This window comes from Rhineura floridana, chromosome 11 (genome assembly GCF_030035675.1).
Source record: "Rhineura floridana isolate rRhiFlo1 chromosome 11, rRhiFlo1.hap2, whole genome shotgun sequence".
Classification (NCBI taxonomy): Eukaryota; Metazoa; Chordata; class Lepidosauria; order Squamata; family Rhineuridae; genus Rhineura; species Rhineura floridana.
The window spans coordinates 64,162,622-64,234,710 of record NC_084490.1 but is presented as its reverse complement, the minus strand read 5'-3'; the positions used below and the strand labels follow the sequence as shown (position 1 = coordinate 64,234,710).

Genomic DNA, 72,089 nt, shown 5'->3' with positions numbered 1-72,089 from the left:
TCTCTCAGGTCTTTCAGGGTCAGGAATCCCGAGTCCCTTCTCCCTCGCAGACAGCATCTGTTGTTGGGTCAGACAGACAGGTTGGGGATGCTGCTTGAATACCACCACTCTGCTGCTCATCAGCCTCTGCGACTGAGATGGCTGAGGCAGTCTTTGATGTGGTGTTGGGGGAATAAGGGCTACTGTTCCTGGAGACTTCAATATTCATGCTGAGGCTGCTTGTGCACTAGCGCAGGACTTCATAGCCTCCTTGAAAACCATAGGGCTATCTCAATTTGTCATCAGCCAAACACACAGAACAGGACTCCTGATAGCACAAGGGGTGGTTTGATGACTGGAAGTTTAAAATTACCTCATTGTCAGTGGCTGGACTGCTTCCTGGTGTAATTTGCCACAAAAAGACCAATTCTTCCCTGTGGGGGATCAGTTAGAAAGGTCTAACCTCTGAGACATTCTTGGGTGCTCTGGGGGATTTTCCAGTGGACAGAGCTAGTGATCCGGTTGAGGCCCTGGCCTTACTCTGAAATGGAGAGATGAAACATGGGAAACTGAATTTAAGATTGGAAAAATGAGAAACTGAGAGAACTGAAATGGACAGATCATTCCATCCCTACCACCTACTCCCCAGTGGATAGTGGATGAGGGAGCTGATCTGGCATTTATCTCTGAGAGCTGGGAGGAGCAGATCTTATCCATCTTTGTTGTGAATAATTGGTGCAGCTCCAGCACAGACTGGAGGGTCTAGGGTTGTGTGTTGCCATCGTCCATAAGTCTAGTTTACTTACCAGGATACTTTTTCATTTGGGGTCTGGCCTTGAGGGCCTTGCACCTGGTGTTGGTCCAGAGACAGACTGGGCATGTTGCTGGTCTACCAACCATCCTTTTTGTCCAGTGGCCTCCCTGACCAAACTGGTGGAAGTGGCCTCTGAAATAGTGCTAGAGAACCCTATGACTTTTGTCCTGGGGAACTACAGTGTCCAAGCTGAAGCTGCTTTTGTTGGTCTGGCTCAGGACTTCATGGTCTCCATGGCAATCACATGGGGCTGTCTCAAGTGGTCACCAGCATGACCCATAGGGATGGAGATACCCTTGATTTTTCCTCCCTGGTGGCAAGGTTGGTTGTCTCAAAATGGAGGGGGGGTCTGTGACCCTGCTGTCATGGTCACACCACTACCTGGTGAAGTTTGGGCTAACAGTACTGATGTCTGCTGGACCCATTAGGATGGCCCACCCTGGAGACATATGGGCTCCAATGGATTCCTGAATGCTCTGGGGGATCTTCCAGTGGATAGAGCTGGCAATCCTGATAAGGCTCTCATCTTATTGTGGAATGGGGAGATGTGGAGGGCTATAGATACGATTGCTCCTGAGCACTCTAACTCTGTAGAGCATGTTGTGCTCCCTGGTATACTGGGGAGTTATGTGTGATGAAACAGGTCAGATGAGTGCAGGTGGCAGAAGGCACACTGTGAAGATGGCTGAACGTGAGCTAGAGGTTACTTGACAGGCTGCTTTATATCCAGTTGGTAGCTGCAATATGTGGGAGAGCGTCTCCTGCAAGTCCGAATGCTATCAGAAGTCTGTTCAACAATAACTCAGAGCAGGGCTTTCAGTATGGCCACCCTTGTTCTGTGGAATAGCATTCTGGTCGAGATACAACAGGTACCCACTGTCCGCTCTTTCTGGAAATAACTGAAAACATTTTTGTTCCAAGAGGCTTCCCCACCGGGATGAATGGGTCTCTGCCATGGGTGTCTATTTTCTGTTTTTAAAAAAGAATCTGCTTTTTGTGTTTAACTGGTTTTTATTATACATCACTTTGAGACACTTGTGTGGGAAGTTATTAATCATAACAACAAAAACATATCCTTGTGTTTGAGCTCACACATGGAAGGCAGTGATTCAGGTATTTAATGGAAGAAATCTGACAAAGCACCTGTTGCCTTCTATGCTGGGGACAAGAAACCCTTTGTCTATGTCTTCGTTCATGCCTAAGACAATGTTGTTGGCTCTTCATCCCTTGCTCAATTCAAAATGTGGAGAAATCATCTTTGTTTGTGATATACAGTAATTTTTCAAAAAATATATATAATGAGATTTATAGTTGAATGTAAACCGTTAGCTCTAAGTAAACTGTCTTCACTTTCTGCTGAGAGCTGTGGAGATACAAGAAGGATATCAGCAAGTACTGGATGTCCACTTTACTGAGATTTAACACTTTGTCAAAACAAAGGTAGTTCTGAGACCGAGGTTTCTGTTTTATATACAGATAAGTTGTTGAGCCTCCGCTGCCCCATGAGGGCCAGGGAGGGGGGAAACATGAGTTCCAGGTTTCCCAGCTGTCAGAGGGCGTGGAAGACCAAGGAATTGTTGAGTCTGAGCAAGACCTTGGGAGGGGGAGTGAGTTTGACTCCGGGCCAATTCCCACGGATGGGGCGGTCTCGGAAGCGGAGAGCGCACTGCCCGCAGACAGGTTGGAGGAGCCGTTGGAAGATGTCACAGAGGGGGTGTTGACTCCCCCTTTACCAAGCAGTTCTCGAGATGCCCTGAGCATGTCACCGCCCCCTGACCTCGAGCTGGTTGCTAAGGAGATGGTTCTTTCGAACGAGCCGTTGGAAGCACAGACCCCGTCACCCCGCTCTCGATGCCGTGAGAAGCGGACAGGACAGAGGCAGAACTTGCGAAGGAGTCAGAGATTACGATCTAAAACTTTCCCTACTTAAGACAGCAGCTCTCTGGGTTACATTGCTGAGTCAACTTTCTACACGCGTTGCAGAGCATGTCTAGAGTGCAGTTAGGGACTTCTAGTGAGCTAGCTTAGAGATTTCTATGAAGCGCACTGCTTTTGATGTATCCATTACTTTAATAAAACAAGATTTGATTGCACCTGCGTCTCAGCCTCGTGAATCCCGCTCTGAACAGGACACAAGTAGATTGAAAACTGGTGAGATTTACTAGGTCAGTCAGTGGGTATTCTGCCTCATCCTATTGGACCAGAGATGTGGCCTGATGAGGAGAGAAAATGCCACCCAAATTTGAAAAGAGTAGCTGAAGACAGGTAATAAATAATATCTGGAAATAAAAGGTGGGTTGTAAGCCACACAGAGTGTGTGTGTGTCTTGAGGATGTGTGAAGAGTAGGAGAGAAGAACGAGGTCAGCTGAAGGAAGAACTGGAGCCAGGCAGAGGATATCTCAAAATATCTTAATTTTTTTTAAAGATGTTTTCTTTTAATATACTGTAGGGCCCCACTTTACGACGCTTCGCTAATGCGGCGGTCTCAATTAGACACAATTAGACTAAAGCCCCACTCATGCGGCGCTTGTTCTGCTTTTACAGCAGTTTTCGGGCATCATGCGCCATTCTATTCAGCGGTTTTTGCTTTTCGGCGGGGGGCCGGAACATAACCCACCGTATGAGTGGGGCCCTCCCGTATTTTAAAGTCTGTTTTATGATGTTTTAAAGTGTTTTTAGTGCTTTTGTTTGCTGCCCTGGGCTCCTACTGGGAGGAAGGGCGGGATATCAATCAGTCAGTCAATATTAATATGATTGTGTTAACGGCAAAGATCAAATAAAGACACTTGCTTATAGATTACTAGCTTACCTCATCTCTAGGGCTCATGGTAGGTAGAAATATTCCCTTACTGACGCAGTCAGCAATCCTGACACATTTTATTTTCTCAGCTTTTACTACTTTGTTACTCACCAGCCCTCTTTGTTTTTGTTGCTGCATCATCATTTCATGTGCCTTTGGCTGCCAAAGAAGCTTCCCTTCCAGCCAAATTGCCACATAAAATGGTACAACTGATTGCTCTTATGATTGTTTTCTGGGCAGAAAACTGACGACACTATGACTAATAGCTTTGCCTGGTAACTTATTCTGTTAATAATAATAATAATAATAATACCAGCTTGAATTTATTTCATATGTTAAGCATTAACTATGAGCTGTGGTTTAGGTCAGTCTTTCCATACTTGTGCAGTGCACAGACATCATATGTGCACACACACAATTGCACTTTAATAGATCTGTTTGCAGATTCTCTGTGAGCTAGTTAAACAGGTTTTACTTTAGCTTTTAATGAAACTTGGACACATTTTATTACAGAAGGAATGATTAATGATTTTACTTCTAAATGGCTTCCACAGTAACAAAATGCATTAAAAGGTCATTAAGGCTGCAATAGTGAACAAAAGTAAAAAAAAAAAACAAGAAAGCTTAAAAGGAAAAGCAATGTCTGTCTGAATTCAGGATGCGTAAAGACCTTTGCGTCTAAGAGGCAAATTCCACTGGCTTCTTTGAAAGAGTCAAGCACTCAATTTACTTTCCACCTATAAACATGTGAAGTTTTTTTTATTGGGTCAGACTACTGCCCATCTTGCCCAGTGTTAGCTACTGTTGTGACTCTCACAATTTGGGCTGGGATATTGTGTAACCTCTGTGCTGAAAAAGCAAAGCACTACAAGGTACACAGCTGTTACATTATGCCCACTGGAGTGGGGATGTTCCATGCAGCACTGATTCTTCCCCATCTTCTAATATATGGACTGGACAGTGGCATCAGGCTGAGCTTTGGCAACCGATGGGGGGAGCTATGGTAACCCCCGTAGGGGGAGCTTTGGTGATGGTAGGCAGGGGTGGTGAGTGAAACAAGCAGGAGCAGCAGCCCCGTGTGTGTGCGTGGGTGTGTATTTACAAAAATGGATACAATGCAAAATGATCTGCAAGGTAGCTCTGAGAGTCTTGAAATGTTGGTAGAACGTGTTTTATTGTAGTACCTACGATGGTGTTTCATGATGCAGCACTTAACAATCCATCAGTCATCAAGAGGAATATATAATTTTGTATTGCTTAAAAAGAGAGAGCAAACTCCTTTTTTCAAACTCAAGGGAATGTAAAACATTGAAACATAACTGCCAAGCGTGTGACATTTTAGAGATGCACTGTCTGTGTTGCAAAGTATGTGACTGCAAAGTATAAAAGATAATAATAAAAACAGAGCCAACTGGAAAAGCAGGAAGGCAGCCTCCTGACAACAGTTGAAATGTAGCATAATTCTGACTACATAATTAGAGGCTGGGTTTCTGAAAAGCTAATTCTGGGATTTTTTTAGGATCTCTGAGACTTTTAAGCAAATACTGAAGACCAGCTGGAAGTAGCTGAAGATTCATATCTGTTTGACTGGAAAGAAATCAAAAGTCCAGTCTAGCATACAAGTGGCTAACTTCTTGCTTCCCTGCAGGCCAAATCTGGAAAAAAAAAACACCGGGTTTGCAGTGGCCTTACCAAATTTTAATGGAGTAAATCTGAATCACTTTTATACCCACCCCCACAAAAATAACCCCATCACAATGTTGGGCTATGAAGAGAGGCTTAAAACTCTTTACCTAGCCCAGTACTGCTATGGGGATGACGTGTGTGTGTGTGTGTGTGTGTGTGTGTGTAGTGAGAGAGAGAGAGAGAGATGCATGTGTGTGAGAGTATGTGGTGTGCCTCTGTGTGCAGTGTGTGGTATACATGTGTAATGAATGTGTGTGTATTGTATATAAATAGTATATGCTTGTATATGTGTGCTTGTGTGTGCTGTTCATATGATGAGAGAGTATGTGGTGACAGGGTATGAGTGTGTATGTATGGTGTTGTGTATGCACAAATCAGCATAAGTACAGCTATGGCCACACTATCATGCAGCCCTTGTGGGTTTGGCTTACATACATGCAGCCTCCGGACTGAAAAAGGTTAGCTACACCTACTTTAATGTTACATTTTCCCCTTGGATTTTGTCTGTAATATTTATACAATATGTAAATATATGATTTGTATTAATGTTGAGTCTCTCAGAGCACGTGTGCCAATAACAGTGAAACACTTGCTGCTAGATGGCACCAACTCACATAAGGGAGCCAGTTTGTGCACTGAAATTCATTTCTAGCTCCTGCACCACTTTTTAGAGAATAGCAGTCTCCTGTGCATACAGAGGTTAGCTATTCTTGTCCTAGCAGAAAATGTCAACCATGGCATAACAGAAAACTCCAGCTGTGGACAGTTTGCCTTCCCATGTCACAAATTAGCTCACGTTTTCGCAGATCTTCTGCCTGGGCATGAAAATGACAACGTCCAATGCTGTGTAGGTTGAGGGGGAAAACGAATGGTTCACTTTTGTAACTGTTGCTTTCACAATTAACTTCAGGAGGACTTCAGATATTATCTCTCAGCCCAATCATGACCCACCATCCATCTGTACTATGGGAATAACAATGAAGAAAAGTTAGTTTGTTTATGGCATTTATACCCTCCTCCTTTAGCCAACGCTCTCAGAACAGGTGACCAAAAAAATCACTATTAAGATGGTCCCTGCCTTCAGACTTACAACTGCAAAAAGACATGACACGCAATGAGAGAGGAATGGGGTGGGAAGGAGGGAAAAGCAAGCTCACATTCTTAAGTTTCAGTTCCTTATATAACATAGTTCAGAAGCAGCTGCTCCTCAGTGATGTCAGTGGTGGTTCTTGGTATTTTGTCCTTGATAAAGAGCGTACCTCTTCCAAAAACTCTTCCCTCCAGATGCAGTCCTGGATTTGAATAGGCCAGGAGCACCATGACAGGGGCGCTCCTGCCACACAGTTCCTCCCTCAGATAGCTGACTGGAAGGCAGTTAAAACCCTATGAAAGGAAGGAGAAGGACCACAAGTGGGGGGGTGAGAGAAAGGGGAGGAAGAGACTACAATTTAAGGAGGTCACATGCATCACTGTTCAAAGACGTTCTAAAAATTAATTTGTTTCAGGGGGTGAGACCATGATCCTTCCTGTGTAGTTAATTGGCTGTTTTTTTATTTTAGGGTTAATTATGTTTTCCCTCCCAAAGATGGGCCTACTGAGACAAAGGCCACATCCATACTATACATGTAAAGCACCATGATACCCCTTTCACAGTGATGACTCCCTTGCCAAAGAATTCTGGGAACTGTAGTTTGTAAAGGGTATTGAGAATTGTTAGGAGACCTCTCTTCCTCACAGAGCTATAATTTGTAGAGTTTCCTGGGAAGAGGGATGGATTCAATGGTTATTGAGTGATTGATTGTATCTCTGTGAGGAAGATAGGTGTCTCTGAACCAGTGCTTGCAAAAGTTACTTTTTTAAACTACAACTCCCATAAGCCCCAGCCAGCATGGCCACTGGATTGGGCTGATGGGAGTTGTAGTTCAAGAAAGTAATTTTTCCAAGTTCTGCTCTGCTCTGAACAACTCTCTGCAACCTTAACCAACTACAGTTCCCAGGATTCTCTGGGGAAAGCCATGGCTGTTAAAGTGGTGTCATAGTGCTTAAATGTACAGTATGTATGTGGCCTAGAGATGGATGAGAATTTCCGTTTGGTTCACATTTTAATGTGAAACAATTCATGAAATGAAACACCACTCTTGTTCAAAAGTCACACTTCTTAAAGTTATGATGCAGTTCTCCAGCCAAAAAAAGTATACAAAATGTATATACGAAGGGAAAAGTGTGCAGAAAAATGCAATTAGTCAAAATAACATGCAAAATGCCTCATATTATGAACTGCTTGCAAAAATGTTGGCAAATTTTGTGCAGACCCTTTTTAAAAATGCAAACTGATGCAGAAATGTGACAAACTGAATTTAATATTGGAAAAATAAGAAACTGAGACAAACTGAAATTGAAAGATTTGTCCATCCCTAATTGAGATATATGTTTCTGAAGACATTATGGAGGCTATCAAAACCTTGGATAGAAATTCTTTCATCAATGCTGCCATCTAAATATTGTCAAGAAACATTTCCTGGAGCATTGTGGACCTCCGGGAATGAGAGAGACCCTTCCATTAAGGAAAACTAAAGACAAATGTGATACCCTCAGGTATTCTGAGAATTTGTATGCTGAATTTTATATGCTCCAACACTATTGGTTCTAGTTTAGATATGCTACTCAGTCTTCTCCATAATCCAAGACAGATGTTGCTACATAACTTTGATATTTATTTATGCCCACAACTCTTTTAAATTCCCAAACTATAAAGCTTGCTATGAAGGACAGCAGTTCTGTAAAGGCCAGTTTTATTGGGAGCTTGGAACAAATACAATCTCCTCCGTGTTCTTTTCATGGCAGCCTCTCCCTACATATATCCCCTTTTATGTTTTAATGGTGTTAAGATTTTGAAAGGCTGCAGAATTAATAAAGAACATGAGAATGAATGTCTTGAAAAGAGTGGATATGAAAAATGGATTCTACATCATGGAGGAAAGAAAACCTGCATTTTTTAAAAAAAAAATTCTTCCCCCTCTCCCCCCCAATTGAATTGAGAGAATCTAAGAACATGAATTTTCTGGCTGGCTTGGAAGGTTCCATCCTGTGTTTCTTGGAAATATGAGAAATGCCAAGTATCATCCAAACTCTTTTGGCTTCCCTCAAAATTCACCAAATATAAATTTGACAATATGGTTATGTTTATGCACATTTTATCACATAGTTATGATATTTAAAAATCATGTTTGTTGTCAGTTGACATAGTCATGAGGGACAATGACAAAGACGGCAAAGAAGAAAGAAGGTGTCAAGAAGATGGCGAGTCTAGGGGGACAAAAAGTGTGCCACACTGGAGTAAAATAGCATGCATGTGCTTGCAGCAATTGATGAGAAAGTATCAAACTGGGTTTTTTAGATACTCACAAAAATGATAATGATACTAGGAAGTAGTTCTGGCTCAGTCTTATCAACATACTGACAAAAGGGCAAGATATGACTTTGCATGTTCTATTAATACTTTTATTTCAGCAGGACTGTGAAGCTCTTTTAAATAGGGCACATGAAGACTTGCAAAGGATCTAGTGATGGAGAGAAGTCCCATGAGGAATTTCACTAATCTTGATCATGACATTTCATTTTATTATTGCATATGTATGAAGTTTTTTCTGCCCTCAGATTTGCTTGGATGTTTTCTCAAAGAAGAAACCTTCAAACTTCCTTCAATAAGCACCTTTATAGCAAGGGTGGAGAACCCCCTGGTCAATAGACTGGATATGGGCCACAGCTGGATTTCATCTGGCCCCCAGGGCCCCCTTCTGTCCATCATCTGTTCAGTGAGGAGTAGCAGAGAAGGAAAACAGCTTTGAAGTTGTGTAAAGTTTGTAATTGTGGCTCCTTCCCTTGCAAGAAGATTTGTTGCAAGATCAAATCAAAAGGTGAAATGTCTTGGCAAAAAGGTAGAAAAGTATGCAAAAATTGTCCATACATTTTGCAATTGCATGCATTCAATTTTCAGTATGAAATTGCATTTTGAAGTCTGAGGCAGCTATGTTAATCTATGCAATAACATTATTTGTGTTCTTCCGCTGGAGTTACTGAGTGCTTTTTGCCTTTTGCATAGTCAGGACAGACCAAAAAGGGTGTTGAAGAGCTCTTTACCCACTCCAACAGTGACTGGCCCAAGGTCGTACACTGAACTTCATGGATGATGATTTTAACCCTGATGAGGGGAATAATCTTTTCTCATAGGCCAGGAAATTTATGGTGGACTTTGTTAACAGTCCTGTGTAGCACCTTTAAGACTAACATATGTAGGCTAAAATCTTGTACATACTTATGAGGGAGCATTTCTTTGGCATGAACCCACAGTAGAAATTGTGACAGTAATTCTGAACCAAGGCACGGCACTTAGTTAGGTGCTAAGTATTAATAAAACCTCAGTGTTTAAGTGTCTACTGTTTCATTGCAAAGGAAGAGGATAGGGAGAGAACTATAACAGGTGGAGGCCACCCAACTTTTTTTCGCATCAGAGAAGCAACTATGACAGCAGGGACCTCTTCTGAACTAAAATAAGACACTTTTCAGCTTAGGTGCTCAGAACGACTGAAATGCTTAAGTGTCTACAGTATCTTTGCAAGGGAGAAAGACAGGGAGAAACCAGAACAATTGGCCATGCCCCTGTGACATTAGCCACACAACTCATGACTCCCTAGTAGTTCTGCCAGGTCCAGTGGACACTAGCCCCCACTGCCAAGCTCCCTACTTTGTGCAACTGAAATTAAGCTAATGTGTGTTGCATATGAAAAACTGGTTCCCACATGGCTTCAGGTTCTCCACATGGAAGAGTGCAGGACCAAGTACTGATTTGCATATCATATACCATGACAGGGAGAATTTTCCTATCACCTGATTGTTTATCAAGGTCATTAGGACTGCAGTGCTTAAAAATTAGATATTGTTGGATAACCTAACAGTTACTTAATTTATTATTAAAGGGAACAACTCATTTCAGGATAAAACTCACACAAAATGTAAAAGGCTTGCACTGCTATATAACAGGTACTAAGAAGTTGGCTAAGGCTTAAATATGGAATTTGTAATTACTTCCAAACTGAATGTCTATAATGGATCCTTGCCAGACACTTCATTATTGCTGATTTAAGCCCATTCATGTTTCCTGGGAAGCTGTCTCCTTGAATTCAAGACACTTTGGTGCATGCGTATTTCCTAAGTTTTGAACCTATGCAAAAACTGAAAAGAGAAGTAAAAATGTTTAATTTATTCTATGGAAGGAACAAAAAAGTGAAGTGCAAGCTGCTGTATAAAGTCTATTTATATAAAGAAAACTAGGATTGAATATACACTCACAAAGCTATTTTTCTTTGGAAAGCAGGACTTCAGAGGCTCTATTTCTCGGGGAATTAAATGACACGTCATTAGAGAGAAAACAGACAAAGATGTGAAAATGACATTTTAATGTATTTCTCTGCTAATAAATAATAGCTACAATAATAGCCAAAGCAGCTCTAAGGATTAGACACACAATAAGGGGTCAGAGATGGAAAAGAATGAAACTGTGTAATTCTCATCACTCTGAAGAATTATGGTCTTTACTGTGATCGTCTGCTTGAGAGACACTCTTTCTTTCCTAAGTATTCCTTCTAAAATATGTGTACAACAAATGATCTTATTTCATAGGCAAATATTACCAGCAAGATTGACAGCTCATTTTGCACTCCAGTAGATCTTTCAGTTCCTGTGTTTCTGAAAAGCAGTGGCAGAGGAAGATGTCAGCATTTTCAGCCAACAGAGAAGATATGGGTGGGTGGGGGGTTAAGTTGCATACAAACAATGAATTTTGTAGAGCTACAAGAGCTACTTCCTGATTCATAATTGCAATTACTTCCTATAGTGTCATACAAGTAAATGGAGTGTTAAAATTTACTAGATGAAACCACTGCTCCTTTGGGTTTCATCAATTTCATTCTTAAAGGAATAGCACTATTTTTACCTACTAAAAATCTAGATGAGTAGATTTGTGATTATTTATCCAATTACACATTTATTATTGTATTTATTATAATAGTAATATTTACCAGTCATGTAGATCAGGAGTGGGTTAACTTTTTTATATCAAGAGCCATTGATCCATGGGGTGGGACTGGGGAATCAGCAGGGTGGGGACACATATACGTATTAATTAATTGTATTATGGGTTCCTAAATGTATTTTAAAATAATAAATGAATCAAATATTATAATGACTAGGAACATAATATTGGGTGTTGCACTCGCCCAAAACAATACTCCAGCTATGCAGGTGTGAATAGGGTTGCCAGGTCTCTTATTTTCACCTGCAGACTCTGCGTTTTTGGGGTCTCTGGGTTAGTGAGCATAATCTCCGGACTCACAGATTTCATTTTTTTTAAATTAAGTTTCTAGGTGGTCTGGTTTAAGAGATATAAACCCAAACATCAGCCACCGCCCCCCATGCAACTTCTGTTAAATGAGCTTGTAGCTGGCTGCTCTAACTGCTCTTTCAGGTTTGTAGCCAATAAGTAAAGTCAGGGTTGCTATTGACAAGGCTTGACCCCATTGTAAGCCAGAAAATTGTTGTTTTCTCCTGCTTATCTGAAAATATCGTAAATTGAGTAAGTATATAGCTTTCAGTCTTTTTCTCTCTTGTCTGCATGAGCCAAAGTAGTTTAAATTTTCCTGGGCTGTTGAAGAGGGCAGTGTTTTGAAAACCTTCCCAATATGAAGCTTTACTCCCGTGCTTGCTTTTCTGGGAGTAAAACTGCAGTGCTAATCCCACATACCCAGAGTAAACCCAAGTGAACAAAATTAAACAAAAATGTGTTAGCAGGTGCGAAAAAGAGTACACTGAAGGCATCTTCCAAATGTCAATAGGCAAGGAGTTCCAAAGTGTAGGTGCTGCCACACTAAAGCACTGATTTCTTACAAGAGCAGAACAAGTACTATGTGACACCTGTAACATGGAAAGCACACCTTGAACTCGGCCTGGTAGCAAATCGACAACCAGTGCAGATTTCAGAGCAGAGGTATTAGAGGCTGATAAGGTTTCACTCATGCCGGCAAACATGTCACAACATTCTGCACTAACTGCAGCCCCTGGGTCAGGTTGTGCTACATGGGGATTTCTGTGACCTTGGCTGACTGGCTGCTAGGATTTTTTTAGTTTTTTAGTTTTGGTTTTTTGGTTTGGAACCTGAACTGGTTGTGGGATGCTGAATTTTCTGCCTTACTCATAGGAATCTTGTTGTGGTTGGTATGGTATTGCATTTAGGAAATCATCACTGTCTTTTGTTTTTCTTTTTCTGTTTGCATTTCATTTACCTTTAACCTCACTCCCTTACATCCATAGAAGCAACAACAGTGGTTCCATGAGCTCAGTTCAACCCCCTTAAATCCACTGATGATGCACCTTGTTGGTTGCATGACAGTTTGTTTCTTGCCCAATAATGGTAAAAGAAAATTCATGTACTGGGAAGTATGGCCGCAATTCTTGTTCCCAAGCTGCTGCCTGTGAAGGTAGACCAAACCATATGTGATTTCTCTCTGTCAATTATCATATACTGGAATTGGGTTGGCTATCACAGTGAGTTTATAGCAGCCCACAGAGTAGATAGAAAAGGGTAGAGAATCTTCTTACTCTTACAAATTTCTCAGACCTCTTTATGAAATGAAGAGTCAAATCTGCAAAGAAATATAGAGCAGCCATGTTGAAAAGTAGGGACAGGGCCTTCCAGGCATGGGGTTACCAACCCTATTTAAAAACTTGTGTCCGGGCTATTGCACTTCAGATTGTATGTGGGTGATCACATAAGTGAATATTACTCTTTATTAAACAAAACAAGACACAGCTGACACATAACTTTTAAAGAGGCAGCTGTATTAGAAAGCAATCATGCCAGGATTCAAGGAGAAGGCTAGTCTAGAGAACTTCTCCCTGACAGACTAGCTGTCTTTGTACAAGGGTGTTTTTAATATAATGGGGCATTCAGTTGTGTGAAACTTCAAGGACTATCAAGAAATATGTGGCACGGTTGCTGTTCAAAGGTACGGGGGAGGAGAGTCAAAACATCCTATTCGGCTTGCCCAAGCCCTGGGACACTCCCAGAGTGGCTCTTGGAATTCTGTTCATTTGTTTGTGCTTCACGACAAGCACCTCTGGCTTAGTTCCACTGGATGTGATTCATCACCTTTTAAAGATGCAAAATTAGGGAAGAAACAGTTTCCTTTGGGGACAGGCAAATTACCCGTGGAAAATCTGATGCATCTTCATTTTCTGTCCTCCATGGAATACAAGCTTAAGGGAAGAGCCAATAATCATCTTGGGAACCATGATGCTTTGAGCTAATCAGTTCATTTTGTTTTCCCATTTAAACATAATTGTGCTCCCTCAACAACAGCTAAGGGGAAAAAATTAGTCACTTGACACAGAAAACTGCATGAAGTGGCATTAGTTTGAATTGTATTTGTTTCCCTGTGGTTCCTAAAGGATAGATTGTGTACATTAGCTGTGAAGCACTTTGTTCAAGGGATGCAGTTTTATGTCTAGATGAGACCTGTTGAAGGGCCAAAGGGTTTATTCCTTTGGGAGCCACTGAAAATACCTGGCAGTTGATGCTTTCCCTAATTTGCTCTGTCAAAGTATATTTTTGAAACCATGGCATCAAGTGACACATGAATGTGCTCATTTTAAGATAACAAGGAATACTTCAACATGACCTTTAGCAAGGCATATTAGTATTAATACTATCACAAATAATAATCCTAATAAGAACAACATTTATAAGGTGCTGCTGGTTAACATCCCCCCTCAGTTGATGGTAACCAAAGCTCTATCGCCTCTGACTGCTTATATCTAGTGGTTACCATTTTTTATGTCAGATGCCATCTTTTCCCCGGAATGGCCCAAACAATGCTGTATCCGGGGCATTTGGGGGAAAACAAAGTAGCTTAAGTAGCTTCCTTACAGCCACACACTTGGAGGCAGTGAAAAGCAACAACAGCTTCTTTATATATAAATAGAAACCTGCCATGGCTACTGCCACACATCAAAGGTGAGTCTCTTCAAATCTCTAAAGAAAGCTTGATGGCTTCCATACCCAATTTTGCTCTCCAAGCCTACCAAAAATCTCCCCACCCAGTTTTCAAGCTAAAAAGGTCTCTTGACCTTGAAAGGCCTCAAATTCTTCTTTGGCTAGATTTTCATCTAACCTGAAGAAAAGTCCACTCAGTCCAACACCTCAGACAGGCTCCCAACCTTTTCTCTCTGGTCCGTTGAGACTACAAAACTCTACCATTCCTCCCAGCTACTGATGGGTGAATCTGTCAGGTCTAGTTTCTCTCAACTTCTGTTTTTCCAAACTGAATTTCAGTCCTCCAAATTTCCACACCAGTTTGATTAAAAAGAGCTCATGAAAATTCATCAGCGTTTTAGCACAAATTGTACAACAATGTGTACAGTTTTCCCTAATATACACATTTTTGCAAAGCAATTTCCCTAATATAATGCATTTTGTATGGTGTTTCAGAAACATATGCATTTCTGCATACCTTATCTGAGTAAAACTGGGCCAGAGAATTCCTGTGCAAAATTCAGAGAAATGTGAATTTCAGAGGATGGTTGGGTTTTGGTTTGCATATTATTTTGGAAAATGTGAATTAGGTAAGTTTGCCTTTAAATGCAAACAATCAAATTTCTCCTCCATCCCTATCCCCACCCACCCACTAATAATACCCTGCATGCCTCCTCCCTTGACATCCGTAGTAGGGAACAAAATCACAAGATTTTCCGGATCTAATTGCATTTGGTTCTCTATTATCTACCAGATGGCAAGGGGAGACATTCCTCCTTTCTTTCACTCACCACAGCTGCAGCCAGAAAAGTGGATGGGAGGGAACATGGAGTTGAATTGGATGATTTTTGGCAGGTAGATGGGGGAAGGGGCTTGTAGGGGGGAAAGGGAGGCATCAAGGTCAGATTCTGTCGCATCCCTGATCAATACAATGGATATGAATTGATTTGGATTGGTCCGGATTTAGCCAAGGTATTTTCTGATTGCTGGGTGGGAGGGATAGTTCAACTTAATTCAGCTTGAGTATGTGTATGTTTGTGTGCATGTGCACCAATAATTAATTACAATAACATATCTTAAACCATTACCTACTTGTTTTACATAATGCACAGAGATGCATAGGGATATTTGAAATGCATAGATTAAGTGAGGCTCCAAAACTTTGTCTTCTTTTGAAGCAGCCACCTTTGGCTAGTCAGGCAAGATCAGCTATTTCTGGAGCAAATGAAGAAAAGATAACAATCAGAGCCAAGGAGACTTGCTTGATATGTATTCTAATTACTAATCCTTAGAAAGTGTAGAGTTGTGAAAGAATGATGGTCAAGTGGCCCTACATAAGCTGCTGTTGCAGGAGGGTGGTAAAATGAAGAGGGTCAAAGCTGATTGGCTTGTCACCAAGATATTGGAGGTACCATACTGACAATCACGGAGGATATTGGAGAAATGTCAGTTGCCAGGCAATGGAGGCATATACCCTAGTCTCATGAGTCTCATGGCTATCTCAAAGCTGTTGGAGAGGTAACAGGAAGAAGCACCTAAGGAGAAAGCATGATGCCAGCATTGGCTAAGCGTAAAAGTCAAACAGATACCTGGCTTCTTAGTAATCCTTAGAAAATGTGTGAAAGAATGATGGTCAAATGGTCCACTAAGCCAGCACAACAGCTTTTTATCAGTAGATCTGGATATAATTATTCATCACCTATCTTTGCAGTACACAAGAAGCATCCCTGCACGAGGTTGCTGTCGCTGCAGGTTACAGGCTGATGGCTGGAGAAAAGCAGGGAGAGGAAATATGTATCACACACAATATGCTGAACAGAAACATAGACCTAAGGCAAATCTTGGAGGAACAACTGAGCAGGTCAGCACAGTATATGTTGTTATCTTGCATAGAAGACACAGTGGTGACAGATAGCTCTTTGTCTTTGGGTGACAAATACAGGTGATGGAATGGCAGGGGAGTAGGGGAGAAAACAAACTGAGAAATTCATTTTTGCTTTCCTGTAGCCTAAGAGTATACGTTAAATTAGCAGTCCTATACTCACTTGAGACTCAATGGGACTTCTGAGTAGACATGTGTAAGATTGCATTGTCACTCTGCTTCAGCTGCTATGGCCATGCCCACTGCGATCATTCTCAGTGCCAACCACCCTTTGTAGAGCTAGATGAGAGTTCCTGGTGAAGTCATCATCACTATGCCTGCTTCTGTTTCATTTGCAACTGATTTTCAATACCACCTACAGTGGCCATTTTAACTATTGACTGCCCTGTGGGAAGCTACCTTCAGATGAAACATTTCTGGTTGCTACTCTGGAAATGCATCAGAATCTAAGTCTGAACATTTGCAAGAAGTATTGGGGGTGGACTTTTGGCATGGCTTTTGCATGAGGCTAAGCAAGTGTGGTGATGGATAGCAAGTGAAGGATAATGTTAATATAGTGTTTTAATATTTTGTATTTAATGAGGATCCTGTCTTGCTGATTGGACTGCTATTGTTTTAGGAGTGTTACATTTCCTGATGTATTAAGCAATAAAAATTAAGCCATTAATGAATTGGCATGTGTTACTCCAGGGGACATCCCTTTAGAGGTTCTTTGGAGGGTATTATTGTTTCATTTTTTTTCCAGTTGAGAAAGTGAGATATCTATTCAATTGCCACTTAAAGTCTACAGGGTCAAAGTACATTTTAGAAGCTCTCCACATTTCATATAATGGTGGATGGGGGACTGGGGGCTCTCCACATGTCATTGCACTCCACCTCCCATCACCCACAGCCAGCATAACCAATGGTCAGGAGCAATCGGAGCTGCAACAACTGGAGGAACACAGATTCCCATCCCTCGTGTATCACAAAATGAGCACTGTATCAAGATGGCTTGCATGTGTCCATTTGCTCTGGTGAAGGATATTGCAAGTTGATCTCTCAAGTTGCTAGATCTAAATGGGTAGGATTTAACTCCTCGTCCCTAGCACCCTCGCCCTTCAACCAAAATGCTACTGTTCTCACTGCCACCAGCTTGTTGAACTGTAGCCAAGACATATCACTGGGTAAAGAAACATACACAATTGTCTTCCTCTTAGAGAGCCTGTAGATGAGCCTCCTACACCATCAGGTTCCTATGACTTGGACAGCACGGGCCTTTAAACAAAGGACTATCCTGTATAAAGTCAGACACATCACCATCTTAATAAGAACATTTTCCCCTATTTATTATACAGCCACGAGAGTGGCTGTATAATATAGCCAGCGTGGATTTTTCACATTCCACAATGTTAAATTGAAAATACCCCCATGCCATTCTGATGCTTCCCATAAGCTCATTTCAAAACAAAACCTTACAAAACTTATAGTCCTGAACTCAGAAACGCTTGCTTAACAACCCTGTAAATTTTCATGGCGATACACAAAACAGTCAGAGAGAATAGAGAATCCAAAGTCTAAAAAGAGAGAAAACAACCCCAAAGCCCTTTTGGACTTTTTTCTATCAGAGTTCTCATAATCTGTTGAAATTCATTAAAAATCAGCCATGTTCACAGAGTACCTGTAATCCTATTACTGATCTTGCACCATACTCTGACCTTCATGTTCTGCAGTTTAAAAGTTAAAAAATGCCTGGCTGATTTTTAATTAATTTAAGAAATTTTGGCTTGAACCCAATGATAGTGTCGGGCATGCTCAGTAAGAACCAACTGTCAGTGTTCTAAAAGCCAGACTCACAGCTGCTTGGCTTGCCTAATCAGGGAGCCACACCCACACCAGACTTTGATTTCACTTAAGACAGTCATGGCTTTCCCCAAAGAATCCTGGGAAGTGTAGTTTGCAAAGCGTGCTGAGAGGAGATTCGTATTCCACTGATAGAGCTCCAGTGGCCAGACTGGTTTAACAGTCACCCGTTCTGATTGAAGGTCTGTGAGGGGAACAGGGCGTCTCCTAGCAACTCTCAGAACCCTTCACTAACTACACTTGCCAGGATTCTTTGAGAGAATCCATGACTCTCCAAAGTGAAATAAAGGCCTGGTGTGGATGTGGCCAGAGAGACCTTTGGTTTTAATTTGGGTGGGAGGCTACATGTGCCTGCTGTAGAATAAAAAGGTGGGGGGAAAGCTGAAAAGCAATCATACTGTTCATGTTTTCCTTTTGGAAATGAAAGGGGCTTCCCCTCTGCCCTATGCCCACCTACCCAATCTCCTCCCCTCCCCTCCTCCTCACCTCCCTGCCCCTCCCCTGGGCCAGTGTTGGGCTATGACCTGGAAGACCAGGGTTCAAATCCCCACACAGCCATAAAGCTCACTGAGTGACCTTGGGCCAGTCACTGCCTCTCAACCTCAGATGAAGGCAATGGTAAAACCATCTCTGAATACAGTTTACCATAAAAACCCTATTCATAGAGTTGCCATAAGTCGGGATCGACTTGAAGGCAAGTCCATTTCCATTTCAAACATGATTGCACAGAAATAAATCTCATTGTACTCAAAGCAAATGATCAAACCCACCCTCCCTTTTTCCTCCTATCCCCTCCCTCTTGCCCCTCCCCCTTCCTTTGCTCCTCCATCCCCATCCCCTTCCAATACCCTCCTTCCCTTCCCCCCTCCCCCTTCCTCTTCCCCTTCCTCCTCCCCATGGTCAGTTTTACCTATCTTAAGGTAAATGCACAGGAGTAAATACCACTGAACTCTATAAGCATGCAAATGATCAAACTTGCCCTCTCCCCCTTCTTTTGCTGCCTCCCATCTGCTCCTTCCCCTTCCCCCTCCCCCCTCTCTCCTCCTCCCCCATGGTCAGTTTTACCTATCCTAACTATGATTGCATAGGAGTAAATCCCATTGAACTCAGTAAGCATGAAAATGATCAGATCTCCCTTCCCCCTCCTTCCCCTCTCCTCTCCCTTCCTTCTCCTCTCCCCTCTCCCTTCCCCCTCCCCTCCCCTCTTCTTTCTTCCTCCTCCCCTGCCCACTCCAGCCCTCCCTCCCCCCAGTCAGTTTTACTTATCCTAAGCATGATTGCACGGGACTAAATCCCACTGAACTCAATAAACATGCAAATGATCAAACCTGTCCTCTTCCCCTCCCTCTCCTGCCTGCTCCCATCCCCCTCCTCCCCTCTGCCCTCCCTCCCCTCCCTCCCTTACCTCCTCCTCCTACCCATCCCCTGTGGGCAGTTTCACCTATCCTAAGTATGATTGTAGGGGAGTAAATCCCACTGAACTCAATGAGCATGCAAATGATCAATCTATTCTCAGCAAACTTTGACAGGATCCCATTTCTTACCTCCTGGATTAAAAAGCAGAGAAATTCACTAGCAGGCAATGTTTTTAGTTGACCGTGCCCACCTTGCCTTAAATGAAGTGGGTTAAACATAGCAGGCTGAAAACATGCATCCTCTTTTTTCCAACAGCTAGAGTCATTGCTGAAGTGGCAACATATTGGAATCAGTCTGCTTTTACATCAAACTACAGTTTCAGGTTCCATTGTTAATGCACCCAAAATAGAAATAGAACATAGCCTCTTGTGTTTCAAATTGGAGGTTGTCTTCACCATCATATCACATGGAGCAATAAAAAGGCTTTGAGATTAATAAAATAAATTTGACACAGATTTTTAGGATGAAAAATGAGAGAAATATTTTTTTCTAGATTAGCTTCTCTTTAGAAACATTAGTAACACAGGAAAGAAGCAAAGTAAGAAGAACACCAACAAACATACAAAAATATAATTCTCCATCTTTGGAGATGGCAGGTGTTGCCACCACTCACCATATGCTCAGAGGCACGTTACTAAATTCTTCAAAGCTACACAGCAAATGGATTGGACTGTGAAAGATCAACCCAAATGGTGTTTGCATTTTGACAAATTTGTAGGGCAGTACAATATCTCAGAGAGGAGGTCAGGTTATTATTATAATGAAGATTTATTTGATAAAATAAATAGTGATACTAAAGGAAGAATTCAGATCACCAATGGTCAATATATGAATATTAATGGATCTCGAACTGTTGCTCTAAAGTACAAGCTATCTAATGAAACCATAGAAAATGTAGCAGATCATGTTTTATTTGTTCCTGAATTGAGTTGCAATATGCTAAGCATTTGTGCTTTAGATAAGAAAGGATATACAATACATTTCCAGGATGGAAAGTGTACAGTAACCAAAGATGATACTTTGTTTGCACCGGCTTATGAAAATGACGGTGTTTATGAACTAAGTCTTTCAGCTGAACAAGCAAATACAGCCATGGTGGACAAGGATGAGACCAGCCTACAACTTTGGCACAGGCAACTGGACATCATGATCCAAAGGCGATCCTACAACTACAAAAGCCAAGCCTTGCAACAGGTATCAAGGTAAACCAAGAGTACCATGAGAAAACAAGCAGGTGCGTAAATTGTATTGAAGAAAAGGGTGTTAGGCCCTCATTCCCATCAAGAACTGAAAAGAGAAGCACCAAGGTGCTAGATCTCTTCACCACGGATACACAGTGACCTCACTTGGGAATAGATATGTTCTAATTTTTGTGGATGATTTTTTGAAGGTACTGTGTGACTTACTTATTAGGGTTTTCAAGGTACTGTGTGACTAAAGGACAAGAGTCAAACACATAAGATGCTAAAGAAATACATCTCCATGGTGAGCACAAAGTTTGAAAGGTGTCAGGCCCAGGATGTGACTCAGGAACCAGACCAACGGCTGTAGTTAATTCGTGTTTTATTAGGGTAATGTCCAAACAAAGACTGCGTTTTCTCATGAAGCAATACAGGGATACAGGTCCTGCAGCATTGGGAGAAAGTTGACAGAGCAAGGGACTTCTTCCCGCCTGTTCTTTAAGAAGGGGCCAAACGGGCGCGCAATCTTTCGCTCCTCCTTAACTGCCCCTCAGGTACTGCCCGCCTTCCCCCCCTTCTCTCCTGTCTTTTCAGCTGCCTGCGTGTGCGCGGTGAGGGGGGAAGCATCACCCCCTCCTCTTCTGAAGTTTCCGATTCCAGGATGGGGGATAGGGGAGGAGCTGATGGTAAACTGCCTCCCCGCTTTTCGGCTGTGAGCAGCCCTCCCTCTTCCCCCTCTTGCTCTGAGCCTGAAAGAGGGGGAGGCGTGAGAATGTCCAGGGAGGGCTCAGGCTCCCCGTTGCTAAGCGACCTTATCACTGGCAGTTCCTCTGTTTCATCTTCGCTCCAAAGGGGGGAAGTTCCTCCCCCTTCCCTCTGCCATCCATCCGAATACTCTTCTCCCAACTCTCCGGGATCCAGCTCCCCAGGATTGGGACCCCAGCTCTGCCTTCCGACAAAAGGAGGCCAAAAGTGATACAGACGGACAACGGTGGTGAGTACTAGAGGATGGGGGGGGTTGCAGAGTTTGTACCACTATAAAAATTGGGGGGATTCTTCTTGCCTTCTCTTTCCTTTGAAATCTTTATATGTCCGTAACAGCCTTATGATCAATGTTGTGCTATTATTACTTTATCTAACTCTAATCCATAACATTTGTGGCTGTCATGCAGAAGCGCCAAACCAGGGGCTCAGTGCAGACCCAAGACCCAATTCCCCACCCAGGGCAATTGATCCTGGCAAAATATCTCCCCTTGCCAAGGTTGAGTAATCCAACACCAACCCTGCAGGGTAGGTAGACTGCCACCACCCCTTAATCTGTTTAACCGCTCTGAGTCGGGATACCCAGAGCACAGGAACAACCCTGCCAGGGATTCCACAAGACAAGAGCCAAACAGGCACTCCTTGTCCTGGAGCCCCGAGCAAATCCAAAACATGGTAATCAGTGGCCAGTGGCCAAGGTACCAGATTCAGAGCCAAATTCTCCTCCAGCAATGAACACACATAGGTAAATAAGAAGTGGCTTTACTGAATAAAAATATGTGCACAATTAATAGCAGCAAAACAGTTCCTTAAAACCCACACCCAGAACAGGGCCAGTTAAAGTACAAATGATCAGAGAGTTCTAACACAAACAGAAAATAGCAAAACTAACTAACTTATTCTATACTTACTGAACAGGTAGTAGTTGTAAAGTAACACCTCTCTCCAGAGAGGCATAGCATGGGTAATAAAGGCAGTGGAACCCACACAGGTAACCACCTATGCAAGATGGAACCCAGGGGACCAAAGGCTGAAGATTCTCTCCCCATACTTAAGGAAAAGACCCGAGTAACAGACCATATTAATTAGCCAGGCGGCTTTCTTATGAGGCAACTCTTCTTCATTCCTTTGCACCTAACAGGCATGTACACCCCTCTATTCTCAGGCCAAGTTGACCTTGGTACTTACTAGTCTCCCAGAAGATAAACTGGTGTCTTCAAAGATCTAATCAGCTGCAGCTGCTGAGGAATGAAACAGCAAGGTTTTCCACTCATACAAAGGCCTCGTCTCTGAACAAGATGACATCCCACAGTTCTTTGTCTGAGAGCCATGTTACATTCAAGCTTTCAGACAAGGTCTTGACAGTGGCATGTATTGAATGACCACATCCTACATTTCTGTGTTTTGTTTACATTCTGTAAAAGGAGGACACTTGTTCCCTCTGCTTTTCATTTAGTGGAGAAACTCACTGAAACTCACTATAATAATAATAATAATAATAATAATAATAATAATAATAATAATAATAATAATAATAATAATAATAATATTTGTCTCAGCAATGGTGGAAGACACCTTCTGTCCAACAGAACCGAAAAATTGAAAAAAGCTTGAATTTGCAAAGCAAATTATACAATTTGTTAATACAGTCTCCAAAATGTCTCATGTCTATTGCCTCTAACTTCTCTAGTGGATGAGTGAAACACACAATGCTTATGATTGGGTGGGCTTGTTTGCAACAGCTGCAAGAGCAGTTGCCGGATCAGATTTTATGTTAAGGAAATTCAAACACCAACGATCCTGATGTGCATTAGAATTCATTTTCATTCTCTAGTGCACATAAAGTGTTCCTACTGCTATAGAAAAATGTTATGAAATCTATAAAATGCAGTCTAGCTTTCTTGGTCATCTTACCGCCTGCTGTAGCAGGAGCTGAATAGGCAAATGCCATCTCCTTTGTGGCTCATTTGACCTTAACGACAGCTATATTCTGTGAATAATCTCCAAACCCCCTTCTAATATTTCTGCTAAAATCATGTAATGGCATTTACTTGCAAATATATTTAAAATTGTTTATTATCAAACTACCTTGGTTCTTTCAAAATTGTCTTTACATAGGACACACATCCAAGATTTAAAACATCTTATCAAAATAGCTGCCCATCCCACAATCTTCAGTTTCTTTCTCCTTTTTTCCTTCCCTCCCCACTTTCTGGTAACTGCTTTTCCTTAGACACCAACACACACCCTCTATGTCATTTGAAGAAAGTTGTCCTTCCAACAAACCGCAAGCTGTAAACAAAGAACAAATCTTGGTGTATTAATATGCTTATGTAATATCCTACAAGCATTCTTGCTGCTGGATTCTGCACCAAGTGAAGTTTCTGAACTGTCTTTAAGATGAGCACCACATAGAATGCATTACAGTAATCTAGCCTGGGGGCATGTGTTACAGCAGCAAGGTACAGTTTCTCTAGATTAGGGATGGAACGATCTGTCAGTTTTGGTTCTCTCAGTTTCTTATGCTTCCAATATTAAATTCAGTTCTCCACATTTCTGCGGTGATTTGAGAATTTTTTATTAAAAAAATCCTCATGAAAATTCACCAGCATTTAATTAGTCAAATTTCTCCTAATAAACACATTTTGGAAAGCATTTCTCTTCATACAATGCATTTTTGCATGTTATTTTCACTCATATGTTCATTTTTATGCACACCTTCTCCTAATAGATGCATTTTTGTAAACAATGTTTGGTTGTCACATCCAACATTTGTCACATTTGAACTGCTTTGCAAAATTCAAATAAGGGCTCATTTCAAAGGAGTAGAGTTCCCTAAATAGAGGGGAACTAGTACTTCACACGATTTGGAAACTATACTTCTGTTAATGCAGCCTAAAATAGCATTTGCTCTTTTTACAGCCACATCACACTATTGGCTCATATTCAGCTTGTGATCAGCAACAATTCCAAGATCCTCCTCACATGTAGTATTGCTGAGACAAATACCCACCATCTTATAACTATTCACTAATAGGCAAAAAACCTTGCGGTTTAAGAACATACCTATAGTCAACAGATATTTCTATCAAACTTTAAAAAGCAGGGAAATTGGCCAGCTATAGTGAATGCACCAGGGGAGCAGGAGACCTGAACTCCTCTCTGAGATATTGTACTGCCCTACACATTTACCAAAATGCAAACACCATTTGGGTTGGTCTTTCACAGTCCAATCCACTTGTTGTGTAGCTTGCAAGAATTTGGTAACATGTGCCTCTGAGCATATGGTGAGTGGTGGCAACACCTGCCATCACCAAAATTATATTTTTGCATTATTATTATTATTATTATTATTATTCATACCCCGCCATTTTTCCAAAACTGGAACTCATGGCGGCTTCCAGATAAAAAATACATATAATTAAAAACATACAAAGTCTACATTAAAATAAGATTAAACTATTTCCAATATTAAAAACATACACACATATAGCTAAAAAAGTTCAAACTAGTTTAAAAATGATATAATAGACATTAGCAGTGCAGCACCCTTCACGCCCTATCCTTAGCCTTCAATTCCAAAGGCTTGTTGGAATAGGAAGGTCTTTGCTTGTCGGCGGAAGGACTGCAAAGAGGGGGTCATTCTTACCTCCCTAGGAAGGGAATTCCAAAGCCTAGGGGCAGCCACCGAGAAGGCCCTCTCACGCGTCCCCACTAGTCGTACTTGAGAAGATGTGGGTATTGAGAGAAGGGCCTTTCCTGAGGATCTCAGGGCCCGGGCAGGCTCATACAGGGAGATACGGTCTGATAAATAGCCTGGACCTAAGCCATATAGGGCTTTACAGGTCATCACCAGCACTTTGAATTGTGTCCGGAAACAGACTGGCAACCAGTGGAGCTTTTTTAACGGGGGTAGTACGGTCCCTGTAACCAGCCCCAGTTAGCATTCTGGCTGCAGCACATTGTACCAACTGAAGTTTCCGAACAGTCTTCAGAGGCAGCCCCATGTAGAGCATGTTACAGTAATCTAAACGGGATGTAACTAAGGCATGTGTCACCATGGCCAGATCAGACAGCTCAAGGAACGGGCGCAGTTGGCGCACTAATCTTAATTGTGCAAAAGCACTCCTGGCCACTGCAGAAACCTGGGACTCCAAATTTAATGCTGAGTCCAGGAGCACACCCAAACTGTGAACCTGTGTCTTCAGGGGGAGTATAACCCCATCCAGTACAAGCTGTATCCCTATTCCCTGATTCGCCTTACGACTGACCAGGAGCAGCTCTGTCTTGTCTGGATTAAGCTTCAATTTGTTCACCCTCATCCAGTCCACCACTGACACCAGACACTGAACATAAGAACATAAGAACATAAGAAGAGTCTGCTGGATCAGGCCAGTGGCCCATCTAGTCCAGCATCCTGTTCTCACAGTGGCCAACCAGGTGCCTGGGGGAAGCCCGCAAGCAGGACCCGAGTGCAAGAACACTCTCCCCTCCTGAGGCTTCCGGCATCTGGTTTTCAGAAGCATGCTGCCTCTGACTAGGGTGGCAGAGCACAGCCATCATGGCTAGTAGCCATTGATAGCCCTGTCCTCCATGAATTTGTCTAATCTTCTTTTAAAGTCATCCAAGCTGGTGGCCATTACTGCATCTTGTGGGAGCAAATTCCATAGTTTAACTATGCGCTGAGTAAAGAAGTACTTCCTTTTGTCTGTCCTGAATCTTCCAACATTCAGCTTCTTTGAATGTCCACGAGTTCTAGTATTATGAGAGAGGGAGAAGAACTTTTCTCTATCCACTTTCTCAATGCCATGCATAATTTTATACACTTCTATCATGTCTCCTCTGACCCGCCTTTTCTCTAAACTAAAAAGCCCCAAATGCTGCAACCTTTCCTCGTAAGGGAGTCGCTCCATCCCCTTGATCATTCTGGTTGCCCTCTTCTGAACCTTTTCCAACTCTAGAATATCCTTTTTGAGATAAGGCGACCAGAACTGTACACAGTATTCCAAATGCGGCCGCACCATAGATTTATACAACGGCATTATGATATCGGCTGTTTTATTTTCAATACCTTTCCTAATTATCGCTAGCATGGAATTTGCCTTTTTCACAGCTGCCACACACTGGGTCGACATTTTCATCGTGCTGTCCACTACAACCCCGAGGTCTCTCTCCTGGTCGGTCACCGCCAGTTCAGACCCCATGAGCGTATATGTGAAATTCAGATTTTTTGCTCCAATATACATAATTTTACACTTGTTTATATTGAATTGCATTTGCCATTTTTCTGCCCATTCACTCAGTTTGGAGAGGTCTTTTTGGAGCTCTTCGCAATCCCTTTTTGTTTTAACAACCCTGAACAGTTTAGTGTCGTCAGCAAACTTGGCCACTTCACTGCTCACTCCTAATTCTAGGTCATTAATGAACAAGTTGAAAAGTACAGGTCCCAATACCGATCCTTGAGGGACTCCACTTTCTACAGCCCTCCATTGGGAGAACTGTCCATTTATTCCTACTCTCTGCTTTCTGCTTCTTAACCAATCCCTTATCCACAAGAGGACCTCTCCTCTTATTCCATGACTGCTAAGCTTCCTCAGAAGCCTTTGGTGAGGTACCTTGTCAAACGCTTTTTGAAAGTCTAAGTACACTATGTCCACTGGATCACCTCTATCTATATGCTTGTTGACACTCTCAAAGAATTCTAATAGGTTACTGAGACAGGACTTTCCCTTGCAGAAGCAATGCTGGCTCTGCTTCAGCAAGGCTTGTTCTTCTATGTGCTTAGTTAATCTAGCTTTAATAATACTTTCTACCAGTTTTCCAGGGACAGAAGTTAAGCTAACTGGCCTGTAATTTCCGGGATCCCCTCTGGATCCCTTTTTGAAGATTGGCGTTAAATTTGCCACTTTCCAGTCCTCAGGCACGGAGGAGGACCTGAGGGACAAGTTACATATTTTAGTTAGCAGATCAGCAATTTCACATTTGAGTTCTTTGAGAACTCTCGGGTGGATGCCATCCGGGCCCGGTGATTTGTCAGTTTTTATATTGTCCATTAAGCTTAGAACTTCCTCTCTCGTTACCACTATTTGTCTCAGTTCCTCAGAATCCCTTCCTGCAAATGTTAGTTCAAGTTCAGGGATCTGCCCTATATCTTCCACTGTGAAGACAGATGCAAAGAATTCATTTAGCTTCTCTTCAATCTCCTTATCATTCTTTAGTACACCTTTGACTCCCTTATCATCCAAGGGTCCAATCATCTCCCTAGATGGTCTCCTGCTTTGAATGTATTTATAGAATTTTTTGTTGTTGGTTTTTATGTTCTTAGCAATGTGCTCCTCAAATTCTTTTTTAGCATCCCTTATTGTCTTCTTGCATTTCTTTTGCCAGAGTTTGTGTTCTTTTTTATTTTCTTCATTCGGACAAGACTTCCATTTTTTGAAGGAAGACTTTTTGCCTCTAAGAACTTCCTTGACTTTGCTCGTTAACCATGCTGGCATCTTCTTGGCCTCGCGGTCCCTTTTCTGATCTGCGGTATGCACTCCAGTTGAGCTTCTAATATAGTGTTTTTAAACAACTTCCAAGCATTTTCGAGTGATGTGACCCTCTAGACTTTGTTTAGAACTGTTTAGAACTGGTTTAGAACCGAGACAGCTTCCTTGGAATTAGGTGGAAAGGAGACATAGAGTTGGGTGTCATCCGCATACTGATGGCACCGAACCCCAAACCCCCGGACAACCTCTCCCAGCGGTTCCATGTAGATGTTAAATAGCATAAAGGATAAAACTGAGCCCTGAGGGACCCCACAGGTCAATGGCCAAGGGGTCAAACAGGAATCCCCCAGCACCACTTCCTGGGTTCATCCCCCCAGGAAGGAATGGAGCCACTGCAAAACAGTGCCCCCAAGTCCCATCCCAGCAAGGCGGCCCACAAGAATACCATGGTCAATGGTATCAAAAGCCGCTGAGAGGTCCAGCAGAACCAACAGGGATACACTCCCCCTGTCCAGTTTTCTGCATAGGTTGTCCACCAAGGCGACCAAAGCCATCTCTGTCCCATAACCAGGCCTGAAACCAGATTGAAATGGATACAGATAATCTGTTTCATCCAAGAATCCCTGGAGCTGGGAGGCCATCACACGCTCTATTACCTTACCCAAAAATGGAATATTGGACACTGGCCGGTAATTATCCATCATGGAGGGGTCCAGGGAGGGCTTTTTTAACAAAGGCCTTACAACTGCCTCCTTTAGGCAACCTGGAACTCTGCCTTGGTGTAAGGAGGCATTAACCACTCCCCCCCCCACTCAGCCAGTCCCTCTCTGGCACTTTTTATAAGCCAGGAAGGGCGTCTTGCAGACATGTGGTGGCTCTCACCTCTCCAAGGATCTTGTCCACATCCTCGGGCTGTACAAATTGAAAAGAATCCATCATTATTGGACGGACAGGAGCCAAGGTTACATCCCCTGAGACTGTATCAATTATAGCATCTAAGTCGGAGTGAATCTGAGCGACTTTATCTGCAAAGTGCTGTCCAAACTCTTGACAGCGGGCTGTTGAGTGATCTATATTACCCTCTCGGGGGCCAGAATGTAAAAGACCCCTGACCACTCGAAACAGCTCCACTGGACAGCTCACTGCAGATGCAATGGTGGCAGAAAAGAATGATTTCTTTGCTGTCCGCACTGCCACGGAGTAAGCCTTCAAGGAGGCTCTAGCCCGTGTTCGGTCAGACTCGTTCCGAGTCTTCCGCCAACGTCGCTCTAGTCTCCGTCTCATTCATTTCATCACCGCCAGCTCCTTGGTAAACCAAGGGGCTGGTTTGGCTCCACTTCGTGAGAGGGGATGCTCAGGAGTGATCATGTCCACCGCTCTGGCCATTTCCCCATTCCAGAGGTCAACCAGAGCTTCGACAGAATCGCCTGCCGAGGTGGCAGGAAAATCCCCAAGAGCCATCAGGAAACCATCCGGATCCATCAGCCTTCTGGGGCGGACCATCCTAATCGGTCCCCCACCCCTGCAGAGGTTCCGAGTCCCAGTGAGTCTAAACCCCACCAGGTAGTGATCTGTCCATGACAAAGGAACTACAGAAAGTTCCTCCACACCAAGATCACCATCATCCCCCTCCACACAGAAAACAAGGTCCAGGGTGTCAAATTTATTTTTATTAATTTCAAAGCCTTTTCATTGGTCAATGCCATATGATGGTGAAGATAGCCGCTTGTGTTTCAAATTGGAGGTTATGTTCTATTTCTATTTTGGGTGCATTAACAGTGGAATCTGAAACTGCAGTTTGATGTAAAAACAGATTGATTACAATATGTTGCTACATCAGCAATGACTCTAGCTGTTGGAAAAAAGAGGATGCATGTTTTCAGCCTGCTATGTTTAACCCACTTCATTTAAGGAAAGGTGGGCATGGTCAATTAAAAACACAGACCACACCTAGAATTTTGCTAGAATATATTTCACCTCCCACTGTTTTATCTTGTGCAAACTGAGACACTCCTGATGTCCACTGGAGACTATTCTGCAGAATAGTCAGTGCCATTATTCCACAATTATGTTTGGATTTTTTTTTTTAGTGTAAGTACAGTGTTGCTGTACTTCACATATTCACAGAAATAGAAACAAAAGAAAATGATTTCCTATAGGAAACTTCACTAAAACTGCAAAGTAAATCAGATATATTTAAAGTGACCATCTGAACTATATCAACTGTCTTCATAATGTTGCTTCCTCCCTGCTAAAACAAGATCAGCACAGCACATGTCTTCTTTCTATTATTTGGCCAGATTGCAGGTGTTGCCATCACTCACTCAGAGGCACATGTTACCAAATTCTTCCAAGCTACACAGGAAGTAGATTGGACCGTGAAAGACCAAAGCAAATGGTGTTTGTATTTTGACAAATTTGTAGGGCAGTCCAATATCTCAGAGAGGAGGTCAGCTCTCCTGGTCCCCTGGTACATTCAGTATAGCTGCCCAATTCCCCTACTTTTTAAAGTTTGGTAGAAATATCTGAGGGCTATAGGTACGTTTTTAAACTGCAAGGTTTTTTGTCTGCTAGTGAATTTCTCTACTTTTCAATCCAGGAGATAAGTGTTTGCTGAGAATGGATTGATCATTTGCATGCTTAGTGCGTTCAATGCAATTTACTCCTATGCAATCATGGTTAGAATAGGAAAAACTGACCATGGGGGGAGGAGGAGAGGGAGGGAGAGGAGAGGGAGGGGGAAGGAGCGTATTGGAGGGGGGGAAAGGAAGGGGTAGGGGAGTGCAGGTTTGATCATTTGCATGCTTATAGAGTTCAATGGTATTTACTCCCTTGCAATCATGCTTAAGATAGGTAAAACTGACCATGGGGAGCAGTATGACAGGGAGAAGGAGAAGGAGGAGATTGGAAGGGGATGGGGATGGAGGGGCAGAGGAAGGGGAAGGGGAAGGGCAAGTGGGAGGGGATAGGAGGGAGGAAAAGGGAGGGTAGGTTTGATCATTTGATAGTTTTTGCATACAATGGGATTTATTTCTGTGCAATCATGTTTGAAAATGGAAATGGACTGCTTTCTGGACAATCCCAACTTATGGTGGCCCTATGAATAGGGTTTTCATGGTAAGCAGTATTCAGAGGGGGTTTTACCATTGCCTTCCTCTGAGGCTGAGAGGCAGTGACTGGCCCAAGGTCACCCAGTGAGCTCCATGGCTGTGTGGGGATTTGAACCCTGGTCTCCCAGGTCATATTTCAACACTGACCTGGGGGAGGGGCAGGGGGAGGGGGAGGAGATGGGGTGGGTGGATACTGGGCAGAAGGAAAGCCCTTTTCCTTTATTTATTTATTTATTATTTGATTTATATCACACCCTTCCTCCCAGCAGTAGCCCAGGGCAGCAAAAAGAAACGATAAAAACACTTTAAAACATCATAAAAATACATTAAAACAAAACAATGTTTAAAACATTTTTAAAAAAGCTTTAAAACATCTTTTTTTTAAAAAAAGGGTCAAAAACATTATTAAAGAAAACATATTAAAAGCAATTCCAACATAGACACAAACTGGGATAGGTCTCAAATTAAAAGGCTTGTTAAAAGAGGAAAAGTCTTCAAAAGGCACCAAAAAGATAGCAGAGAGCAAAAGGAAAACATTGTGAACAATATCATTGCTTTTCAGGGTTTCCCTCATCTTTTTATTCTACAGCAGGCACATGTAGCCTCCTACCAAATTTAAACCAAAGCTGTCCTTGGCCACATCCACACCAGGCCTTTATTTCACTTTGGAGAGCCATAGCTTCTCTCAAAGAATCCTGGGAAGTGTAGTTAGTGAAGGGTGCTGAGAGTTGCTAGGAGACACCCTGTTCCCCTCACAGACCTTCAATCAGAGTGGCTGATTGTTAAACCACTCTGGCCACTGGAGCTGTGTCAGTGGAAGAGGGAAATCCTTTCAGCACCCTTCACAAACTACACTTCCCAGGATTCTTTTGGGGAAACCATGACTCTCAAGTGAAATAAAGGTCTGTGGTGGGTGTGGCCCCCTGATTAGGCAAGCTCAGCAGCTGAGAGTCCGGCTTTTAGAACACTAACAGTTGGTTCTTACTGAGCATGCCCAACATTTTCATTCAGTTCAATGCAAAATTTCTTAAATTAATTAAAAATCAGCCAGGCATTTTTTTGTAATGTAATGTAATGTAATAAAGTTTATTGCGGTCATAGACCAAAAGCATAAAAATACTCCAACATACAAATATTAATTTCAGCATAGACAATTTAAAAACAATTTAAACCATCTTAAAAAGTTAAAACATTCACATAGACAAGATTTTCCTACATTGAATGGCTATAGCACAAAATTTAGCAGTTTTCTCCGTTACAGCAATACATTGGTCGGCCAAAAGGAGTTCCACATAAAATGTTTCGCTTCTACCGGGTAGTGAATCTAAGATGGGAGTGATTAGCTGGTGTCTGAGATCACAATAAAAGGGACAATGTAATAGAACATGCATAACTGTTTCCACTTCATCGTTACCGCATGGGCATTTTCTGTCATTATATGGCACTTTTTTAAATCTACCCTCTAACAGCGCCGATGGTAAGACATTAAGTTTTGCCAATGTGAATGCTCTGCGCCATTTGGGTAAAGTGAGATTAGATAGGTATGCCATAGGTATGTCATTTGATATTTGATAAACAAAGCTTCATCTGTTGGACCCATTCTGGCATTGAAGTCTCCGACTATTATTAATAATGCATCTGGATGTTGTAAGGTTAGATTAACTATATATCACTCCAGCTTGGCAATTTTATTAATGCCTGATTTTTTATATCTACTTGGGGGAAAATACACATTGAGTAATATCACAGAGTACCTCGGCAGTTTTAAAATTACAGCAATAGCCAGTTCAGCTAAGGGTTCACACCTAATAATAGGAACATTGATTACCGTTGATATAAACGTACATAATCCACCTTTTGGGCAGCCTCCCCTAAAACTGGGGGTGGCTTCTAATTGGTATGCCGAATATCCATCTAAGCCCATCTCACCCACTGCCCAAGTTTCTTGTAGGAGTAATATATCAAATTGCTCCAGAAATTTCGTGCACGATGTATCAGTAGCTTTGTTAGCCCATCCTGCAATATTCCACGATAAGATCTTCAAGGTGGTAAATTTTAAGTTTCCATTTTGTCATTTGCTACTTTGATGGGGAAGGGTTAACTCCGGGCTTACGTTCTCTATCAATCTCACAGTATTATTCTGTCTCAATATAGTTGGCTTACTCAATTGTAGTTCTAATTCTCTAGCTCCTGTTGGGATTTGAGGGATGTCTTTCTCACTTTCAATGTCCTGCTTAAACCCTGTAGGCTCAGGTGTCTCATGATTTATACTTTTCTTGTATCGGGAGGTATCTACATTCTGGGTTTCATCGTTATGTTCCATTTCCTTTAATGCTATCATTAATTTTTCAAGCTTAGTCCAAATTTCTGCCTTTGCCTCGGGAGACAAGGTGGCAAAGGTACCTAATAAAGTTAGCTCTTCCGGTAAGAATTGATTTGCCTCTCTGTTTGTCACCTCTTTTATATCCGGCGTGGTCGACTTCGCATCTCGCTCTACTTCTTTAGGTAAAGATGGAAGTTTGTTAGTATTAAAAGTAGGTACCATTAATCTTTGCGGGGGGGCTATATTTTCAAAAACTCTTACAATATGTATATTATGCACTAATAACAATTCTCTCTTACCATAGAATGCACTTGTTTTATCTTTCGACAAGAAAGTTACTATAGCTCTCGCAGTGATATAATTATAAAAAAGATATCTAATATTTACAATATCTTTCATCTGAATAAGTCCAGGAGATGATTCATTCACAATCTTTATCAGATGTTTCTTTCTTTCTTTCTGCATTAGGTATCCTTTTGGTTTTGGAAAGTTTATTATTGCCAACTTTTTGTCGCTTAACGTTAAATCCCACAACCTATCATTTTGAATTGAGTGAGAGGATTTAATATTGTCCATATCCATTGTTATCTGATCGTGTGTAGTCGCCTCTTGAATTTGCAGTGTAGGATTAAGATTATCTGGCTTATTTTCCATATTTGACGTTCCTTGTGCATTCTCTTTTGAAGTTAATTGGGCGTTTTCCGCTATAGTGAGAGCTTTAGTTTTTGTCGTGCATTTCTTTTCCTTTTTCTTTCTTTTCAAGCATGTTTTTTTAATTTTTAAACTGCAGAAGATGAAGGACAGAGTATGGTGGAAGGTCAGTAATTTATTTATTTTATTTATTTTATTTAATTTATATACCGCCCTAAGCCCGAAGGCTCTCTGGATTACAGGTACTCTGTGAACATGGCTGGTTTTTAATGAATTTCAACAGATTATGAGAACTCTGACAGAAAAAAGTCCAAAAGGGTTCTGGTTTTTTTCCTCTTTTTAGACTTTGAACTCTCTATTCTCTGTGACTGTTTTTTGTATCACCATGAAAATTTAAACGGTTGCTAAGCAAGTGTTTCTGAGTTCAGGACTATAGGTTTTGTTTTGGAATGAGCTTATAGGAAGCAGCAGTATAGGATGGGGGAATTTTCGATTTAACATTGCGGAATGTGAAAAATCCACGCTAGCTATACCGTGGCTGTATAATACATTTAGTTTCTTTTTCGTAGATGTAGAACTTTGCACTTGTCCCTGTTAAATTTCATTGTGTTGTTTTCAGCCCAGTGCCCCAGCTATCAAGCTCACTTTAAATTTTGTTTCTTTCTTACAGGGTATTGAAAATGGAAATGGACTGCCTTCAATCCCGACTTATGGCAACCCTATGAATAGGGTGTTCATGGTAAGCAGTCTTCATAGGGGGTTTACCATTTCCTTCCTCTGAGGCTAGTCCTTCCCAGCTGGCTAGGGCCAGCTCAGCTTGCCACAGCTGCAGAAGCCAGCCCCTTCCTTGTCTGCAACTCCCAGCTGGGGGAGCAACTGGGCTCCTTGGGACTATGCAGCTTGCCCACGGCTGGACAGGTGGCAGGGCACATAACCCCTGAGCTGCTCACTGTGGGGGTGATCTTTAGCTGGCCCTTTACACCCAGGAGACAAGAACAGTCATTTGAACTCAGAGACTCTGGACTCAGCTCTCATCTCCACTCTGCTATACATTTTTTTTAAAAAAAACACCATATAATAGATAGTGCAGTACATTCTCAAGACCCAGATTCATTGTCTGGCATCTCCATTTAAAGAATATCAGGTACCTGTGCTGAAAAGGAGCCCTTTTCTCAGTCAGTGGACACTACTGGGCTACATAATCCAGTGATCTGACAGTATAAGGATCCCCATGGCTTGCATTGTATTGATTCAGAAGCCAAACTACTTCTCCAAATCCAGGAAGAAGCTCAGCTTAATTCTGAATCAATCCAAATTCATCTGCTTAAATGTGCTCTGTTGTCATTTGGAGCTGAAGAACTCCCACTCCCACCCCACCCCCCAAGCATTTTTGGTAGTGTTACCTCTTTACTTCCCTGTATTGTGCAGGCCCTTGTTTCTAACCCAGAATGTGAGACAAGACTCATGATCTCAGGCTTCAAAAGTGGCCCTAGACAACCTAGGGAAATCCCTACCAGGATTCTCCTGCATTCTTCTCCTGTTTTCCTTTCCCTGAATCTTTGAAGTACCTTGCAGTGTCCTTGATCTTAAAGAACCAGCTGCACATTTATGTAGCAGGACTGCACAAAGTGTGTCACAAAGCTGAACACAGCATGTTTTCTGGCCTGGCAGGCAACACAAACAAGAGGTTCATCCATCGCACTATATATGGCTGATGGGTTGTATTTGACTTGGTGAGTCATAACTTGGGTAGTTGACCCACAAAGCCAAATATGCTTGATGCATAAGTCAGTAGCCAAACACAAAAGAAGTAGTTGAAGTTAGAAAAAGCACATTTAAGTACTGAACTAGCATAGGCTTCATAGGAATTTAAAATATTTTAATGGTTGCAGAGTCTTGCCATTAGTCTTTCTTTTTTCCCCTCCCTCACCCCAAATACTTTAGCTAATATGCACCATTGATTTTAGTACCTGAGAACAATCACATGAACAGAGTCTTATATTAGAACTTTGAAGTAAGAAAACCACAAAGGGATGGAAACTTTGTACCTGGTCCAGGATGATTCAACCATACACCTCCAGGATCAGTAAAAAGTTTCCCTAGCTCTTATGACTTGACTGTTTTATCAGTGACTTTCACAGAAGACCATTTCAGGTTAAGAGACAGAAATCCCATGAGACATCCTAACTGTAACATGGAATGATGGGACTGGAAAAGATCAACGGTTCTGAAGCCCAGCTTCAACACATCCTGTGGCCCCTCCTCAAGTCAACAACATTCGCAAAGAGTACATCATCCTCATGTCCAGAGCTTGGAAAAGTTACTTTTTTGAACTACAACTCCCATCAGCCCAATCCAGTGGCCATGCTGGCTGGGACTGATGAGAGTTGTAGTTCAAAAAAGTAACTTTTCCAAGCTCTGCTCATGTCAATCTAGCCTCCTAACCTGTTACCTTCTAACTACCCACTTGAGGTTGTGTCTGTCAGTGTGTGCTTGTGGCTGCCATTCCTGCATTTCCCCATGATTGCTTGAAAAAAGAGCTTTGTACAACTCACTGCCATCTCCGCCCAGACTGCCCATGCTTCCTGGAATGCCCATGGGAGGATATCCTATTTTCTCATGGGCATTCCACAAAGTGCTGCTGCTGGGTCAGGAGGCTATAGACTCCCTTGTGCTGCTGAGAGTGGCTTGGGCTTTTTTTAAAAAGGTTAAAAGGAAGAATAAAACAGAGAACAAAGCTCTTGGCCACCTTCTACACTTAAGTAAAGTAAGCATCCAACCTGTCCCTCCCCCATGGCTGAAAGAAAAAGAAATAAATAAACTTGGCTGAAAATATTGGTTCAGCACTAAAATCACCTTGCATCATGGGAGAAAATCATTTTGCAGCTGTAAGCTGTTCCCCACAATGAGCAGAAGAGCACAGATTTGAATGTCCCAAGTCTAGCCATGATGGCTTTGACACTGGTCACAGTAAGCCAGAATTTGGTTTACTACCATTGTGCAAATGCCCAGGCTCTCAGAGAGAATCTTGCACCTACTTTGCTCCTCCCCAGAATTTAATATCAGAAATAACTGACAATGAGTGCGGGAAAAATATTATTTATTTCCCGCATAAGACTGGCAGCACAAAAACGTTTTCAGCAGGTGTTTCAAAGTTAAAATAGCAGGTGCCCGCTGAATCTGTATTGGCAGAGCATTTCACAGGACTGGGCTGATGACACTAAAGGCTTGATTCCATATCAAATGAGCTTTTGCCAACTCAGAGGGCAATCAGTGAAACTCCTGCAGATGATCTCAGTGATCCAGCTGGGATATAAATGTTCAGGCAGTCTCTAAGGGACCCTGGAGCTATAGTGTTTATGGCTTTGTAAATTAATACAAGGACCCTGAACCTGGCTTGGTAGTAAATGCAGATGTTTTAACAAGGTGTCACCTGTTGTCAGCCTTGTTCCCCCTTCAGCTGTCTGGTGCTGCATTCTGCGCCAGATGGAGCTTTCGAGCCAGGCCCAAGGGCAGTCCTTGATAGAGTGTGTTGCAGTAATCCAGCCTCAAGGTTACCAACACACATGTTACATAGATTACAGTGGTCAGTCTATCCCTGTCCAGGAATGGCCATAGCTGGCAAACCAGACAGAGCTGGTAAAAGGCATTTCTAGCCACAGAGGACACTCCGGTCTCTAGTAACAGAGATGTATCCAGGAGTACCCCTAAGCTATGCACCTGCTCCTTTAGAGAAAATGTGGCTCCATGCAGAATGAGTAACTTGTCTATCTCACATGCACAGGAACCACCAACCCAAAGAGTCTCCATCTTCCCAGGATTAGGCCAGTGTGGGATGGCAGGTAAGCCTAGGCTTGAGTTAGCATATCATCTGAACCCAAGATCATGCTAAAGCTCTCTAAGTCAGACCTTGGCTTAGCTGCTGCACCACACTGACCCAAAAAGCTCAGGGAGGAGCAAAGCAGCTGTGATCTCCTCATTGGAAGCCAGCATGTTTGCGTTAAGTCAGGTTTAACTTAGCGCAACATGTGAATGTGAGCATTGCGTAAATCCATTGTGATCTTAATTTAAAGCCCTCAAGAGGCTATTCTGCAAAAAAAAGAAGGAAGGAAGGAAACTCTAGGTAGAACGGATATCATGAAATCAAGTGGGAGTTTGTATCCCTTGAGTAGTTTTATTCAACAGCTGTGACTAGGTTACTGTGGCTAAGATTAATGGGTAGATTAGTTTCACCCAAGAAACTCCTGATTTCCCTCATTTAATTACAAGATGTTACACAGAAGCATACGGTTATTCTTTCACTAACTTCACACCATGCCCTTTAGCTAATCGTAAGTCATTTCACTGGAAATTTGTGTACTCTTTTGTGTTGCAGGCACTCCAATATTAAAAAATTATTACGAGTAAGGAGGATAAAACTGCCGTGCACTTTAGCAAATTTAGATTTCCCCTGGGTGATCTTAGCTCGCCATGATTATCACAGGTTTTTACGCAAAGAAATAATTCTACCTCAGGAAAAAGCCACAAATGTCACAACTTTGGAAGTGGGGAAGCTAATGCCCTCAGCTTCACTTGTGGTTATAAGGGGCCGTAATTAATATTTTCTCTTATGTTTAGTATTTGCATAATGTAATGCCAATGGTGGTGAAAACCTCACTGGCAAAGTCAAAGTTGCCAAATGCTGGTATGGATGGATGTGCAAAACCTCCTCGAGAAAATGTTGGCTTCCCTCAAATGTTTGCAGATATTTCATCTGAGTAAGAATTGCCAGATGTGCTTTGAATTTGCTTTAGGTCAGGAGTAGCTAAGCTGTGGCCCTCTAGTTGTTGCTGGACTAAAACTCCCATAATTCCTGATTCTTTACTATGCTGGCTAGGGCTGATGGGCACTGGAATCCAGCAACATCTGAAGGGCCACAGATTAGCCACCCATTGCTTTAGGTGAATTTGGGTGCCATCTAGGAATCCATAGCACCCTCCTTTCCACACCAAAGAAATTGCTGTAACCTGATCACAGAGCTTGGAAGATTACTTTTAAAAATTACAGTTACAATTACTTGGCCCAAAAAAGTAGTAATTACCGTTACAATTACAATTGCTCTGAAAGTAACTGATTGCTTTACTTTTTCTCAAAAGTAATCACTACAATTACATTTCAGTAACTTTAAAAAAAAAACTCCTACAAGGTGCTGGCCTTGGCTGCTGCACATCTAAGAAGCCTAAAACAATATTAAAAATAAACACACACACACAGGGGGTAGTAGAATAAAAAAAATTATCCATAAGATTAACATAATGGCATAACAGAATCTCACATCCCCCCAAGCAATGAAGATACCCCAACTCTTGAAATCAAATTTTACACTTGAAATGCTTTTATAATATGTTTCTGTTATGTCTCAAAAGAACAAGATGCTCAAAGAGCATGTCAGACAAGGAATGTCTTTTTACAGTCATTACGTTGCCACCAGTACTGAACAGGCGTTCTACTGTGGCGCTTGAAGGCATGCCTGTGTTGTGCTGCAAAAAACACCACAGCACACGTGGAAAGCCATGGAGTGATGACACTTCCCTGCTGGGAGACCTCAGGTACCTCACCAGTTCCTCCTCAGCAGTGTCCACTGCTGACTTCTTGCCCTGGGGCAGAAAGTTAAAGAAGTCATCTTCTAAGTCATCTCCTTCCTGGTCTTTATCTGAAGACTGATCACTGTCCTCATTAAGTACACCCATCTTTATTTCGGCTTTCAACAAGGCTTCCATTGTGTATCTAAGAAAGAGAGAGGATATGTTAACACATATATGTTAGGAAACCATCATCTGCTCTTCATTTCCTGATGCTTGTCATGTCCCCTGGTTCAGGGTCCAGCCTGAGCCTGTGGATGATGACATGGAAGGTAGGAAGGTGACCAAGTCACCACACTCATGGGGCAGCACAGCAGACCCTTAAGGATTACCTGCAGCAACCCAAGGTTGTGATGAGGAGCCCCAGGAAGAAAAGGCCCAGCCCCTGCCTACCACCTTAAGCCCTCTGATGCCTCCCTTGAGACAACATTTCCCTTGGAGTAATCCACCCAAAGGGCTTCCCTAATGTTCTTACTTGTTGGTATGGGTGGTGGCCTGAAAGAAATGCAAGAAGACAATAAGGGATGCTAAAAAAGAATTTGAGGAGCACATTGCTAAGAACATAAAAACCAACAACAAAAAATTCTATAAATACATTCAAAGCAGGAGACCATCTAGGGAGACAATTGGACCCTTGAATGATAAGGGAGTCAAAGGTGTACTAAAGAACGATAAGGAGATTGCAGAGAAGCTAAATGAATTCTTTGCATCTGTCTTCACAGTGGAAGATATAGGGCAGATCCCTGAACCTGAACTAACATTTGCAGGAAGGGATTCTGAGGAACTGAGACAAATAGTGGTAACGAGAGAGGAAGTTCTAAGCTTAATGGACAATATAAAAACTGACAAATCACCGGGCCCGGATGGCATCCACCCGAGAGTTCTCAAAGAACTCAAAGGTGAAATTGCTGATCTGCTAACTAAAATATGTAACTTGTCCCTCGGGTCCTCCTCCATGCCTGAGGACTGGAAAGTGGCAAATGTAACGCCAATCTTCAAAAAGGGATCCAGGGGGGATCCCGGAAATTACAGGCCAGTTAGCTTAACTTCTGTTCCTGGAAAACTGGTAGAAAGTATTATTAAAGCTAGATTAACTAAGCATATAGAAGAACAAGCCTTGCTGAAGCAAAGCCAGCATGGCTTCTGCAAGGGAAAGTCCTGTCTCAGTAACCTATTAGAATTCTTTGAGAGTGTCAACAAGCATATAGATAGAGGTGATCCAGTGGACATAGTGTACTTAGACTTTCAAAAAGCGTTTGACAAGGTACCTCACCAAAGACTTCTGAGGAAGCTTAGCAGTCATGGAATAAGAGGAGAGGTCCTCTTGTGGATAAGGAATTGGTTAAGAAGCAGAAAGCAGAGAGTAGGAATAAACGGACAGTTCTTCCAGTGGAGGGCTGTAGAAAGTGGAGTCCCTCAAGAATCGGTATTGGGACCTGTACTTTTCAACTTGTTCATTAATGACCTAGAATTAGGAGTGAGCAGTGAAGTGGCCAAGTTTGCTGATGACACTAAATTGTTCAGGGTTGTTAAAACAAAAAGGGATTGCGAAGAGCTCCAAAAAGACCTCTCCAAACTGAGTGAATGGGCAGAAAAATGGGAAATGCAATTCAATATAAACAAGTGTAAACTTATGCATATCGGAGCAAAAAATCTGAATTTCACATATACGCTCATGGGGTCTGAACTGGCGGTGACCGACCAGGAGAGAGACCTCGGGGTTGTAGTGGACAGCACGATGAAAATGTCGACCCAGTGTGCGGCAGCTGTGAAAAAGGCAAATTCCATGCTAGCGGTAATTAGGAAAGGTATTGAAAATAAAACAGCCGATATCATAATGCCGTTGTATAAATCTATGGTGCGGCCGCATTTGGAATACTGTGTACAGTTCTGGTCGCCTCATCTCAAAAAGGATATTATAGAGTTGGAAAAGGTTCAGAAGAGGGCAACCAGAATGATCAAGGGGATGGAGCGACTCCCTTACGAGGAAAGGTTGCAGCATTTGGGGCTTTTTAGTTTAGAGAAAAGGCGGGTCAGAGGAGACATGATAGAAGTGTATAAAATTATGCATGGCATTTGAGAAAGTGGATAGAGAAAAGTTCTTCTCCCTCTCTCATAATACTAGAACTCGTGGACATTCAAAGAAGCTGAATGTTGGAAGATTCAGGACAGACAAAAGGAAGTACTTCTTTACTCAGCGCATAGTTAAACTATGGAATTTGCTCCCACAAGATGCAGTAATGGCCACCAGCTTGGATGACTTTAAAAGAAGATTAGACAAATTCATGGAGGACAGGGCTATCAATGGCTACTAGCCATGATGGCTGTGCTCTGCCACTCTAGTCAGAGGCAGCATGCTTCTGAAAACCAGTTGCTGGAAGCCTCAGGAGGGGAGAGTGTTCTTGCACTCGGGTCCTGCTTGCGGGCTTCCCCCAGGCACCTGGTTGGCCACTGTGAGAACAGGATGCTGGACTAGATGGGCCACTGGCCTGATCCAGCAGGCTCTTCTTATGTTCTTATGATCTAGTTTGAAGCGAGGGTGCACGCAGGCTGCCAGAAGAAGCAGATCCCTGCCAGATCCCCACCTCTCAAGGGTTGTCTGCTGCTGCTTCAGCATTTTGGGAGGAGGGGTGTCATGCATTGGTTCAGGAAGGCCACGTCTCCTTGCCTTTATTGCTTCTTCAATTGCTCTCAGCTTCTCAGGGTGTGCCCTCTGAGGAAGAAGAACAAAGCATGAATCCAAGAAAAAATGGAAGAGGAACTTCACAATTTAAACATAAATAGACAATGGACACTCTTTGAGGACCAGCATGACAAAGGCTTACCTCAAAATGTTTCTTCACATTGGATGAGGAGGAAACAGCTGATCTCAGATTTTTGATCCTTGGAAGGCAGTAATTGCATCGTACAACAACATTTTTCCCACTCTGGCTCACAAATGTACAAGCTTTCTCAAAGCCAAACCATGGTACTTGCTGTTCTGCAGATGTGGCTGTGGGCAACTGGCACTGCTTCATGCCCTCCTCCTCCTCGTGCACAGGGCCTCCTTTCTGAACCTCACTTTCTAGTTTTGCCTCCTCAGGATCAACAAGCTGTGACTCAAGTGGCCGCACTAACTGACTGCTGCTCTCAGCAGCAAAACCTGCAACAGGCGTCTCTGTAATAAACAAGAGATAATGCTCCTATATGGGTGAACTTCAGCTGTGATGTGCCCCCATCTCTTCCCCATGCTGCAAGATCCCCCAGTCAGAGTGGAAGTAAGCAGGTCGATAGCACAATTAAAAGAGATCCTATTTGCTCACTGAATAACCCTGCCTGGGCCAGTCTAACCTACTATCTCACAGGGTTGTTATGAGAACAAAATGAGACTAGGGTTCAAATCCCCACATAGCCATGAAGCTCACTGGGTGACCTTGGGCCAGTCACTGCCTCTCAGCCTCATGAAAACCCTATTCATAGGGTCACCATAAGTTGGAATCAACTTGAAGGCGGTACATATATCTTTTATTTTGAATATGATGATTATGATAATAAATATGCAGCATTTCAAATTAATTCTGTATGAGAAGCATTCCATGCCAAGCTTGGAAAACCAAGGATGAGGTATAAAATGTAGACAAAAATACTTTTGACAAAATGCCGTTTATATTTTATATATATGAGCCTGGGTAGGGAACATTTTATCTAGTCTACTTGCTTTCAGCAAGAAGGGTTAAGTGCCTTCAGGCTAGGGCAGTCATCAGAAGGCCACAGCAGAGACAAAGGAGCCTAGTGTTGTGGAGATGTTAGATGGGAGCTTTGGGGAGTAAAGATGGAGGCTCCTGAAGGCTGCAATTCTAAACACACTTACTAAGGGATTAAGCCCCATAGAACTCAACAGGACTGACTTCTAAGTAGATATAGTTTGGACTGTGCTGTTGGTAAACCTTGACTAGGGTTCTTCTGCAAAGACATCCATATCCAAGCAGGGTTGGCAACCCCCTGCCTGGAATACCCTGCCCTTATCTTTTAATGTGGCTGCTCCAAATGTTTTTACAGATTTGACCCTTTACTTCAGAAAGAGGTCTGAAAAATGAGTAAGAGTAAGAAGTATCTTTTAAAATTGTTCTTTTCAATTCACTCTTGAATGAACATCATACCTAGGGCAGATCCACACCATTCCTTTAAAGCACATTCAACACCCATTTGAAGCACATGAATCCCATCACAGAATCATGGGAACTGCAGTTTGTTAAGAGTGGTGAGAACTATAACTGTGAGGGGGAAATGACACTTCCCAGAATTCTTTAGGGGAAGTCATGCGCTTTAAATGTGAGTTGGATGTGCTTTACACATATTGTGTGAATCCGCTTAATAAATTTTGCCTGCATGTAAATTGTTTTAATTAATTTTTCAAAATGAAAATAAGCTATAAAGTGTAGTGGATGACCATGGGCTACTCACCATTTCTCAGCCTATCTGCCCCTCAGGATGAAAACAATGGAGAACCATGACTACCCCAAGGCATACTTAAAATGTAAAGGAAGTATTGTACAACCATAGTATGCAATTGGATACTTATAGGGACACAGCATGACAAAACTGGGTGGAAGTAAAAGTTCTACACTTAGGAAAAAGAAACCAAATGCACAGTTATAAGATGGGGGATACTTGGCTCAGCAGTACGACATGCAAGAAGGATCTTGGAATTGTTGTTGATCACAAGCTGAATATGAGCCAACAGTGTGATGTGGCTGCAAAAAAGGCAAATGCTATATCAGGCTGCATTAACAGAAGTATAGTTTCCAAATCATGTGAAGTATTAGTTCCCCTCTATTCAGCACTGGTTAGGCCTCATCTTGAGTGCTGTGTCCAGTTCTGGTCTCTGCACTTCAAGAAGGATGCAGACAAACTGGAACAGGTTCAAAAGAGGGCAACAAGGATGATCAGGGGACTGGAAACAACGCCCTATGAGGAGAGACTGAAGGAACTGGGCATATTTAACCTGGAGAAGAGAAGACTGAGGGGAGATATGATAGCACTCTTCAAGTATTTGAAAGGTTGCCACACAGAGGAGGGCCGGGATCTCTTCTCAATGATCCCAGAGTGCAGGACACAGAATAATGGGCTCAAGTTGCAAGAAGCCAGATTTCGACTGGACATCAGGAAAAGCTTCCTAACTGTTAGAGCCATACAACAATGGAACTAATTACTAGAGAGGTAGTGGGATCTCCGACACTGGAGGCATTCAAGAGGCAGCTGGACAGCCATCTGTCGGGAATGCTTTGATTTGGATTCCTGCATTGAGCAGGGGGTTGGACTTGATGGCCTTATAGGCCCCTTCCAACTCTACTATTCTATGATTCTATGAAAATATTTATATAAGCATGACTATCAAATATGTTTATTTATATAACCTGTAAAGATATTTATAGTGCAAGCCTATGTTTGTTTACTCAGAAGCAAGTCCCAATGTATTCAATGGGGCTTTCTCAACCAGGGAAAACTGCAGCCTCAAGTGATAAGGAACTTGTTCTTTTAACAAGTCCTTTAAGCTGAGACCTTATCCCAGTCTGCGTCTGTGTTGAAATTGCTTTTTAATATGTTTTTAAATTTTTTCTTAAAAAAAATGTTTTTAAAGCTTTTAAAAATGTTTTTAAAGATGTTTTGTTTTAATATATTTTAAAGTCTGTTTTTATGATTTTGAAAGTGTTTTTAGTGCTTTTGTTTGCTGCCCTGGGCTCCTACTGGGAGGAAGGGTGGGATATAAATAAAATAATAAAAATAAATAAATAAACTTCATTCATTTTTTTAAAAAATGAGTATTAGTTTCCTACATAATAAAAACTGTGATAAACCCTGCCTAATTTCTTTAAAAATAGGGTTGGAGGGAGAGAGATTTACAACACAAACACAAGTTGCACTTTACTCACAATCATGAAAGGGCGGGGTTGCAGCCAGAGCTTTGAAAAGTTACTTTAAACTACAACTCCCATCAGCCCCAGCCAGCATGGCCACTGGATTGGGCTGATGGGAGTTGTAGCTAGAGCATGATCTGTTTAAAAAAAAGTTGTGCAGGGGGGTTTTACATTTTGGTGTATATCTCAGGAATTAGACCACCTAGAAACTTTTTTTTAAATTGAAGTGGAGAGTCCAGAGAGTAAGGGGTGGTAGCCAGAGAGCCAGAGCCCCCCCCCAAAAAACCAGAGACTCCAGCCGAAAACACACACACCGGGGCACACACACACACAAAACATCGTCACTCACCTCCACAGCACTTCGCCATTCTGCCTTCCTTGCCCTGGCTTTTTCCTCCGGTGTCCATTTTTTCCTCTCAGAGTCAGACGCTAGCAGGCTCCCCCTGCCTATTCACCTCTTCCCTTGTGCCTCCTAACACAGATCACGAGGGAAGAGACAGTCTGCGCAGAGGTCCAATCAGTGTGAGGCACATGTCTTGTGTTAACCAATCACAGCCAGGAGCTGACTTCCCCTTGTTCCTGCCCCCAAGTAACGTCCAACCTAACGTGGAAACGTTAAAGTTGAAGCTGAAAAGTAGGGAAATTACTATTCGTTCCGTTACTTGCCAAATGTAATGGAATTATCCACTCGTTATTTAAAATTGTAATGAATTAAAAGTAACTCATTAAAAATAATGAGTTACTTCCAAGCTCTGCCTGATCAAAACTCTTGTCTACCCTCAAAATTCCTTAGACATTTCACCTTGGAAGGAATGCCCAAATTTGTTTCAAATTTTGCTTTAAGCAAAATGTCAGTGGCAACTTTACTAATGCAAATGTTGAGTCCTTCAACCCATTTATTTTCAGATAAGCTGTATAGTTCACTTCCTCCCCCCAATTCAGATGGGAAAGACAGTCCTGGTACTTTGGGTCCAGGGACTGCATAGCTCCTTTGAACGTAAGCCCCCTGATCTTGTTTGTTTGATTTATATCCTGCCCTTCCTCCCAGCAGGAGCCCAGGACAGCAACTGCTTCTGTAAAACAGGGTGGAATAGAAAAGAAAGCAGCATGCCAGTTTTGGATATATAAGTAGCATGGATAGAAATGGCACAGAGAAACATGAGATGGAGTAGAATTGCTAGTAGGATGGTGAGGTGTTACTTGTTACTTGTCACTGTCATTCCTTTCTTGCAGCCAAATCTACTGCAGCATCATATATTCCCACCAGACAATAATAATTGCATTTCCCCCTTAAAATATTGCACATGGTTGTTGAAAGGTAAGGCTGCTGAAAGTTTGTGCCCCCTGTTCAGAACAGGTTTTCTAAACAAGATATGGCTTTGCAAAAGTGTCACTGGATCTGTGATAAAAGTCCAACAATTGTCTAGGGCCTAGAATGAAATGAAATTATGTGGGCTGGATGGAACAACTGTCAGGTAAATCCACAGTTGGCTCCAGAATTGTACTCAAAGAGTGCTTATCAATGGTTCCTTCTCAAACTGGGTGGACGTAACGAGTGGGGTACCACAGGGCTCGGTCCTGGCCCCAGTGCTCTTCAACATTTTATTAATGACTTGGATGAGGAGGTACAGAGCATGCTTATCAAATCTGCAGATGATACAAAATTGGGGGGGCATAGCTAATACTGTGGAAGACAGAAATAAAATTCAAAGGGGCCTTGATAGGCTGGAGCATTGGGCTGAAAACAAAATTCAACAGGGATAAATGCAAAGTTCTACACTTAGGAAAAAGAAACCAAATGCACAGTTATAAGATGGAGGATAGTTGGCTCAGCAATACGACATGTGAGAAGGATCTTGGAATTGTTGTTAATCACAAGCTGAATATGAGTCAACAGTGTGATGTGGCTGCAAAAAAGGCAAACGCTATATTAGACTGCATTAACAGAAGTATAGTTTCCAAATTGTGTGGAGTATTAGTTCCCCACTGTTCAACACTGGTTAGGCCTCCTCTTGAATACTGTGCCCAGTTCTGGTCTCCGCACTTCAAGAAGGATGCAGACAAACTGGAACAGGTTCAGAGGAGGGCAACAAGGATGATCAGGTGACTAGAAACCAAGCCCTATGAGGAGAGACTGAAAGAACTGGGCATGTTTAGCCGGGAGAAGAGAAGACTGAGCAGAGATATGATAGCACTCTTCAAGTACATGAAAGGTTGTCTCAATCATCCCAGAGTGCAGGACACTGAATAATGGGCTCAAGTTGCAGGAAGCCAGATTTCAACTGGACATCGGGAAAAACTTCCTGTTAGAGCCATACAACAATGGAACCAATTACCTAGAGAGGTAGTGGGCTCTCCGACACTGGAGGCATTCAAGAGGCAGCTGGACAGCCATCTGTCGGGGATGCTTTGATTTGGATTCCTGCATTGAGCAGGGGGTTGGACTTGATGGCCTTATAGGCCCCTTCCAACTCTACTATTCTATGATTCTATGAAATAGCTAGTTGGATTGGACCTTAAACAATTCGTGGATAATGATGATCAACGGCCCAGCTCAATACAAAATAGCAATACATTATAGCTAGCCAGTCTGGACTTTAAATGGGGGATTAGTGAACAACAATAATCAGTGGGATGTGAAGTAACAAAACACAATACAGAGCAATGTATTTTCTTTTAAATGATGACAATGATGGAGAGCAAGCAAGAAAAGAGCTCAGTGTAGCTTACAAGGTTCTTCCCCTTGCCCATGTTATCTTTGCAACAACCCTAGAAGGTAGGGGTCTGGGGACAAGGAGCAGCATAGCTAAACTCTCTCTTTTTGTTGTTCGTTAGCAAGGATCCCAATTTCCAACCCAGAAGCAAAAAGGGAAGGGGAGGGAGACGTGTCCTATTGTTCCAGCCCAAAGCCAGAAGGAAACATCTCAGAAACCGCCCTCACCAAAGAGAAGCACTTAGTGAGTGTTCTTTATCAAGGCTGGGGAGGGGTTTCTTGCTTGCCCCCCCCTCTCTGCTGGGGAAACTATGGAAAGAGATTGTGAGGAACGAAAGAAACATTTCTTCTGTGAACATGTGGAAAGTAGGGCTTGTGGGATTTATTGCCGGATTTAGGTGTCCCCCTTCTTTCTCTCAGCCCTGTGAGTGTGAGGAGGGGGGTAATGAGGGGTACATAACATGTTGAAGAGAAGTCAGGCACTCTTGTGATTTTTACAAAGGGGAGAATTGAGTTGCTTTAGAGTGGGGAATCTCTCGAGTAGAGTTCATGTTGTTGTCTTATCTTCCCAGTTCCCTCCCCCTGTCTAGATTTATTGTTGCTTCAGGAGGACCAGCTAAATCAACTAAAGTATAGTAGAGGGTTCAAAAGATATGTCCATATTTAAAATACATGCTGAAGAATAGGGATGTAAGAAGATGGAATAATATAGTGTTGTTTCTAGTATCAGCTACTGTTACTTCCGATATCTTCCTTGTAGGCAACTTCTCCCTTGCTATAATTCCCAGAGTGGTTTAACAGTCAATCTCTCTTCCTAGGTAACTGCAGGTCTTTAAGGGGAATAGGGATCTCTTAGCCACTTTCAGCACCCTTAACTGTAATTAACTGTAATTCCCAGGATTGTTTAGGGAAAGTTGTAACTGCTTCAAGTGGAGTAATAGTGCCATAAATCTATGGTGTGAAGATGGCCCTAGTCCCACACTTGGCTGTCATTTCAGAATTCTTAAAATGAAAACATTTCTGGCAACATTTAACCCCCAGAGAGAGAGAGGAGAGGGGGAGTCTATGCACACAGCAGTTTTATTGTGGTTCTCTTCCACTTTAACTGCTGTACTTTTCCCTAAAGAATTCTGGGGACTAGTTTGGTGATGTCAGGATGCAGGATTGGGGCCCTGGCACTTCAGAGGATGAGGAGGAGATCATTTTCCCAGAGTTGTGTGAAGAGGGGGAGGGAGAACTCTCAGAGATAGTGTTGCCCAGCAGCCGTGGCCTTGGAACTCCATCAGACATAGCTACAGACTCCTCTCAGGAATTTCTCATGCCAGCCCCCCTTCTGTCTCCAATACCAGAGGTAACATCATCAGAAGGGGAGGGGGCAGAGCCTCCACCTTCACCAAGAACCCAGAGAAAACAAAAACGAGCAAAGAGGAGGGGTGGGGAAGAGAGCACTCTAAGGCGGAGTGAGAGAATTCACGCCAGAAAGCCCCCTTTATAAGGATGAGGGGAGGCAGAAATTCCTTGTTCTGTCAACTCTTTGTTCACCGCCCAGAGAGCTATTGCTAGTCGGGCAGTATACAAGCTGAATAAATAAATAAATAAACGCTCTTGCATGTCGCTGGACACGTGTATTGTGTTCTTTCATTAGAAGGCGCAGCCTCTGTTTGGATATTACTCTAATAAAGACTGAATTGCTTTCACAACCTGGTCTGGTCCAGTCCTGGACACGACAGATTGACAGAACCACTTACTTCACCCTCAACGCTCCCACAGCTTGAACGTGACAAGATGGAGAAGGGAGCAGGGGGAACAAATCCCACTTCTAAGATGGAAGAAGTGAGACAGCTGAGGAGTAATGTGGCGGATCTACAGGCAGATGTTCAAACCTTGTTAGCAGCTGTCAGAACTCTGAAGACTGACTATCAGACCTTGAGAATCAGATGCGAGCAGGCCCTCTGGCCGCTGTGGTGAAGATTCCTATAGGATTGCCACCAAAATATGCGGGACAGAGTGAGCAGCTCTCTACCTTCGTGGCTCAATGTGAATTGTATTTGGACATCAGAAATGCAGAGTTTCCTAGTGATGTGGCCAAAGTGGCCTTCGTGATCAGCCTCTTAGAAGGAGAAGCTACTAAATGGGTGACTCCGTACCTGGTCAGAAAGGATGGCCTTCTGGGAAGATATAGAGAATTTATGTGAGCCATGACTGAGATGTTCCAGGACCCTCAAAGGGCAGAGACGGTGGCCAGGCAGTTGGGCGCCTTGAAACAAGGGAAAGGCTCTGTGTCCAAGTACACTAACGCCTTTAAAATTCTGTCCCAGGAAACTGGTTATAATGATGCAGCCTTGAGGTTCATGTATAGGAGTGGACTGAGTTCTGAAGTCCTGGATGACTTGGCTAGAACGACCCCCCCAAATGACTTGCCTGGACTGATTCGGCTATGCCTGCAGATCGATCATCGGTTGGAGGGAAGGCGCCTGGAAAAGAAACAGGAGATCCAGAGATACTCAGTTTCAGCATCTCGCAGCAAGACCCCTTCAACCCTGGGAACATCAGGCAACGCGACCGAAGGACGGGGGGGGGAGCTAGGCCAAAGCTGTCAGAAGAAGAAAAGGAGAGGCGTTGTAAAGAACATTTATGCTTCTACTGTTCAAAGCCGGGCCACGTGGCTAGAGATTGTGGACTAAAAGGGGGAAAAACAGAGCCGGCGGGAAACTAATGAACCCAGTCCATGCACAGGCCAGTGGACTGGGGGCTACATTGTACAAAGGGCCTCCGCTGACCAATCCTCCTTCAAAAGGAGTCTTACCAATTCGGATTACAACTTCCAAAGGAGTGATGTTTAATTCCACAGCCTTGATTGACAGTGGAGCAACCACAAATTTCATTGATGCAGAGTTAGCAAAGCGTTATGGAATTTCCCAATGGAAATTAGACACCCCCTTGCTTGTGGAGACCATAGACGGGAGGCCCATGAAAGGAGGGGGGGTAACGCGAGCCACAGAGGAATTGAAACTGCAAATCCCAGGGCATGAAGAGTTCATTTTGCTGTATGTAACAGACCTTTCGAACTTTGATGTGATCCTAGGAATGCCCTGGCTAGTCAAGCATGACCCAAAGATAAGGTGGAAGGATGCTGTGGTGTGGTTCACTTCTCAGTATTGCCAGGAAAACTGTCAGGCAGAAGAAACCTCTGGCACGCTGGCAGGAGCAGTGCAGGAAGCCAAGCAAGTAACCCTTCCCTCGAAGTATGGGGAATTTAGAGATGTGTTTGATGAAAAAGAGGCAGAGATGCTAGCCCCCCACCGTCCTTATGACTGTGCCGTTGATTTAATACCGGGGGCCAGCATCCCATCGGGAAGAATCTACTCTCTCACAGAGAAAGAGAGAGAGGCCCTGAAAGAATTCCTGGAAAAAAACCTGAAGCGAGGTTTTATACGTCCTTCGCAGTCCCCCGCTGGAGCGCCCTTGTTCGTGAAGAAGAAGGGGGGGAGTTGAGGCCCTGTAATGACTACCGTGCTTTAAATCAAATCACTATTTCCAACAGCTATCCACTGCCTCTGATTTCGGAGTTGTTAGACCGACTGCACTCTGCAAAGATCTTCACTAAACTGGACTTAAGAGGAGCATACAATTTGATCAGAATGAAGGAGGGACATGAATGGAAAACAGGGTTTTTGACCTCCTACGGTCAATTTGAATATCTGGTGATGCCATTCGGACTTTGTGGAAGTCCAGGAGTGTTTCAGAAGTTCATGAACGAAGAGACCTCCTGGATAAGTATGTGATTTGTTACTTAGATGATATTTTGGTGTTTTCAAGGAACCAAGAAGACCATGATCAGCATGTGAAAACTGTGTTGGAAAGACTGAGAGAGAACCATTTGTATGCTAAGTTAGAAAAATGTGGGTTTGACCTATCGTCTTTGGACTTTCTTGGATATCGCATCTCAGCAGAAGGAGTGGAAATGGATCCAGAAAAAGTGAGTTGTATATTGGATTGGGGGCAACCAGCCACTAAAAAGGATGTACAACGTTTTTTGGGATTTGCCAACTACTACAGAAAGTTCATTCCAGGCTTTTCCAAATTAACAGCCCCTCTCACTGACTGTTTAAGGGGAAAAGGGAAATTTCAATGTACAGAGGGAGCTACAAGCGCCTTCAAAGAGCTGAAGAGAAAGTTTTCATCTGAGCCCATCTTGTGTTTTGCCGACCCCACCCGTCCTTTTGTCGTGGAAGCGGATGCTTCAGATTTTGCCATTGGGGGGTTCTCTTGCAGATGAATGAGGAAGGAATGGAGCTACACCCCTGTGCCTATTTTTCCAGAAAGCTGAGGGACGCTGAAAGACACTACACAGTGTGGGGGAAGGAGCTACTAGCCATCAAGGATTCTTTTGAGAACTGGAGACAATACCTGGAGGGAGCTCAACACCAGATAGAAGTGCGTTCAGACCACAAGAACCTGGAGAGTCTACAGACGGCCAGGAAGCTAAATCAGAGACAGATACGCTGGTCACAGTTCTTTACCAGGTTTAACTTCAAGATTACTTACCATGCCCACGCAAAAAACCGGAGAGCAGATGCCTTATCCAGGCAACCGCAATACAAAGAAGGTAAAATTGACAACCAACCCCAGTATGTTGTTCCGCCAGAGAAGCTGATGTTGGGATCGTGTCAACCTTCTTGGGAAGAGGAGCTCAGAAAGGCACAAAAGGAGGATCCATGCATGCAACAGTATCTCCAGGAGATGGAACAAAGCCAGGGCCCAGAGGCAAACTTCCATTGGAAAGATGGGCTGTTGTGGTTTAAAGCCGCCAGATATGTGCCGAAGGGGGACCTAAGACTCAGAATCCTGCGTCAATGTCATGACTCTATCACAGCGGGGCACTTTGGCATCTTTAAGACCATACAGAATGTAGCCAAGGACTTTTGGTGGCCTCAAATGCGCAGAGACATTGAGAACTATGTAAAATCCTGTGCTGTCTGTATGCGGGCGAAGACAGACACGGGAAGACCCGCAGGACTATTGGAGCCCCTCCCTACTCCGAACGAACCCTAGCAGGATTTATCCATGGATTTTATAACTGATTTGCCAAAGTCTCTAGGCATGACAGCCATATTGGTCATAGTGGATTCTCTTACCAAGATGGCACATTTCCTCCCTTGCCCAATGGCCTTAGAGGCTAAAGAAACAGCCAAGTTGTTCATAAAAGAAATTTACCGGTTACATGGATTGCCAAATAGCTTAGTCTCAGATCGGGGAACCCAGTTTACAGCTATGTTTTGGAGAGCAGTTTGGAAGCAGTTGCAGACAGAGCTAAAACTTTTTTCTGCTCATCATCCCCAGACGGACGGGCAGACGGAGAGACTGAACGCCGTGTTAGAGAGGTATTTACGTTGTTATGTTTCTTATCAACAGAATGACTGGGTTTCCTATTTGCATTTTGCAGAGTTCGCCTATAATAATTCCGTGCATACCAGCACTGGGCAGACGCCCTTCTTTGCTAATTATGGGTTCCATCCCAAAGCCTTCCCTAGTAGTGCAGCAAGTGGGCTTGTGCCAGCAGCAGGGGAATTTCTGCAGGAATTACAGCCATGCAGCAGGTGCTTAAACAGCAACTAAACGATGCCAAACTGGAATACAAACGAATTGCTGATCAACACCGAAGGGAGGGGGCCTCCATCCAACCAGGAGACCAGGTGTGGTTGTCCACTCGCTTACTCCAGATGCCGGGCAAGTGTAGAAAGCTGCAGGATAAGAGATTCGGGCCTTTCCAAGTGGAGGCACAAATCAATCCCGTGGCTTATAGACTGAAGTTGCCAGCTACCTTCAAAATACATCCTGTGTTTCACCGCTCCTTGCTAACGAAAGCAGCCCCTCCCTGCGATTTACGACCAGTGGAAGTCCCGGGACCACCCATTCTAGTAAATGGGCAACCAGAATTTGAAGTGGAACAGATTCTTGATTCCAGAAGGAGGCACAATCGATTACAGTACTTAATTCACTGGAAGGGGTATGGGCCAGCTGACAGATCTTGGGAAAATGAGAGGGATGTGCATGCCCCAGATTTAGTGAAAGAATTCCATCAACGGTGTCCCCATCGCCCTAAGCCGACAAGTGGGGGGGCACAGCATGGGAGAGGGGATGGTGTCAGGATGCAGGATTGGGGCCCTGGCACTTCAGAGGATGAGGAAGTGATCATTTTCCCAGAGTTGTGTGAAGAGGGGGAGGGAGAACTCTCAGAGATAGTGTTGCCCAGCAGCTGTGGCCTTGGAACTCCATCAGACATAGCTACAGACTCCTCTCAGGAATCTCTCACGCCAGCCCCCCTTCTCGAGTCAGAGCAGTTAGAACAAGAAGGAGGGGGGATTCCACTCCCTCAACAGCCAGAGAAAGGCCCATCCAATGTGCATGACGTTCACCCCCCTCTGTCTCCAATACCAGAGGTAACATCATCAGAAGGGGAGGGGGCAGAGCCTCCACCTTCACCAAGAACCCGGAGAAAACAAAAATGAGCAAAGAGGAGGGGTGGGGAAGAGAGCACTCTAAGGCGGAGTGAGAGAATTCGCGCCAGAAAGCCCCCTTTATAAGGATGAGGGGGGGCAGAAATTCCTTCTTCTGTCAACTCTCTTGCATGTCGCTGGACACGTGTATTGTGTTCCTTTATGAGAAGGTGCAGCCTCTGTTTGGATATTACTCTAATAAAGACTGAATTGCTTTCACAACCTGGTCTGGTTACTGAGTCCAGTTCCGGACACGACAGGTGAGGCGCTGAGCAATCCTCTTGAGAGGTCACAGAATTACACTTCCCAGGAAGCTCTGAGGAAAGCTCTGGCAGTTGAAGTGGAATAGAACCAGAGTAACACTGCTGTGTGAATAGGTTGCATAATCTTAGGAGGTGTGGCTTTGAGGGTGCGTGGTGGCATGACTATCATGAAGGAACCCTGCACTTCTGAATTTGCCACTACACTACTGGTTGCAGGATGATGACAGCAGTACTTTTCTTTACTACTGCTGTTGACTTGGACTGTGATCCAATGCGCACTTACCTTGGAGTAAGTTCCATTGAATCCAATGTTTTGAATTTCACTGCTTGGTGTAGGTTCCTAAGGGATCTGAGCCCCGGCTAAGATGAAGCCTGGAAAGGTTGGTGCTATGGCTGTCAGTTGTTACTCTGCTGTCAGCTTGACCATTCTGGCCTCTGACAAGGGAAGTGCTTTCAGCTCTTTCTCTCAGCATTGTGTGAGGGAAGGCGTGTGGACTAGATAGTGTGGCAGCCCTGTGGCATTCATGATATCATGGTCCCTTCTAGGCTTGGCTAATTTGGACTGGTGCCTACAATGTGTGGCTAACGTGGAGGCACCATCAGTGACCAGTGTCATGACTGGGGTGGTGGTGACAGAGTTGCTAGAGTTACTGTGGAAGTGTCTTGTCAGTGTTGCCACATTGTCTCCTGTTTCTGTAACTATTCTTGTGCCTTCTGCTTTGCTGCTGAGAATGTACAGGATCACAATTATGAGTGTTTTCAAACTGTTACTAGTTTGGGGTGGGATTTAATTGCATACTGGCAAATTAAGATTGCATAATTAAAGTCGATTTGGCTCTCTTGTGCAACAAAATTCAGACTTTTTGTGATAACGAAAGTGATGGAAAATGCACTGGGAAGTGTAGGATTATAGTTGCTTGATGCACCATTGTATAACCTCCCCGCAAACATATTGGAATGAATACTCACTTACCTGGGGGAATAAACTCCACTGAACTTATTATGGCTTACTTCTGGGTGGATATATATAGGCTTGCACTGTTACAGAGCAATCCTAGGCAGGTTTACTCACATTGTATTCACTGGAGCTTACTCTCAAGTATGGGGCTTCGGCTTTATTTATTGAAAACATTTATTTGACTCTCTTCAACTATGGCAGTTATCACACCTTGCAAAATAAAACATAAAAACAGAATAAAACCTGACAATGACACATTTCAGCAGGAAATTAAAACTCTAGCATAATATGAATGGGATGAGACAACTGTGCTGTTCAAAATTTTGTTTTGTGAAGGTATGTCAAAGAAATGGCAAAAATGGAAGTGGTGTCCCTTTTGAAAATAATCCCTGCTTCCATAACCCTTGTCCCATGGAAATGGTAGGTAGCTATGCAACTTAGGCTCTGTGTATGTATGTACATGTTGTTTGATTTGGTTTATTAAAAAAAATATTTAGCATGGTCACTTTTCCTTTCATCCTTTGACAGTCATTTGATTGCCTTAGTTCCCATTTAAAACCTATAAAAATGTAACTGTTGAATCCCATCTTTGATATTTGAAGATTACATCCATACTAGTGAAGATTGCCATTGTAACAAATCTGTGATGTATAACTTACTCTTAGGATGCCAGAAGGAACTTCTCTATTAGCAATTTCCTCTGTCTTTTTCAGGATATGCCATTCTTAATGTTGACCAGTCCTAGATGTACCAGCACAAAAAGTAGGATAAACCAACAGACAACCATCACAGCAGCTATATACCTTCACATTAAGGAAATGTATTTATTCACCACCTACTGAGAGATACTTTGGGCTGAAGGATACGACTCAGTTATGTAGCTCCCTCTCATAACAACATTTTTGAACCTTGTGAATGCTCTCTAACACTCTCTTTCTACAATGACAATTTTTTTGGGGAGGTGATTGGAATATGATTTACATCATGGATAGAGAGACCTTGTGGCCTCCAAAAGTTATTGAATTCGAACTGCCATCATCCTTGAAAACTAGCCATGCTGGCTGCTGGGGTTCAGCTGGAGTCCAACAACACCTGGAGAGCCACAAGTTCCCCATCCCTGCTTTCCATCTCTCCTAGCCCATGTTCCATGGAAATGGATGGGTAGGTCTGACCTATTTTCACACTGAAAACCTAGAATTGCATCAAGTTAAATTCTAATACCTCAATGTTCAGTCAAAATGTTGTATTTTAAACAAGTGGTTTTCAAATTCTCTACATACAGAGAACCCTTTCCTCATTCACGTGTATACTTAGAATTCTTGTGCACACAAAAGATCTTAGGGCACATTGTGTGGGGCATAAACCCAGTTCACACCGAGCACTAGATAGGTCTGTTGGCTCTCACCATCACTCTGTTAACATGCTAAGGCTTGCATTAATGGCCTGTACAACAATCTTCCCCCCACCCTCTCTCACTCACTGAGGCTATGCTGATGATTTAATGAGGCTATGCAAACAGAAGCAGGCTTTATTCTCAATGACTTGGGTCACCAAGATCAGGGAAAAGATTTAGCCCCCACCCCCAAGTGATTTGTGGTTTTGGCTTAGAAGCTTACAACCATAATGATGTGGTTGCTGTACACTCCTTTGGAAAGGGAAAGGGAAGTGCTACAGTAGGACATGCTGCTTTGGTGAAGAAAAAAAACACTTTCCTCTGCTTCTGGGCAATCTAGCTCTTGCTTGCAGAGTTCCTCAAGGGGAAGTCCCAGGTGAAATGTGCATCCCCCACCCCAGGGCATAATTTAGCACAGCGTATAGAGATTTGGACATGAAGCTCTCTTTAACAGAAGTAGAATCTATCCTAAATTTTCATCTACTATGCTGGATATTTACTTGGCATTGTCAGAAATGTAAATAAAAATATGCAACAGAGAGATATTTATGCAGCATTTTGATGAAACAGTTTATTTATAGTTTATTTATTTTGGGAGTGCCTTCTGGGACTTCCGGTTGTCGTTTCTTCCGGTAAGATGTTCTTCATTTTCTCCCTTGGATTATAAATCTTAAACCTCTCCAATTCCGACTTTGCTCACCGTCAGAATCTTTTCTCTCTGGCTGTTTGAGAGGGATTTGTTGTGCTGTCAGAGCATTGGTTTTATTTTGCTCTGGACATGTTTCAACACCTGCCGTGAGCTGTGGAAGCTTTCGTTGTTGCTACTTCCTCCCCTTGCCGAGAGACATTTTTCAGTGGCAGCCCTTGATTTAAAAGCTATTTAATAACATTCAAAATCAACAGGCTAACGCAAGGTGCTGCCCTGCTTTGCTTTTAATTAATTTCCCCCCCAGAGCTCCCACAAGGAAGAGATACCAGGAACTGGGTTTATCTCCGGGGAAGGGGGAGTTCCCCCAACTAAATCACCAAGCACTATATTCCACTAGATTTCTGGAACTGGCTTTTATGCCATGTGAAAGATCAAATCAAATTCAGGAATTATGAGCTAAGGAATAGTTGGGGAAATGGCATAAAGTTCAATGTGAATGCAGCCTACAGATGATGGATTCCCTCTATAAACACGTTAGAGATGGAATGATCTGTCAGTTTTGGTTCTCTCAGTTTCTCATTTTCTAGTTTTAAATTTGGTTCTCCACATTTCTGCAACAATTTGTGAACTTTTTCCAAAAAAAATCCTCATGAAAATTCCTTAGCATTTTCATGTGAACTTCTAATATATTTTTCTATACAATTTGACCAACATGCACAGTTTTGCAAGCAGTTTGTCCTAATATAATGCATTTTTGTATGTTATTTTCACCAATATATTCATTTTGTGCACATTTCCCCCCTAATATATGTATTTTTTAAAAACATGCACGGTTGGAGAACTGCATCACAAAATTTGGATAAGTGTGAATTTTAAAGGATGGCTGCATTTCGATTCTTATGTTGTTTTGGAAAGTGTGAATTTGATAAATTTGATTTTAAATGCGAACTAAATGTAATTTCTCCCCATCTCTAAAGCACATTGAAACTGCTTATATGTGATCAGGCCAAGTAATCCAGCACTCTGTTTTCCTGCTTCCCAGATGTCCTTGGGAAGCGTACAACCACAGCAAAATGGAAATGGTATCCCTTGTGGCTTGACCGCAGCACCTGATCATTACAGACATTTAACTTATGGTGGTTCCATTGAGATAGCATGGCTAATAGCCATAGATAGGCCCACCATCTCTATCTAATATTTTAAATGAAATTGAAATTACCTTGTTTGGAATAGAAATTTGCTTAGCTCATAATGCATTATGAATTGAACATCATATCTCTCAACCCAGCTTCCATATCTGCAAACTCTATATATGCTGAGTCCACTTTTTTCTTAAACTTATGAGCACAAATCATAATGATACAGACAGAGCTAAGCCAAGACAACAACAACATGATTTTAAGGTTCCAGGGAAATGTAGACAAGTCAAGAGGTGATTTAGAGCCTTAGTTCCTCAACCCAAATGAATTAGTGTTGTTTATACAGAAGCCTCTCTACGAGCCTCTTCCCCATAGCCTTTATATCCTTGCACTCTTTAGTTGTAGTATGAGGCCAAAGCATTCCTTCCCAAAGTTTCAGTGTGGCATCCAAATTAGAGGCTTACTGTTAAACGTTGCAGTAAATATGGTGCTTTTTTGGACGGGGGGAGTGAGGTGCCAGTACTCATATCTTGATAAAAGTACCATGGGTGCCAGGACATAATGGCTGCCATGGGCAGAAAAAAAAAGGTGCTGGTACTCTGTACCAGTTACTGTCACAAAAAGTAATGTGGATGGATGGATGGATGGATGGATGGATGGATGGATGGATGGATGGATGGATGGATGGATGGATGGATGGATGGATGGATGGATGGATGGATGGATGGATGGATGGATGGATGGATGGATGGATGGATGGATGGATGATGGATGTGGATGGATGGATGGATGGATGGATGGAAATTTATTTCGGTTCATCACCAGTCAAAATAGATAGATAGATAGATAAATAGATCATTGAATTGGACAAAAGTTATTTTATTTATTTATTTTAAAATATTTATATACCACTTAATCACTGGCATTTCTTAGTGGTGTACATAAAAACAGGCCTACATAAAACAAGCAACAGAACAATACAATCATCATAAAACCAAACATAAAATCAAACCCTAGATAAAATGTGGAGGGGCAACGTCTGTTACAGATTGCAGCCAATATTATTCGTAAAGCTTGAAATCTGAAAAATGTAATTTTGAAGCACACGTAGTAATGCTTGCAGAACCATTTTTAAATGTTATTTTGCATGTTCATTATAAAATATAGATAGATAAGGGAGAGGGTAGAGTAATTGTCTCTCATGTAAAAAAGGGGGAACAGTAAAAGCTTCTTACATAGTTTTTAAAATGTCCCTCCTTTTCTGTCTTTAAAAATGCATTGGCATTTTTGTTGTTTTTCCTGAAAGTTGTTTCACAGGGTACCAACAGGGGCATAATGAGGTTTTAACTAATCAACATTATCTTTTCATTAAGCTCTAATGATTTGAGCAAAGTAATGTTGAGGGGCAAGATAAATTTAGACTAATGAGGTACCCAATTACAATAACATTCAGGGCAGGTATTTTACTGTCTCCGATTTCTTTGTCTTCATCTTCTTCTTGATCATCTTATTCTATTAATCCCTGCTGGTGCAATCAGCTATAGCAGCATCTTGAAGTGTCCATTGTTAGAATATTCTGCTTTCTGATAGAACAGGCAAAAAAAAGGAGGGATTCAAAGCACCAATACAGGAATTAAATAGAATCAGAAAGCTCAGAGGTCCACAAGAATCAATTATTTTTTAAATGCAATTTTGGTAACAGGAAAAAAGAAATTGAGCATGAGCAGCACATGCGCTGCTGTTTGATGTGATGTCTACTTTTTAATCCTTAGACTGATCACTTTTTACTCTTCCTTTATAACAGGGATAGGGAACCTCAGAGTGAATGTGGCTCTCCTGCCCTCTCTGTCTGGCCCTCAAGTTTCTCCACAGCCACCAACAGCCTTGCACGGCACTCTCCTCCATCCTGACTTTAATAGTGGACATCCAGCAAATCCTGGAGCTGTCCAGCTCCCAGTGTTCACTCCTAGTTTCTAAATTCTAATTTGCAATAGTATTGCCAGGTAATCTTTGCCACACTACAGTTTGGAAACCAAAATATTGGCTTTCTTCTAAATACTTAATTCCTTGATAACCTGCTGCATATATGTATGTTCTGCATGCACCTCAACATAAAGCTGACAGTTGGGTTAATCTGCCTGTGCTATGCACTTTTAGCTACTGCTTTGTAATTGTGAAACTGGAGTATGGATTGTGCAGACGAGAAGGCACCAACCTTTTGAGGCCATGGGCACTTCTGCAAACCAGAGAAACCTTTGCGAGCACTACATATCCACACACACCTGTTCTATAGGCAATGGTTGAATGCTTCTTTGAAGCCAAATTTCGGGGGGGGGATTAGCATGGGAAGGGACCGTGCAGATGCCAGGGAAGGCCTCTGCAGGTGTATGTGTGCCTGCGGGTGCTATGTTGGTGAAGCCAGTGTAAAATCTGTATTGGCCTGATATCATGTATTGTTTAGTGGCAGCAGACATGTAAGCAAAAGGAATAGCTGCATACCTTTGATGAACAATGTCATTGGTTGACTCCAAGCATTTACCACTGGCATCACCCCAGAGCTTACACCTGGGTGGAGGTGCTCCATCCAGCACAGGACTCTGCCCTTTGACTCACTGGGTTCCATCCCCAGATCATAAAAGTTTCTGCCACAGGACTTCACCCAGATATACATAAAAAATTGTCTATAGGAATTGCCACCCAAATTCTGAACAAGTGGACTCAGTTAAACTGCGTCTCACCTCTGCTGTTCTGCTGGTGGTAGCCAGATTCAGTACACAAAAGTGCAGCAACAATATTTCAATTTTGTCTCCTTACTGGCATTCAGAGTACAATGCATAAATATCCAGATTTTCCCAGAATGTAAACCTCACACATTCTGTTTCAGCAGCTGACTCTTTTCCACCAGGGGTAGATAACCTATGGCCCTGTTTCTGGGCTTCTGCAACTCCCATTGTCCCTGACCATTTGTCATGCTGGCTGAGGCTGATGTGAGTCAGAGTTCACCAATACCTGAAGGGCCATAGGTTAGCCACTCTGGACCTTCCTGGAACTCAAACGAGAGGAACACCACCAACAGGTTTAGAGATGTTCCTCATCACAAAATCATTCAAGTTGCTCTTACACTACTGATTATTAAATGCTTAACTATATTTAGTCATTAATGGGTGTGGAACAGGTAATTAGCACCAGTTTTTGTGCCTTTTCATTTCTCTCAATATTTATCAAAAAGCAAAATATTCAGTTTGGGTTCTTTGGTACAGTGATGCTTTGGGCAAATACAGTTTTGCATCTTTTTGTACAAGAGACTAGCCTTGGCTATTGCTTATTTTCCTATTCAAAAGTACAGCCTAGGATGTTCCCTTATCAAAAAGATAGATGGGACTACTGGTTCCCCCATTCTGTGCGGTAGGCTGATCTGCACTACTTTTTTTCACAAGATATGTGATAACCATTCAGGTTAATTTGGGACATTAACTGCAGCTACAAATTGCATATTTGCACCTGTAGCAAGTGTCCCAAATGAAACATACAGACTAAAAATTGCATGAGTGGAAAATTGTGGATATGTGGCAGTCCTCCTGTATAACTTATCCTGAAAGTTAATGACTTGTCTAAGGTTGCCCAGTCAGATCATGTATGACAAAAGTACCCAGGTCTCCAAAGGATGGTTATACATTGGCAACAGAGTATTATCCACATCGGCCTTGTGACACTACGGAGCTTATATTCTATTTCCTGAATTCACTGGAAGTAATTGGTACTTAGCAACTTTTTTTAAAAAAAATAACCCACCCATATCAGTCCTGTTACATAAGATGCATCTGTCATCCCTCAAACTCTGAAGCACATTTCTGCTAACATGCCTTGATGGCAACTCAGGCACTGTGGAAGAACGATTCCTTATTGCATAACACTGTGAAATATCAACCCTATGGAGGCTTGTGGTGGTGAACCAATACTTATTAGACTTGCACCAGTCAGGGAAGAAGGTGGTGGTGGGTTACTTCTCCCCATTTCTTTGCCTGGATAAACAACAATAATAACCACCACCTCTCACTGGATCAAATAGGAGGAAATATAACTATACCAGCTCCAAAACTGTGTAATTCCCCCCTTCCATGGAGAGTATCTGGGAAATAAGAGAGCTTTTGATGTGGTGGGTCCAAACCTTCCCCTCATTATGGCTCTGATACACATTCCCAGAGTGCCACCTTTGGGCCCGACTGCTCTTAGAACACTAACGGCGATTTAGCAAGGAGAGCTGAGCTTTCCGCTGCCAGACTGAGGAAGCCTCTGACAATGGACCTCCCTTTCCAACCATGGACCAAAGGGACAGAAGTCTGCAGGATCCAAGAGATTCCCAGCCACCCATCCCAGGAGCTTAGGGTTGTTCCCTTAAAGCAACCAACATCATAAAGAGAAACAGACTGTCTGCAAATCTACCACAGAGTTGCAAGAGTTAACTGAACCCCAGGGCTCTTTGACATAATTGTGTCAAGGTACTTGAGGGAGTGCTGTTCTTCTGCATTAACCTTAAGGCAATGTGCAAGGGTCCTGTTTCTGGTTCCCCCACACTGTGAGGTGTGATGGGTGAGAAGAGGGTCTTCTCAGTTGTGGCACTCTGCTTTTGAAAAATTCTCCTAGTGTCTAATCTAATGTCTTCTCAGCATCAGATAGGAATGCTTTTTTATTTTTATTTTCCCAGTGTTTTAAATTCTTGAGATTTTAGTTATTCATGTTTTATTATGCTGGGGTTTTTTTTCAGTTGTAGCATATTGGCTCCTTTGTTTTATTTTAGTTATAGTGTGAGCTGTCCTGGAAAAAAACAGTGTATTGAAGGGTCCTCCAGATGTTGGTCCTCCAGATGTTGCTGAACTACAGTTCCCATCATCCATTGGCCACAATTGCTAGGGTTTATGGGAGCCATAGTTAAGCAACTTCTGGAAGGCCAAATGTTCCCCACAGGTGAATTAAATAAAATAAATGCTTAAAATGTGTGGCAGAAAACATAGGTTTACAACTATCTGAATGCTCTGAAAATATACCCGAATCATGATACACATCCTATATATAAATAACAAACTTGCATATCCTAGGGATGGGCAAGAATTTTGATTCAGTTTGCATTTCAAGACGAACCTATCACATTCGCAGTTTCCAAAACACAGAACTGAAACACAGCCATCCTTCAAAATTCACACTTATTTAAATTTCACAATCCAATTCATCAACCAAACAATGTTTATGAAAATGCATATATTAGGGGAAAATGCATATATTAGGGGAAATGAATATATGAGTGAAAATAACATGCAACCATTACAGTGATGAAAAATGGCTTGCAAAAATGTGTACATTAGTCAAAACTGCCTATAAAATGTGTTTATTAGGAGAAAATTGCACTAAAATGCTGGAGAATTCTCATGAAGATTTTTCAAATAAACATTTGCAAATTGCTGCAGAAATGTAGAGAACCAAATTTAAGATTGGAAAAATGAGAAACGGAGAGAGCCTAAAATGACAGATCTTTCCATCCCTAGCATATGCATGTCTGTGCAGGAGTTGAATGAGGAGCAGAGAGAGAAAACACACACAGCTCAATGAGACCATTAAGAGCCTCACCCAGGCCGGCCACCAGTATGTGGCACAGTGAGGCAAGTGGCAGGGCCTCAGCACAGCCCATTGCCAGCACTGCTGGGCCCCTGCCATTGCCACTGAGCCCACTGGGACTGCCATCAATACTACACTGTCACTGTTGCAGCCAGCCCCTTGTTGCCATCAACAACAACACTGCCAGTGCTTCTGCAATGAAAACTGGGACAGAGTGAACTTGTTTGTCCCTGCCAGCTCCCACTCACTTGACAACTTCACCACATAGATAACACCTCAAGAGGGCTACAGCAAAGTCATTATCATGCTCCTCGCTATTGCCAAGCTCCTGGCCTTGCAAGTCCTGCCTCACTTCTACCCAGACTAGGCAATGCTTGCAAGGCAGGGAAATGAGCTTTCTTCTACTCTGTATGGAGGGGCACCTTCACAGCAGCAAAATCAAAGCTCTTCTCTCCCTTGTTTCTCCAACGCTTCATGCTGAGCAGCAGAATAAAAGAAGCTGGCAACATCCTTTCCTGGCCCGATCTCCTTGCTCTGGGCAGCCTCACCACCTGAGAAGGGGAAGCTTTGAAGGCATGGATAGGCTAGCTGACAGTCAGCAGGATCTGTTGATATTAGGCAGGCACCTTTGTTGTAGTTTTCAGTGCCTGCTAAAAATGTTTTTTTAGACAAGCCTTTACCCAGATACAAGTACATTTTAACATGTACTTTTATTTTACTATGTGTATATTTTAACTGCTGATTTTATTTATATTTCTAGGTCACCTTGTTTTAATATCTGATTTTATTTGGTATTTTTAATGTATATTTCATATTGTTTTATGTAAACTGCTAAGAGGCTTTGAAATTTAAGCAGTATGCAAAGCCCGTAAAAGGAAATAAAACAAATAAATAAGTAATCCCTGTCTTCAAAGGCTCAACACAAGAGATAGCTGGTATAGGCAAATCCAAAGTGTGACATCTCATGGAAAATTGTGTATGACAAACAAGGGATATGATTTTTTTTGGAGGTGACTCCACAGATCATATTTTGAAATGCATTTCTGAGTAGTCTTTAGTTTAAATATTTAAAAGAAAACCCATGAGATAACTATTTTTGAAAGAAATGGCTTTACTATTAACATTGTAGTCTTTGTTTCTAACAAGAGCATGCTATTTGTGTAACAGAATTTCCTACACTGTCGATGTAAGTACTAGAGATGGGATTTGGAAACTTAAGGTGTTCATCCTAGTAGGATTTGTAGATAATTCATTTCTTCCTTATTAACATCAGTGTGAACATAATACTTGTCTAGTACATGGTGGCCTTATTTTTTTACCTTTTTTAGTGTAACAGTCTCTTCTTTAGTACACACCCTGCCTTTCTCAGGGGAAATAGTGATCATTAGTCATGGCAGACAGACATGGTTAGACATAAAATTGCCTTCGATGATTTACTAAAACATGACTTCTGGAACAGCCTGACGTTAGGGATTTAACTTCCAAATTACTTAGTTCCTCTTCAAATTATTTAATTGCACTGAAATGGAGTTTTTCTTTTCTGGGATGGTGTTTGTGTATAAGGTTTAGCAATGACATGGCATACCACCAACTGATTATATACATCCTACTAGCAAACTGTTCATTTAATTTTAATGAGATAGTTCATGAATTCTTAATATTCCTTTTTTTAAAAAACAGCAAACAAACAAGAATAGATCAGCACAGTCCAGAAACATAGATATTATCTATAGCAACATGCAAGTTAGAATCAAGACCACTGTTTCGGAAAGCGCAAATTTGACAAATAGAGCTTTAAATGAGAACTGAATAGCATTTCCCACTCATCCCTAGTTGGACCCTACTCCATGATCATGGAACAGATTTTTTTTTTAAAGAACTAGAGGGGGAGTGATTTATTTATCCTGTACTTCCTATGACATAACAACAATAACTCAAGAGGCACACATTATGTGCCAGTAAGGGGCACCTCCATTGTTTTCTGTCTCTTTTCCTCCCCACCACAAAACATTTACTTTTCTGTGTTTCAAAGATGGGGGGGGGGGAATATTGGAGACAAGATTATGCTCTCAGGGAAGACTCTGAAAAGCTCCCTAATGGGATTGGGTATCTGATGAAAAATAAACAAGCCTGGCAATGCATTGATTTTGTTATTTATAACTTCTCAGTTCATGACACTGTAATCCAAATGGAACATTTTTTTTCCAGATTATATGACACATGGGAACATCACTGGAATCATCTGGATAGCAGACAGCTCCCAGGCCTTATCTATATCATGAATTTAAATCTGCTTTGTCATTCATTTGAAACAGGAAATCCTGAGGTTCATAGATCTACCATAGGGATCCCTCCAAAATTTCAAAGGTCAGTGTTTTGCCAAGTTATAATCAAAATATCATTTTGTTGTAATTGTGTACTTTGAAGTTAACTGAAAAACTGCATTCCTGAAGAGACTGAAAATGCACCCCCCCAAGTACACACACATTGGCTGATACGATTATGACATCATAGTTAACCATCCCCACTACTGCTGTAAAAGTCTGCATTTTAAAAAAATGTTTTTCCTTCTTTTTTTCTTTTTTAATAGCTGTGCTGTAACAAGCCCCCAAATCCTTGCAGGGCCTTAAAGGTGATCAAACTCAAGTCTTTTAGATGTCTCTCCTGATCAATCTGCTGTTGCTTTTTGGAGGCCACAAAAATCTTGCACGGAAAATTAGGCTTTCTGAGGAGAACATTTTAGCCCTTATTTGAGTGAGAAATGGGAAACCAAGGCGAAGCAGCAAAGCAACTTGCTTGACAAAATCTAAAGGTGGATTGAGGCTTTTTGAGTCTCTGACTCCAGTCCACTCCTCCTAGGCTCCACCTCCTTTTTGATAACTGCAGTCCTTAAAGGGCCAGTCTTCTGGCCTGTAGACAGGCACTTCTTCTGTGCTCCCTGGACTCCCACCTGATGCACTCCCTGTATCTCTGGACTGGTTAGGTAAGCTGGGAGACACAGTTCCTTGGGCCCAGGGGGAAGTGCCCATGAGGGTCCCATCGCTGGCTTTATGGGCCCTAGTGCTGTGAGATCTGGGCAGTAGATCAGGCTCAGAGTATGGTTCCTGTGCCAGGGACTGTGAAGCCCCAGACTTGGTATCTTGGTCACCTCTGACCTCTGGGGTCATGAGATCATGTGAAACAAATGTGTGTTAATCCTCCTACACATAGGATTAAGGTGAATCCAAGGTAGAGATGAATGGATTGGTCTAAATTCAGTCTGCGTCATTTTCACAAATGATTGAGTTCATGTCATTTTCACATGAAGCACTTCCCTTTTATGTGGTGATCCAAGAGCTGCATTTTAAACCTCCCGTTTTCTTTTACAGGTTATACTCGCATGGTGGCTACAAAGTGCAGCAGCTGCCACACCCCTGGAAAGTGTGGCCCAAAATGCACCTGGGCACATGCTGCCAACCATCTTCATTCTGCACAATGCTCCTAGAAGGCATGTCATGTCATCATGTACCATCACTCCTGGAGGGCATTATCAGCCACATTTTCCAGGCATACAGCAGCTGATGTGCTTTCCAGTCATCCTACGCAGCTATAACCTGTAAAAGAAAGGGAGGCATTTAAAATGTAGCCTTTGAACCACCTCACAGAATTTGTGTAGATTCTGAAGCACACCATTTCTGATACACACATTGATTTGGAAACTGTGCTTCAGGTGAGTTCATTTCAGAACACAGACTCCTGGAATTCCTTAATCTACGCTTTCCAACATGTATGAAGTGGCTTTCACTTTCTGCCTGCACCACATGCCTGCAAAGTCCATGTGTTTTCACCATGAGACTTCATAACATGAGCTAATTTTACCTTTGCAAGACGGGTCCAGGGAGGAGTTTATTTATTTATTAAATTTATATACCGCCCCATAGCCGAAGCTCTCTGGGCGGTTTACAGCAATTAAAAACATTAAAAACAAATATACAAATTTTAAAACACACAAAAAAATTTAAAAAGAATTTTAAAAATTTAAAAACAATTTAAAAACACATGCTAAAATGCCTGGGAGAAGAGGAAAGTCTTGACCTGGCGCCGAAAAGATAACAGTGTGGGCGCCAGGTGCACCTCGTCAGGGAGATCATAATTTGGGGGCCACCACTGAAAAGGCCCTCTCCCTTGTTGCCAGACTGCCAGCTTCCCTCAGAGTAGGCACTTGGAGGAGGGCCTTGGATGTTGAGCTTAGTGTACAGGGGTTCGTGTCAGAAGAGGCGTTCCATCAGGTATTGTGGTCCTAAGCCATGTAAGGTTTTATAGGTTAAAATCAGCACCTTGAATCGAGCGCAGAAACATACAGGCAGCCAATGCAAGCGGGCCAGAATCGGTTTTGTATGTTCGAACCGTCTGGTCCCTGTTACCAATCTAACCACTGCATTTTGCACAAGCTGCAGTTTCCGAACCGTCTTCAAAGGCAGCCCCAAGCAGAGTGCATTGCAGTAATCTAACTTGCCATTTCTGGCAAAGCAGTAAATGCATAGACAATGCTTAACCATTATTTCACCCACCCTCCCCCCCAGTTCTGTTGGTTTGTAGGCAAAAACAAGCCCTTAAAGCAACTAAGGAGCACAGAGCTTATTTTATGTTCTCTGTTTTCCCCCACTGGAAGCTCCTGGACAGCAGACAGAGAGATCCCTTACGGCCCTGTTTAGATTTACACTGCACCATTCTTTCCCTGCAGGCCACTGCCAAGGCTTCTAGCCAGTGCTTATCTGCCCAGATCGAGGGTCCTTTATTTATACCCCAAGTGCCCCTCTGGGAAGGGGCACAGGTGGCACCTCTGCCTGTGAGATTTCTATCTTTCCCAGGGGTTAGTGTCTTTGATCTCACACTTCTAACTTTTGTTTACCACTCAGTAACCTTGAGGTTGCTACAAGCTGGCCTGAGAATGCAACTGTGAAGCTTTCTCCCTCCCTCTCCGTGTATGCTTTGACTAATTAAATTGCCTTGTCCTGGCTTCTGCTGTCAGCATCAGCACAGACAAACAAACTTCTTAAAGAAGATTCTTAGATTTTCATCTTAAACAGCATCAGGAAGCCTGCAGTTTGAGCTTACTGTTCTAAGCAGAACTCCAGTACCAGGCAAACAGGTTGCAAAAGCAATAAGCACCCCATAAATTAGGGGTATGAGACAAGAATTATGGAACAGAGGGAATGGGACATGCCCCACTAAGCCTCCTCGGTTACATCTAGATGGCTTCCAGAATTTATTTGCCCCTACAGTGAAAGAAGGGTTACATGAGTGACCGCCCATTGTCTGGCACTTCTTTCTAGGAAAAGGTACCTTTCCAGCCTCTCTTTGCAAAGGAGAAGTAGCTACCAGGCTTTGGGGTTCATAGAATCACAGAGTTCAAGAGGACCGAGTAGGCCATCTAATTCAACTTCCTACTCCATAGAGTAAATCCAGAACTAGAGCATCCCTGATAGATGGCTGTCCAGCCTCTGTATGAAGACCTCCTGTGAGGGAGAGCTCACCACTCCCTCAATAACTGGTTCTATTGTCAAACTGCTCACACCATTAAGAAGCTTCACCAAATATTCAGCCCTACAAGAAGATAAGAAACCAAAGCATATGGATATGTTCTTCTCTCTAAAGCTTTTTCATCCCATAGCTGCTGCTAACCAATGAACAGGGCCAGCTCTACCATGAAGCAAAGTCAAGCAAGTTGCTAAGGAGGCAGCCATTGATGAATGAAGTGTGGACAGAGCTATGTGTATGTGTGCAGCAATCATGCAGACTGTCTTGTGCCCCCTAAGCTAACCAGCTGCCCTCAGGTGCAGTGGAGGATGTTGAAATAAGATGTAACTGACAGTCTGGTCAGTTTTTGTACATTGAATGGCCTCACTCAGCAAAATGTATTGGACCATGCTGCCAATGAAGGTTTATCCTGGTTGAACAGCAGTCCCCCACCCCAACATAAACACCCCATATAAAAGCTATATTTGAAACTCCCATTGGTTTCAAGAATGACTTGTCATTCTTGCCTTCCAGGGCTCCTTTTGGATGGAAGGGCAAGGTGTAAATGCAATGAATAAAGAATAAGACACAGAGAATTGCTGTGAGAGAAATGGAATCTCCAGTGGATGGATGCAACAGAATGGTGGTTGCTGCACTGTTCCTGGAGTTTAGTCATCTTTGTCCGAATATTCAAGGTGGCATATAATACATGTCAATTAAAATCAACAATCTGAGCATACAAAATAATACAAAACAATAACCTCAGCAATAAAACACATCAAAATAATAAATTGAAGATAGCACAGTGAGGACAGCTTTCCTCTTAGCAAAGAAACATTGGGGAACACACATTGCCCAGTTGAAGATGACACTGTGTCCAAAACTGCTGGATGGACGTCTAGGACTACTAATTGCTGAATCTTTCAACAGAAATTCAATGTATCCAAGGGGAAGATACTTATGGAATAGCAAGGTCTTAGCCCAACAATAGAAAAGGGTAACGGGGAGGTCTAGGCAGACCTTTCTAAGTGGGGAGTTCCACAAAGTGGGCACTATCATTGTACCAGTCCTGCCATGTAACACGTCACAGAAGATATCATGCACATAAGATATCAGAAAAGCAAAGGTATGTGTGTGTGTGTGGGGAGATGGTGGGGCTCATACAAGAGATATGCAGGACCCAACCACTTTGGGCTTTAAAAGTAGTGATCAGACCCTTCAGTTAGGTCCAGTAGCAGATAGCCTTAACCAGAACATTAATAACAGTTGATAAGAGAATCTGCTCAGAAAAAAGCCATTCATTACCCCTAATGGAATTAGGACATCGATGTTTCAGACACTTCAGCTCAATGCAGGATATTTGCTGAGCTGGCGATGGTGGTATTCCTATTCTCTGAGGAAAGGGATATTTTCATTTCCCAAGTGGCCAACCCTTGGAAAGGGCATTCATTTCTTAATACAAGATGTCTTCTCATTTTTGAAGTCTTTCAAACTGCTGTGCAGAATGTTTCCAAGTGCTAAAACTGCCCATGCCTTCCTTTTGACAATGCTGATAATATTACTTAGGCAATCAAATCCCCATCATGAGCTTGTGTCCTATCCTTTGGAAAGAAACAATAATTAAAAAGCTCTTGTTTGAAATGTTTGATTCATGCAACAAAGCGATTTACAGCACAGTAAAATCCAGCATGCATTAATGCAGTGTTTCAGCTGGCACTGCCTTCCTCTTGGCAGAGAAATGACAGGACATACACATTGCGCAATTAAAGAAGACATCTTACAATGTGTTCCAAAGAGCTCCTAAAATGCATGCTAATTTCTGCA

General features: G+C 42.6%; 1 long non-coding RNA gene across 1 annotated transcript; it reads left to right on the top strand.

Moving 5' to 3' along the window:
• Positions 1 to 16,084: 16,084 nt before the first annotated feature.
• Positions 16,085 to 57,177, top strand: LOC133366303 (uncharacterized). The gene is made up of 3 exons (XR_009758377.1): positions 16,085 to 16,226; positions 34,694 to 34,762; positions 56,689 to 57,177. It is a non-coding gene; the product is annotated as an uncharacterized LOC133366303 (long non-coding RNA).
• Positions 57,178 to 72,089: the final 14,912 nt, after the last annotated feature.